The following is a 60,948-nucleotide window of genomic DNA, read 5'->3' as shown; positions in this document are numbered from 1 at the left end:
CCTTCAGGGTCAGCAGCTTCACTCTTTCTTTTCTTTTCTTTCTTTCTTTTTTTTTTTTTTTTTTTCTGAGATGGAGTCTTGTGCTATTGCCTAGGCTGCAGTGCAGTGGTGTGATCTCAGCTCACTGCAACCTCTGCCTCCTGGGTTCAAGCAATTCTCCTGCCTCAGCCTCCTGAGTAGCTGGGATTACAGGCATGCACCACCATGGCCGGCTAATTTTTGTATTTTTAGTTGAGATCGGGTTTCACCATGTTGAGCGGGCTGGTCTCAAACTCCTGACCTCGTGATCCACCCACCTTGGCCTCCCAAAGTACTGAGATTACAGGCATGAGCCACCACGCCCTGCAGCTTCACTCTTTCTCCCTCTTGGCACCAGCAAGCTGAGCTGTGTCTTGGCTTCCCTGAGATGGACAGCTCTGGCTTTCTCTCTTTCTCTGGACACAAGCACCTGCACAAGAGCCATGTCCCATGTCAAGCCATGTTGGGCCAAGCCCTGTGCACAGTGTCAGCAGGGCAATTATACCTTTTACAGACAACAGTGGCTCAGAGCCAAGTGATGAGCCTTCCCATGTTATGGCTACACGGCTGTGATAACAAGTGGAGCTATATGCCTGCACTCTAAACTCACTGAGTCACTCTGGATGTTTACTTTGGCCTATGCCCACTTGACTGCAGCACACCCATGTTCCTTATAGGGCCTCAGTTCCTCACTAAGGAGACCTCTCCCTAGGGTTACTTGAGTGCCTTCATATCATGGTAGCTGGCTTTGTCTAGAATGAGTGATCTACAAAGGAGCAAAATGGAAGCCACAATATCTTCATGAGTTAGCCTCTAAAGTCACACATTGTCATTTCTGCATTATCCCAATGGGCCAGTTCAGCCCCTTTCAAAGTGAGAAGAGACTGCACATGGTATCAATACCAGGAAGCAGGAATCATTGAGGACCATTTTGGAAGCTGACTATCAAAGCCTTGAGGTTGCCATGCTGTGAGGAAGCCCAAGCTAGCCCATGCAGAGGACGACATGGATAGGCCCGGAGACTACTGAGAGAGAGGGAGATGCTAGGTTATCTTTCAGTTGCTTTAGCTGCTCATTGTTCCAGCTTTAGCCACCATCTGCCTGCAATTGTATGAGCCAGAAATAGCCAGGTAATACTGTCTTCCCAAATTCCTAGTGCACAAAAACTGTCAGAGGCTGGGGGCAGTGGCTTACTCCTGTAATCCCAGCAGCACTTTGGGAAACCAAGGTGGGAGAATTGCTTGAGCCCAGGAGTTAGAGGCAATATAACAACACCTTGTCTCTAACAGGAAAAAAAAAAGAAAAAAAAAAAAGAGCCAGGCACCGTGGCTCATGCCTGTAATCCCAGTACTGAGATTACAGGCCAAGGAGGGTGGATCATGAGATCAGGAGTTCGAGACCAGCCTGGCCAATATGGTGAAACCCCTGTCTCTACTGAAAATGCAAAAATCAGCCGGGCATAGTGGCTGGCACCTGTAATCACAGCTACTCAGGAGGCTAAGGCAGGAGAATAGCTTAAATCCGGGAGGCGGAGAGTGCAGTGAGCCAAGATTGCACCACTACATTCCAGCCTGGGCGACAGAGCAGGACTATCCCAAATAAACAAACAAACAAACAAACAAACAAATAAATAAATAAATAAATAAATAAAATGCTAGAAGAAAATATGGTCAGTCGGGGTGTGGTGGCTCACGCCTGTAATCCCAGCACTTTAGGAGGCCAGGGCAGGCGGATCACCTGAGGTCGGGAGTTCAAGACCAGCCTGACCAACATGGAGAAACCCTGTCTCTACTAAAAATACAAAATTAGCCGGGTGTGGTGGCACATGCCTATAATCCCAGCTACTAGGGAGACTGAGGCAGGAGAATCACTTGAACCTGGGAGGCAGAGGTTGCGGTGAGCTGAAATCGTGCCATTGCACTCCAGCCTGGGCAACAAAAGTGAAACTCTGTCTCAAAAAAAAAAAAAAAAAGGCCTGGCACGGTGGCTTACGCCTGTAAACCCAGCATTTTGGGAGGCCGAGGCGGGTGGATCACAAGGTCAGGAGATCGAGACCATCCTGGCTAACACGGTGAAACACCATCTCTACTAAAAAATAGAAAAAATCAGCTGGGCGTGGTGGTGGGTGCCTGTAGTCCCAGCTACTCAGGAGACTGAGGCAGCAGAATGGCGACAGAGCGAGACTCTGTGATCCCGTGTCAAAAAATAAAAAAATAAAGAAATAAAGAAAAGAAAATATGGTCAAAATATTTTATAACTCTTAAAGTGAGGAAGGCAATCTCGGCTCACTACAACTTCCGCCTCCCAGGTTCAAATGATTCTCCTGCCTCAGCCTCCTGAGTAGGTGGGATAACAGATGCCCGCCACCATGCCCAGCTAATTTTTGTATTTTTAGTAGAGATGGGGTTTCGCCATGTTGGCCGGGCTTGTCTTAAACTCCTGACTTCAGGTGATCCACCCACCTCAGCCTCCCAAAGTGCTGGGATTACAGGTAGCATGAGCTACCATGCCCCACCTAATTTTAAAAATATTTATAAAGACAGAGTCTTGCCACATTGCCCAGACCTGTCTCAAAACTCCTGGGCTCAAGTTATTGTCCTGTCTGACCCTCCCAAAGTGACTACAGGTGCACACCTCCCCAAAGGGACTACAGGTGCACACCACCACACCCGGCTAATTTTGTTTATTTTTTGTAGAGTCAGGGTCTCACTGTGTTGTCCAAGGTGTCTCAAACTCCTGGGCTCAAGTTGTCCTCCTGCCTCAGCCACCCAAAGTGCTGGGATTATAGGCATAAGTCACTGCACCCGGCCCCAGTGTGTGTCTTCTGAGGCTAAGTCATAAAGAGATTGCGGCTTCTATTTTGCTTCCTCTTAGATCACTCATTCTGGGGGGAAGCCAACAATATATAACAGGAACACACCAGGAAACCAGAGAAAGCTGAGATACAGACAGGCCTAATGTCCAGTCCTCTGTATTCATGTCTAATTGATGCTGTAACAAGTTACTACACATTTAATGACTTAAAACAACAAAAATTTATCTTATAGTTCTGTAGCTTAGAAGTCTGACAGAGTCTCACTGGGCTGGAATCAAGATGTTGATAGTTCCTTACTGGTGACTCTAGGGTGAGATTCCAGTTCTTTATCCTTTCTTGCCTTTAGAGGCCACCCGTATTTATTAGCTCACAACCGCTTTCCTCCATCTTCAAACCAGCAACATTGCAGCTCTCTGTGTCTTTTTTCTTTACTCACATCTCCCTCTGACTCTCTTCTGCCATCTTCCTTCATTTTTTAAGGACCCTTGTGGGCCAGGCACGGTGGTTCATGCCTGTAATCCCAGCACTTTGAGAGGCGGAGGCAGGTGGATCACCTGAGGTCATGAGTTCGAGACCAGCCTGGCCAACATGGCAAAACCCCATCTCTACTGAAAATACAAAAATTGGACCAGGCACGGTGACTCACATCCGTAATCACCGCACTTTGAGAGGCTGAGGCAGGCGGATCACTTGAGGTCAGGAGTTCAAGACCAGCCTGGCCAACATGGTAAAACCCCGTCTCTACTTAAAAAAAAAAAAAAAATTACAATAATTAGTTGGGCATGGTGGTGGGCACCTATAATCCCAGCTATGTGGGAGGCTGACAGAGCAAGACTCTGTCTCAAAATAAAAATTAAGATAAATAATAATAAATAAATAAAAATCAGCAAATTAGGCCAGGTGTGGTGGTGGCTCATGCCTGTACTCGCAGCACTTTGAGGCAGGAAGGTTGGTTGAAACCAGAAGTTTAGACCAGCCTGGGAAACAAAGTGAGACCCCGTCTCTACAAAAATAAAAATAAATTATCCAGGTGTGGTGGGACGTATTTGCACTCCTAGCTACTAGGGAGGCTGAGGTGCAAGAATCGTTTGAACCTGGAAGGCTGAGGTTGCAGTGAGTTATGACAGTGCCACTGCACTCCAGCCTGTGTGTCAAGGGTCTTTAAACAAATAAAATATGCTGGGCACGGTGGCTTACACTTGTAATCCCAGCACTTTGGGAGGCTGAGGTGGGCAGATCACGAAGTCAGGAGTTCGAGACCAGCCTGGCCAACATAGTGAAACCCTGTCTCTACTAAAAATACAAAAATTAGCCAGGCATGATTGCATGTTGCCTGTAGTCCCAACTACTGGGGAGGCTGAGGCAGGAGAATGGCTTAACCCGGGGGGTGGAAGTTACAGTGAGCCAAGATTGTGCCACTGTACTCCAGCCTAGGCAACAGAGTGAGACTCTGTCTCAAAAATAAAAATAAAAATAAATCAATAGAGCCTGGTGCGGTGCCTCACGCCTATAATCCCAGCACTTTGGGAGACCCAGGCGGGTGGATCACCTGAGGTCAGGAGTTTGAGACCAGCCTGACCAATATGGAAAAACCCCATCTCTACTAAAAATACAAAAAATTAGCTGGGCGTGGTGGTGCATGCCTCCTAGGCAGGAGAATCACTTTAACCCAGGAGGTGGAGGTTGCGGTGAGCCGAGATAGCACCGTTGCATTTTAGCCTGGGCAACAAGAACAAAACTCCATCTCAAAAATAAATAAATAAATAAATAGGCCGGGTACGGTGACTCACGCCTGTAATCCCAGCACTTTGGGAGGCTGAGGTGGGCGGATCACCTGAGGTCAGGAGTTTGAGACCAGCCTGGGCAATATAGCAAAACCCCATCTCTACTAAAACTTAAAAAAATTAGCCAGGTGTGGTGGCGGGTGCCTGTAATCCCAGCTACTTGGGAGGCTAAGGCAGGCGAGTCGGTTGAACTTGGGAGGTGGAGGTTGCAGTGAGCAGAGATCATGCCATTGCACCCCAGTTGGGCAAAGAAGAGTGAAACTCCGCCTCAAAAACAAAATAAATTAAATAAATCAAATCAAATCAAATCAAGAGATTGGTCAGCTTAATTCCATCTGCAACCTTAATTTCCTTTTTGCCATTTAACCTATCATATTCACAAGTTCCAGGGATTCATGCAGGGACATCTTTGGAGACCATTATTCTGTCTACCACACTCTCTAGAAGAGAGTAGATGTGAGAAAGAGCATCCGGAGAGGGAGGAGCCAGCAGGAGAGGGAAATATCACAAACGCCAGAGGAAGAGAGAGTTCCCAGGAAGGTGTGTGCAACAGTAAGGGATCCCTCTGGGAAGTCAAGCAAGAGAAGACCTGAAAAACAACCATTGGCCGGGCATAGTGGCTCACGTCTGTAATCCTAGCATTTTGGGAGACCGAGGTGGGTGGATCACTTGAGGTCAGGAGTTTGAGATGAGCCTGGCCAACATGGTGAAACCCCGTCTCTACTAAAAATACAAAAATTAGCTGGCCGTGGTGGCAGGCACCTGTAGTCCGAACTACTCGAGAGGCTGAGGCAGGAGAAAAACTTGAACCCTGGAGGTGGAGGTTGCAGTGAGCCGAGATGGCACCACTGCACTCCAGCCTGGGTGACAAAGTGAGACTCCGTCTCAAAATAAGTAAATAAATAAATAAATAACCACTGGGTCTAACGTCTTGGTGACACCAGCCACTAGGTGTCAGGGCAGTGCTGGAGGCAGCAGCTAGTTTATGGCGTGGGCAGCAAGGAAGAAGTGAGGAAGTAGAGACTGGGAATGTAGAATCTTTCCAAAAACTTGACTGTGGAGGAGAAGATGGGATAATGCGGGGAGGGGAGGCTGGTGAAGGACCTCTTAGTGAAGGGAGATTTGTTGATGTTTCTGAGATGGGAAAGAGAAACAAGTTGCAATGTAGATGGGGAAGATGGAGAGGTTGAAGGTGTAGGAGAGATGGGTCACCATCAGATGGGACATCTGTGAAGGAGAGACCTCAGCAGTCCCACAGCTTGGAAAGGAGAGACTGACTATTGAGTTGATCCAAGCTCAGGTGTTGCCAGGCAGGTGCCATGGTAGCTCATGCCTGTAATCCCCCCAGCACCTTGGGAGGCTGAGGCAGACAGATTGCTTAATATCAGCCTGGGCAACATGGCGAGACACTGTCTCTACCAAAAAATATACAAAAATTAGCTGAGTATCGTGGTGCACGCCTGTGATTCCAGCTACTTGGGAGGCTAAGGTGGGAGGATCACTTGGCCAGGGAGGCAGAGGTTGCCGTGAGCTGAGATGGCGCCAGTGCACGCTAAGGGCATCCTAGACCTCAGTTTGGACAACAGAGCCAGACCCTGTCTCAAAACAACAACAAACAAAAAACCTCTCTAAGGTTAGGATACTTGTCAAGGGTGTGTGTGGCCAAAGGAGTGGTTCTGTGAATGTAAGGGAAAGAGAGACCGACCAGCAAGAAGCACTGGTGAGGCAGGACCTGGGAGGAGGGGAGGCTGCAGCCCAAATGGTGCCTGAAATAGTTTCAGGGGAAATGCTTGTTCCCATTCGCTGGATCCCCTGATCCGCTGGTCTCTAGGTCCTGGATGCTCCAGTTCTTACAACAGGACTTGGCATAGGGTAGGCGCAAATGCTGTTAGCTAACACAATTTTTTTTTTTTTTTTTTTTTTTTTTTTTTTTGAGACAGAGTCTCACTCTGTCGGCCAGGCTGGAGTGCAGTGGCACGATCTCAGCTCACTGCAACTTCCGTCTCCCCGGCAGGAGAATTGCTCAAGCAATTCTCCTGCCTCAGCCTCCGGAGTAGCTGGGATTACAGGCATGTGCCACTATGCCCGGCTAATTTTTGTATTTTTAGTAGAGACGGGGTTTCACCATGTTGGCGAGGCTGGTCTCGAACTCCTGACCTCAGATAATCCGCCAGCCTCGACCTCCCAAAGTGTTGGGATTACAGGCGTGAGTCACCGCGCCCGGCCAAAACAGTTTTTAAATCTCTGGAGACGTCATTTCCCTTGACGCCTTGCAGCCGCCCCGACTACAACTCCCATCATGCCTGGCAGCCGCTGGGGCCGCGATTCCGCACGTCTCTTACCCGCCTCACCGGTCGGGGCATTCCTAGCTGTTTTCCTAACTCTCTCGCCTGACTAGATCCCGGGAACAGGCGTTTGGGTCACGGAGTGCGAACCCGGCCGGCCAATCGCCAAGTCAGAGGGGCAGGAGGGGCGTGGCCATTCCCCGCCCCGCCCCGCCCCTGCTCCGTGGCTCGTTTTCTCTGCTGGAGCCTCGAGCGGGACCTGGAGATAATGGGCAGCACCTGGGGGAGCCCTGGCTGGGTGCGGCTCGCTCTTTGCTTGGCGGGCCTAGTGCTTTCGCTCTACGCGCTGCACGTGAAGGCGGCGCGCGCCCGGGACAGGGATTACCGCGCGCTCTGCGACGTGGGCACCGCCATCAGCTGTTCCCGCGTCTTCTCCTCCAGGTGTGCACGGGAGTGGGAGGCATGGGGCCTCGGAGCAGGGCGGCCAGATTGCCAGATGATTATTCTGGAGTCTGGGATCAGTGTGCCCAGGGAACGGACAAGGGGCTGGACTGCTCGCGGGGTCGTTGCACGGGGGCTGAGCTACCCAGAGATACTGGTGTTCGAGATAAGAGTGCGAGGCAAGGGACCAGACAGTGCTGGGGACTGGGATTATTCTGGGGACTCGCACGTGAGTTGGATGCCAAGGAATAACGGTGACCGGAAAGGCGGGGAGGCAGGATGGCGGCAGAGATTGACGATGGTCTCAAGGACAGCGCGCAGGTGAAGGGGGGTTGGCGATGGCTGCGCCCGGGAACAAGGTGGCCTGGTCTAGCTGTGCGTGATGGCCAGGCGTTAGCATAATGACGGAATACCGAGGAGGCGAGTGAGTGGCCAGGGAGCTGGAGATTCTGGGGTCCAGGGCAAAGATAATCTGCTACCGACTCCCAGTCTCTGATGCAAAACCGAGTGAACCGTTATACCAGCCTTGACATTTTAAGAATTACTTAAGGGCCGGGCGCGGTGGCTCACTCCTGTAATCCCAGCACTTTGGGAGGCCGAGGCGGCTGGATCACTTGAAGTCAGTTTACCAGCCTGGCCAACATGGTGAAAGCCTGTCTGTACCAAAAATAGAAAAATTAGCCCTGCGCTATGGCAGGCTCCTGTAATCCCAGCTACTTGGGGGTCTAAGGCAGGAGAATCGCTTGAACCCGAGAGGCGGAGGTTTCAGTGAGCTGAGATCACGCCACTGCACTCCAGCATGGGCCACAGAGTGAGACTCTGTCTCAAAAAAAAAAAAAAAAGAATTACTTAAGGTCTAGATGAAAAGCAGGGCCTTTGGAGTAGCCACGTCCGGGCCTGGTGTGGGGAGAGGGGAGGATAGGGTCAGTGACATGGAATCCTGACGTGGCCAAAGGTGTCCGCTGACTGGAGGTTATCAACCCTTGGACTAGGATAGGAGGTGGGGAACAGAGGATAACCCAGGTGGCTTCTTGGAAATCACCTTTCCCGGGTAGGGTCCAAGGCACTAGGTTGACATTCCTAACCTGGTTCCACCCCCCCACACACCACCCCTCTGCCAGGTGGGGCAAGGGCTTCGGGCTGGTGGAGCATGTGCTGGGACCGGACAGCATCCTCAATCAATCCAACAGCATATTCGGTTGCATCTTTTACACACTACAGCTATTGTTAGGTGAGTGGCTCTGCCCCCTCCCTGCAGGCCCTGGCCCTCATCCCCCTTGGTCAGCTCAGCCCCACTCCACGCAATCTTGGTGATCCACAGCTGATAGCCAGCTAGCTGCTCATCAGGGAGCATCCTGCGGGTGGAGAGGTGGGGAGGTAACTAACACGAGTCTTTTAATTGGTTTAAGTACTGTTAGAGGCTAAAGGGCCCTTAAAGACATCCTAGGTCCCCAGGTTTTTTGTTTGTTGTTGTTTTGAGACAGGGTCTGGCTCTGTTGTCCAAACTGAGGTCTAGGATGCCCTTAGCGTGCACTGGCGCCATCTCAGCTCACGGCAACCTCTGCCTCCCTGGCCAAGTGATCCTCCCACCTTAGCCTCCCAAGTAGCTGGAATCACAGGCGTGCACCACGATACTCAGCTAATTTTTGTATATTTTTTGGTAGAGACAGTGTCTCGCCATGTTGCCCAGGCTGATATTAAGCAATCTGTCTGCCTCAGCCTCCCAAGGTGCTGGGGGGATTACAGGCATGAGCTACCATGCCCCACCAGCACCCCAGTTTTGTGGAAAAGATGCCGAAATTCCTTTTTAAGGAGAAGCTGAACATGAGCTATCTTTTATCTCATTTAGTGCTCTGCAGGAAAATTTGTATCTGGTCCCAGGAATTATTGAACAGATGGGGGAACCAAGAGAGTGAGAGACGATGGCACCCCAGGCCTTGCTGATGCCATACCCTGGAGATGAGACTACCCATTACCACCCTTCCCAACAGGCCCCCACACTCCCTTTGAGTCACCCTTCCCAGCTCCAGAGAAGGCATCACCGAGGGAGGCCCAGCACCACGGCCCCTGGCTGACACATGGTTCAGACTTGGCCGATTTATTTAGGAAATTTTATTGCTCAGAACTTTCCCTCCCTGGGCAATGGCAAGTTCCTTGGAGGGAACCTGTCAAAGCCTTTTTTTTTTTTTTTTTGAGAAATCATCTTGCTCTGTTGCCAGGCTGAAGTGCAGTGGCACGATCATAGCTCACTGTAATCTGGAACTCCTAGCCGGGCGCGGTGGCTCAAGCCTGTAATCCCAGCACTTTGGGAGGCCGAGACGGGCGGATCACGAGGTCAGGAGATCGAGACCATCCTGGCTAACACGGTGAAACCCCGTCTCTACTAAAAATACAAAAAACTAGCCGGGCGAGGTGGCGGGCGCCTGTAGTCCCAGCTACTCCGGAGGCTGAGGCAGGAGAATGGCGTAAACCCGGGAGGCGGAGCTTGCAGTGAGCTGAGATCTGGCCACTGCACTCCAGCTCGGGCGACAGAGCAAGCCTCCGTCTCAAAGAAAAAAAAAAACAAAAAAAAATCTGGAACTCCTAGCTCAAGTGATCCTCCTGAATAGCTGGGACTAGAGGCACATGCCACTGCACCCAGCTAATTTTTATTTTATTTTTTATTTTTTATTTTTTGAGACATAATCTTGCTCTGTCGCCAGGCTGGAGTGCAGTCGCTTGATCTTGGCTCACTGCAACCTCTGCCTCCCCGGTTCAAACAATTCTGCCTCAGCCTCTCGAGTAGCTGGGACTACAGGCACGTGCCACCACGCCCAGCTAATTTTTGTATTTTTAGTAGAAAGGGTTTCACCCTGTTGCCCAGGATGGTCTCAATCTCTTGACCTGGTGATCCGTCCACCTCGGCCTCCCAAAGTGCTAGGATTACAGGCATGAGCCAACCGCACCGGGCCTTTTTTTTTTTTTTTTTTTGAAACGAAGTCTCGCTCTTGTTGCCCAAGCTGGAGTGCAGTGGTGTGATCTCGGCTCACTGCAACCTCTGCCTCCTAGGTTCAAGCTATTCTCCTGCCTTAGCCTCCCCAGCAGTTGGGATTACAGGTGCCCATCACCACGCCTGGCTAATTTTTGTATTTTTAGTAGAGATGGGGTTTTGACATGTTGGCCAGGCTGCTCTCGAACTCCTGACCTCAGGTGATCCACCACCCTCAGCCTCCCAAAGTGCTGGGATTACAGACATGACCCACTGCGCCCAGCTGAATTTCTAAATTTTTGATACAGATTGGGTCTTTCTATGCTGCCCAAGCTGGTTTTGAACTCCTAGCCTAAAGCAGTCTTCCCACCTCGGCCTCCCAGAGTGTTGGGATTACAGGTGTAAGCCATCACACCTGCCCTGGAGCCTCTTGTTTTAGAGACACTTCCCAGCAGCTCCTGGCATCTAGGTGGTGTGGTGACATCATGGAGTGTTCAGGAGGTGGCCAGTCCCTGAAGCCCACACTGGACCCTCTTCTGCCTTGCAGGTTGCCTGCGGACGCGCTGGGCCTCTGTCCTGCTGCTGCTGAGCTCCCTGGTGTCTCTTGCTGGTTCTGTCTACCTGGCCTGGATCCTGTTCTTCGTGCTCTATGATTTCTGCATCGTTTGCATCACCACCTATGCCATCAATGTGGGCCTGATGTGGCTCAGTTTCCGGAAGGTCCAAGAACCCCAGGGCAAGGCTAAGAGGCACTGAGCCCTCACCCCAAGCCAGGCTGGCCTCGTCTGCTTTGCTTTGGCATGTGAGCCTTGCCCAAGCAGGCATATCTGAGTCCCTAGAAGGCCCTAGATGTGGGGCCTTCTAGAGTCCCCCCTCCTCCTGCCATACCTGCACACGACAGTGGACCAAATGTGCCACACACTTGCTCTTTTTTCCACCCAGTGCCTCTGACTCTATCCCCAAGGGCTGGTCTCCAAAGCTCTTGCCATTGCCCAGGGAGGGAAGGTTCTGAGCAATAAAGTTTCTTAGATCAATCAGCCAAGTCTGAACCATGTGTCTGCCACGGACTGTGGTGCTGGGCCTCCCTCAGTGTTGCCTTCTCTGGAGCTGGGAAGGGTGAGTCAGAGGGAGAGTGGAGGGCCTGCTGGGAAGGGTGGTTATGTGTAGTCTCATCTCCAGCATGTGGAGTCAGCAAGGCCTGGCGCGCCATCGGCCCCCACCCCCAGGAAACAGGCTGGCAGCTCACTCCTGCTGCCCACAGGAGCCAGGCCTCCTCTCCTGGGAAGGCTGAGCACACACGTGCAAGGGCAGGCTGCCCTTCTGGTTCCGTAAATGCTTGCTGGGAAGTTTTTCCTTGAGTTTAACTTTAACCCCTCCAATTGCCTTATTGACCATCCCAAGCCAGCATTGGTAGCCCGGGAGGGCCAGGGCCAGGTTGTGAAGGTTTTTATTTTGCCTATTATGCCCTGACCACTTACCTACATGCCAAGCACTGTTTAAGAACTTGTGTTGGTTGGGTGCAGTGGCTCACACCTGTAATCCCTGCACTTTGGGAGGCCAAGGCAGGAGGATCACTTGAGGTCGTGAGTTCCATACCAGCCTGATCAAAATAGTGAGACCCCTGCCTCTAAAAAAAAAAAAAAAAAAAAAAAAAAAATGAGCCAGGCATGGTGGTATGCACCTGTAGTCCCAACTAATCAGGAAGCTGGTAGGAAGATCGTTTGAGCCTAGAAGGTTGCGGCTGCAGTGAGCCATGATCACTGCACTCCAGCCTGAGCAACAGAGCAAGACCGTCTCAAAAAAAAAAAAAAAAAAAACCAGCAACTCGTGTTAACATGTTAAACTCATTTAATCTTTACAGTGATGTATGAGGTGCATACTGTTATTACCCCTATCTTGATGATAGGGGCAGAGAGGCTAAGTAGTATGCCTGAGATCACGCAGCTACTGCAGGAGGCTCTCAGGATTTGAATCCACCTGGTCCCTCTGGCTCCAGCATCTATATGCTTTTTTTTGTTGGTTTGCTCTTGTTGCCCAGGCTGGAGTGCAGTGGCACAATTTCGGCTCACCACAACCTCCTCCTCCCGGGTTCAAGCGATTCTCCTGCCTCAGCCTCCTGAGTAGCTGGGATTACAGGCACTCACCACCACGCCAGGCTAATTTTATATTTTCGGTAGAGACAGGGTTTCTCCATGTTGGTCAGGCTGGTCTCGAACTCCCCACCTCAGGTGATCCGCCTGCCTTGGCCTCCCAAAGTGCTGGGATTACAGGCGTGAGCCACCGCGCCTGGCCAGCATCTATATGTTAAACCCTACCCGCAACTGCCTCTGTCTTGGGGTCAGGGTTCTTGAACAGTCTGGGCCAGCCTGAGTTAGGAGTGGGAAGAGGAAGAGGAGGCACGCGCCCAAGTGTTCTTCCTGCCTGACTGAGTCCTCCAGCGCCTGTGAGGAAGGTGGGCACTGCTGTCACCCTGTTTCCCGGGAAGCCAGCAGGCCCAGGGAGATACTGAGATTTGCCAAAGGCTCACAGCGAGCAAGCAGCAGTGGGTGCTGGCCCCTCGACACCCAGCCTGGCACACACTGTCTCTGAGCAGACCTGGGAGAGGGCATGTGAAACCCACCTGGCCATGGCTGGAAGAGAAGTGGGGGAGTGGAAATGAAAAGTAGGGACCGGGAGGAGCTGCCCACGTGCCCCTCCACAGTTCCAGGATGGCGTTTTCATGCTGGGAGTGAGCTTGCCCTGTGCCAGGCTGTCATCGAGGCATTTTCCATTCAACAACTGTTTCTCAGACAAGGTGCAGGCAGGTTAGCTCTCCCAGGCCACTCAAGTAGTAAGGAAATAGATTTAAACCCTGACAGTTTGGCTCCGCAGCTGAGGCCCAAAGAGGGGTGGTGACAAGCCCAGGGTCACACAGCCACAGTCCCAGAGCTAGGAACTGCTGGCTAGGGCAAGCAGAGCGCTGACTCCTAGCCAACTGGGGGTGGAGCAGAGGTGGAGCCAGGGAGACCCAGGTGGCCTCTCTAAGAGCGGAGCACAGGCGGCAGAGTGGCCCGGGGCAGCATGAAGTGGAGCTGGGGCCCAGTGCTGCTCTTCGCGGGTGCCACGGTCCTCATGGAGGGTAAGCCGCCGTGCGTGGGGGTATGGGGGTGACCTGGTGGGGGCTCAGGAGCCATCTCTGCCCCAGCAGTCCCTGCTCCTTGGTGGGGGGACTGCCTGTGGGCGACAGTCCACCAGTGGGGATGTAACTCCGTGGGACTCTGTGGGGCGGTATATGTGGCCACCTGCGTCAACATGGATGAGATTTTCTCGGGCCAGCTGCAGTTTGCGTTGGCGGGGCCTGTGGTCTTTGTGTGTGTGGTGCTGCCTGTGTGTGTCCTATACCCGCCTCCCCCTCGACTTCCACAATAACCTCAGGCAAACTCGGGGCTCCTCTGGCCTTAGTTTCCCTTTCTTTTCATCCATCCTCTGGGCAGCCTGGCTCAGCTGTCTCATGGGGGTGCCTGTGTGCCTGTGAGGAGTGGCGGGCAGGGGCCCTCTCTCTGGCGAGCTCTCAGGCGGTTTCTGGGAAGGTGGGGAAGACTGAGTCTCTAGACCAGGGTGAGGTAAGTCCATTTCTTGGGGCCCTCCTCCCTTGGAAATGACGCAGGCCTCTAATCCTTCTTTTAGGCCTCTGCTGCTGAGAGGACAATTAAGCTAATGCTCTCCACACACACAGAGGCCGCCTCCCTGACTCAGTGGCGGGGGCAGGACTTGGGGGTTCTGAAGCCTGGAGGAGGGTTGGCCTACTCCCAAGCTGAACCTCAAGCCCCGGAGTGCTGAGCACAGCTGAAGGAGAATTAATTACTGAGTGTGAATGCTGAATAGGTTCCAATAAAAGCTGTCTTGACCTCATATAAATATTTTCATTCTGGGAGGGGCTGGTGAGGTAATCAGAGTCACAAGCAAGGACCCTGGGCCCGCCCCCCAGCCCATTCCCTCTCCTCCCCAAAGCTAGGCAGGCCTGGAGTCTCACCTGTGTCTCTCTCTTCCCAGGTCTTCAAGCCGCTCAGCGTGGTAAGGTCTGGGGATGCGGTGCCTGGGCCTTACTTGGGTCTGGGTCGGGACTGGGGTGAGGTCAGGACAGGGATCTGCTGTCATTGTGACCCAACCCTCTCCACAGCCTGTGGACAGCGTGGCCCCGGTCCCCCCAAGCCTCAGGAGGGCAACACAGTCCCCGGCGAGTGGCCCTGGCAGGCCAGTGTGAGGAGGCAGGGAGCCCACATCTGCAGCGGCTCCCTGGTGGCGGACACCTGGGTCCTCACCGCTGCCCACTGCTTTGAAAAGTAAGTCATGGCTGGGGTCAGGCAGGGTCTCTGGCTCTGGAGGGTGGATGATTTGTCTCAAGCCCCACAGGGCTAGTCCCTACCTCTAGAGTAATAATAAAGTACCACTTACTGAGAATCTGCCATGTACTGGGTACATATTGTCAAGTTAATTGTAACAACCACCTTTCAACCTTAGGACTAGAGAACTGGCACGGGCATCCACACCGCCGAGCCTAATTAGGGGGCTCTTTCACCCCCTGGGATGGGAACAGCCCCATTAGGGCTGAGAGGCGCAGGCACATTGGAACTCTACAGGTTTGGAGTTTAGGTAGAAGATTTACAAATGAGAAAACAGGTTGCAAGGGAATGACCTTGCTTAAAGTCACAGACGGAGGCCAGGCACAGTAGCTCACGCCTATAATCCCAGTACTTTGGGAGGCCAAGGAGGGAGGATCGCTTGAGCCCAAGAGTTCAAGACTAGCCTGGGCAACATAGCAAGACCATGTCTCTACAAAAAATATGAAACTAGCCAGGCATGGTGGTGCACACCTGTAGTCCCAGCTACTCACGAGGCTGAGGTGGGAGGATCGCTTGAGCCTGGGAGGTCAAGGCTTGCAGTGAGTCGTGGTCATGCCACTGCACTGCAGCCTGGGCAACAGCACGAGACCCTACCTCAAAAAGAAAAAGCCGTGGAGTGTTCTCTGCTATCTTCCACCTACCTGTGGGATCTCCCATGGTGTCACTGACTCCCCTTGTACTCAGCAGCCTGGACCTTGTCCTTCCCCTTTCAGGGCAGCAGCGATAGAACTGAACTCCTGGTCAGTGGTCCTGGGTTCTCTGCAGCGTGAGGGACTCAGCCCTGGGGCCGAAGAGGTGGGGGTGGCTGCCCTGCAGTTGCCCAGGGCCTATAACCACTATAGCCAGGGCTCAGACCTGGCCCTGCTGCGGCTCACCCACCCCATGAGCCACACACCCCTCTGCCTGCCCCAGCCTGCCCATCGCTTCCCCTTTGGAGCCTCCTGCTGGGCCACTGGCTGGGATCAGGACACCAGTGATGGTAAGTGCTGGCCCAGACTGAAGCTCGGAGAGGCACTCTGCTTGCCCAAGGTCACTGTCTCAGCTCCCAGCTGTCCTGGCTTCCAGTCTCCCTTGCTTCTCAGATCCCAGACTCTAGCCCGAGCCCCGTCTCTTTCACTAGCTCCTGGGACCCTACGGAATCTGCGCCTGCGTCTCATCAGTCGCCCCACATGTAACTGCATCTATAACCAGCTGCACCAGCGACACCTGTCCAACCCGGCCCGGCCTGGGATGCTATGTGGGGGCCCCCAGCCTGGGGTGCAGGGGCCCTGTCAGGTCTGATGGGGAGGAGAGAAGGAGCAGAGGGGAGGGGCCTAGCCCTGGGCTGGGGGTTGGACTCACAGGACTGGGGGAAAGGGCTGCAATCAGAGGGTATCTGCCATAGCTAGGCTCAGGCATCTGTCCTTGGCGTTGTTGCCTGGCTCCAGGGAGATTCTGGGGGCCCTGTGCTGTGCCTCGAGCCCGATGGACACTGGGTTCAGGCTGGCATCATCAGCTTTGCATCAAGCTGTGCCCGGGAGGACGCTCCTGTGCTGCTGACCAACACAGCTGCTCACAGTTCCTGGTTGCAGTCTCGAGTTCAGGGGGCGGCTTTCCTGGCCCAGAGCCCAGAGACCCCAGAGATGAGTGACGAGGACAGCTGTGTAGGTATGAGCGGGGCATGCTGGCAGTGGGTAGAAGCCACTGTGAAGCAAACCTCAGTTAGGACTAGAGAACTGGCACAGGCCGAGCCTAATTAGGGGGCTCTTTCACCCCCTGGGATGGTAACAGCCCCATTAGGGCTGAGAGGCGCAGGCACTTTGGAACTCTACAGGTTTGGAGTTTAGGTGAGAAGAGGAATCTCTGAGACCTGAATTGGGTTTCTGGGGAAGTGGCAAGCTTCCAGCAGGGACCCAGCGAGCCTGCACAGGGTAGGGCTCCCAGTCAGAATTCCGGCATTAAGTGACTGGCATGCAAATTGAATGCAAAATAATTCCTGGGACGGATATTATGTCTTGATGGTAAGAGATGCACTAATGAGCCAGGAATATGGGAGGCAGGCCCAGCCTGGAGGGTACAGACAGGTGGGACGGGGGAGTGACGAGTAGGGGCATTCCCACGAGGCTGGGACCGGGGTTCCATCAGACCAACAGGGCTAAAAGCTCAGGCCCTGGCTTGTGAATCCCAAGTCTGCCACTTGCCTGTAGTACAGAGCGAGGAAGTCATTTAACCTCTCTGGGACTTTGGTTACCTTCAGTAATGAGGGGAACAAAATTCAATTTCAAAAGATATTGTGAGAATTTGACGGGAAGTGGGAAACACTTAGCAAGAAGTCAGATGAGGCGCCCATCTGTTTCAGCCTGTGGATCCTTGAGGACAGCAGGTCCTCAGGCAGGAGCACCCTCCCCATGGCCCTGGGATGCCAGACTGATGCACCAGGGGCAGCTGGCCTGTGGCGGAGCCCTGGTGTCAGAGGAGGCGGTGCTGACTGCTGCCCACTGCTTCATCGGGTGAGTCTTGGATCCCTCTCCGCTGTGCCCCCTGCCCCTGCCCCTGCCGGCAGCCCTGTCACCTGGTGCCGTCCACACTGCCTCTGCATAGGCGCCAGGCCCCAGAGGAATGGAGCGTAGGGCTGGGGACCAGACCGGAGGAGTGGGGCCTGAAGCAGCTCATCCTGCATGGGGCCTACACCCACCCCGAGGGGGGCTACGACGTGGCCCTCCTGCTGCTGGCCCAGCCTGTGACACTGGGTGCCAGCCTGCGGCCCCTCTGCCTGCCCTATGCTGACCACCACCTGCCTGACGGGGAGCGCGGCTGGGTCCTGGGACGGGCCCGCCCAGGAGCAGGTAGGTGGGCACGGGGCCAGAGCCACTGTCCATCCAGCCTGCAGGCCGGAGCAGCCAGCTTTCCCTTGCTCCACAGGCATCAGCTCCCCCCAGACAGTGCCTGTGACCCTCCTGGGGCCTAGGGCCTGCAGCCGGCTGCATACAGCTCCTGGGGGTGACGGCAGCACTATTCTGCCGGGGATGGTGTGTACCAGTGCTGTGGGTGAGCTGCCCAGCTGTGAGGTGAGCCAAAGGCCCCCACGCCTTATCTAATAGGCCCCTGGCATCCTCTCACCCAATAGCTCAAGAACGAACCTTCCAGGCTTGGCCTCTGGACCCACCTCCCACCTGAAACTAGGCCTTTTTGCCAGTTAGCTCCCAAACAGCCAGAGCCTCCCTAGCTCACTCTGCCATCCTGCACAGCTGCCTGTAAAGTCACCCAGTGTCACTTGACCCCTGACAGGGCCTGTCTGGGGCACCACTGGTGCATGAGGTGAGGGGCACGTGGTTCCTGGCCGGGCTGCACAGCTTCGGAGATGCTTGCCAAGGCCCCGCCAGGCCGGCGGTCTTCACTGCGCTCCCTGCCTACGAGGACTGGGTCAGCAGTTTGGACTGGCAAGTCTACTTCGCCGAGGAGCCAGAGCCCGAGGCTGAGTCTGGAAGCTGCCTGGCCAACATGAGTATGTGGCCCCGGGACCTCCTGCCAAACCCTGCCTCTCCAGGACCCTTCTCTCTCCAGTGAGGGGGTGCGTCCTTCTAACCCACTCCAGCTGCCCTGGGTAGTGTGGAGCAATAGGCACACCCATTTGATTCAGATTCTGGTTCTTTGTTATCGTGTGACTTGGAGCAGGCCGCTCAATCGCTTTGAGCCTCAGTACTCTCATCTGTCATGGCAGCCAAGACAGACCCTGTTCCTTTGAGGAATGGGAGAGAGGGAGGGAGGGACCAAAGCCATGAGGGTGAGGACAACTCCACACTCCTTTCTTCCTCACAGGCCAACCAGCCAGCTGCTGACAGGGGACCTGGCCATTCTCAGGACAAGAGAATGCAGACAGGCAAACAGCATTACTGCCCCTGCCCTCCCCACCTTGCCGTGTGTGATTCCAGGCACCAGGGCAGGCCCAGAAGCCCAGCAGCTGTGGGAAGGAACCTGCCCGGGGCCACAGGTGCCCACTCCCCACCCTGCAGGACAGCGGTGTCTGTGGACACTCCCACACCCAGCTCTGCTCCCACACAGGCGTCCCAGCTTTCCTCCTCCTTTACCCTTTCAGATACAATCACGCCAGCCACATGTTTTGAAAATTTCTTTTTTTGGGGGGCAGCAGTTTTCCTTTTTTTAAACTTAAATAAATTGTTACAAAATAGACTTTAGAAAATAAGTTACAAATTGTAGCAAAAGGCTCCCTTCCACAGGCAACTTTCCCACCTGTGGGGCTCTGCATCCAACTCTCCCTGGTGTTACAATCTGGCTGCTGAGGGTGGCACGGCATCTCGGCAGAGGCTGGCACTGGGAAGAGCACGGTGACGAGGCTGGTGGAAGGAGGTCCTTCAAGGACAGGGACATGAGGAACACCCCACCCCCTCCTTGGGAAAGAAGCCAGATCTGGGTCCTCTTCACAAGGGGAGAGGAGAAGATATGGGGATGCCTGAACTACTCCTGAGAAAATGTGGAGATCAAGCCCCTCCCTGCACGCGCTCCCTCCCCCAGATTCTGATCTTTGGAGACCTGAAGTTCAGAGGGAGAAGCTGAGGTCTGCAGGCCACTGGGGTGAAGGATCCAGGAGTGGGGTCGTGGGGGTGGGTGGAGGGGGCAATGACAAGTCCCCTCTGCCCGTCGCTGGTGCCACTGGGGCTCCTGGGGAGAGAGAGAGGAGGTCACCGACTGAGGGGCAGACCCCGCACAGCGTGTACCCCGTTCCCAGCCCTGCAGGCCATTCCCCCGCCCCTGGCCCCGGAGGCCCAGATGAGAACAGGAATTCTAGGCCTCCTAATTATTTTCCCAGCCCTTGCAAACTGGCTCCTCGATCATATCCCTTGAGGTCATGAGAAATCTTCTATACTTAAGCCATTCCTTCAGCTCTCAGGTGACTCCCACCCGCCCTCTGCTCTGACAAGACCTGTCAAGGGCCCACCATCTCAGGGCCACCCACCCTCGGGGGCCACTAGATGGAATGGGCCCACCTCTACTAAAGGAGGTAGAGAGGCCAGCCCAGGTCCTGCTGAGGGAACTGGCCGCCCCACTCCCCGGCAGCCACGGCCTCCAGCAGTGCTGGGTGGAGGCGATTGCCCACAGAGATGCCCTCTGATCAGGGATGTGACACGGGCTAATGACTGTTGTTGCTGCAACTGGGCCTGGACTTCAAGGAAACAATTATCTGTGACTCAGTCCTCCAGTTAAAGGTGTGCAGAGGGTGGCGGGGTGTGCAGGTGGAAAGGGTGGTTTGGCTGGATCCTAAAAAGGCCGTTGGCAACAGAGGGAGAAGGGGCTGAATTAAGTTTAGAGAAGAGATGGGAGCAACACTGACAGGGAAGGACCAGGGGTCTAGTGCACAAGGAGAGGGGCAGCAGAGACAAGGCGCAGGGAAAGAGGGACAGGGAGTAGAGTGCCAACCAGTAACCCGGTTTCCGTGGCCAAGTCAGCAGGGGAGCTGTGGAGCCCATGCCCCATCCCTTGTTCCCTGGCACCCAGCCTGCTCTAGGGAAGAATGGAACCTAGACCAAACCAATGGCTTCCTCTATTCCTCTGGAAGTCATTACATTACTGGCTGACTCAGGAGGGTTTCCAGACGCAGCAGCCAGGGGGTATCCAGCGACCTTCCCCCGAACAGAAAGACCATTCCACCCTGGCTAGTGTAATGGAGGAGCCCAGGCAGCAGCCTCAGCCTGACCATGCCCCCACCTTGACCACGCCCCCACGTGCTGCCCAACCCACCCTGCTATTTGTTATACCTGACCTGGGGGTGCTCAGCTCAGCACATCCTCAAACTAGTTCTCTCACCCCATAGCCAAGCCCCCACCCCCTCTTAGAATCCCTGGGACTCTCTCCTCTCACTCCTTGCTCCCCCACCCACTTTGGGGCCGGGCTTCACCCTCCACCGTGTGCCCACCTCCTCCTGGGACCCTTCATGCCCCCGTACCAGAGCCGGCCACTGTCCACTCCTCCTGGTGCTGCTGCTGGTGCTGCACAAAGCTGATTCGACGGCGGAAGTGCCGGGGACAATGGGGGCAGGTGAAAGGCCCCTCCCGGGGTGCGTGGACCCGCCCGTGACCCTCCAGCCGGGCAGCTGTCCGGAAGGCCTTGCCACAGATGCTGCAGCAGTGGCGCTTGGGGTCCGTGTGGATCCTGCTGTGGTTCTTAAGAGACAGCAGGTTAGGGAGAAGTTTGGGACAGAGGGAGCAGGGGTACAACCCTGTGGTGTGGGCCTTCTGGTGGTTCAGCAGGCTGCCGGCGTGGCGGTAGGAGCGCCCGCACTGGGCACAGCGGAAGGGCCGCTCCTTGTCCTCAGCTGCCATGGACGTCACCACTTGTCCTCCCCTGGCTCTCTCCACATTCTCTCCTGGGCTTCCGGGGGTTTCTGATGGGGCCTCCCGGGCTTTCCCTTGACCAGGGAGAACCACCTCATCCTCCCCAGTTCCAGCTTTGGGATCTCTGGCCTCCTCCATCTGGGCTGGCACCTGGCTGTGGCCCAGGGCATGAGCCTGCAGGTGGCTGGCCAGTTCCTGGTGGGACTCAAAGGCCTTGCCACAGTCAGGACAGGCAAAGGTCTGGGCATCTATGTGGTTGTGGCTGTGGCTCTTTGTGGCCACAGGATTCAAGAACTCCTTGGAGCAGAGCAGGCAATAGTGTCGGTCTGTCTTGTGGGTGTTGTGGTTCAAGAGGCTGCCCGACTGGCAGTAAGTCTTGCCACACTGGCTGCAAGAGAAGGAGTGGCTCCCTGGCTGCAGCTGAGAGCTATTGTCTCTGTTGTCCCAGCTATCCATGTGACTCAGAGTAGGTCCATTGAGCTGGCAGTCTCCAGCGTGGCAAGGACTCCTATGGACACTGTCCTCTGGCTCCTCTGACCTGGTCAGGAACTGAGGAACCCAGCCTCCACTGTGATTCCCCAGTCCCCCACCTACTGGCCACCCACCTGCCTTCCCTGCATCCCACGACAGTGGCTCTGGGGCTTCTGAGCTTGCTGCCCTGATGGGGCTCTGACTGCGCTCCCCTGGTCTCGGGACTCCATCCTCCAGCTGGGGTACTGGCTCAGCACCACCCAATTGGGCCTCTAGTCCCTGGCTACCGGCCAGGTTCGCCTCACTGGCTGCTGTGCCATCCAGGCCTCCCTGGCCATTGGCTGGCTCCCTTTCTGTCTCCTCCTCATGCTCCCGCAGGTGCCGTTCCAGAGATCCCCGGCCAGGGAAGCCGCGGCCACAGAGGGCGCAACGCACAGCTGAGCGCCTGGACCGTCCAGCCCGTCGCCGCCGATTCTCCGAGTGCAGCCTCTGGTGGTCCTTCAGGGCCATGCGGTTGGAGTAGGTCTTGGGGCAGGTGGGGCAGCTGTACTGGCCCGTCTCGTGGCTGCGCCTGTGGTTCAGGAGGCTGCCAGCATGGCGATAGGTCCGCCCGCACTGCCCACAGCGGAAGGGCCGATCTTCCCGAGTCGGCTTTCGGGTGCCCCCACCCCCACGTCGCTCCATGTGGACCCGCTGGTGGCTGGCCAGCTGTTTCCGCAGGCGGAAGGCCTTCCCACACTCGCTGCAGCGGAAACGTCGGGGATCTGCATGGATGCGCCGGTGGTTCTTGAGGGACATGAGGTTTGAGAAGCCCTTGGAGCAGGCCTGACAGCCGAAGTGGCCGGTCTGGTGGCTCTGCCGGTGGTTGATGAGGCTGCCCGCATGCTTGTAGGATCGGCCACACACCTCACAACTGAAGGGCCGCTCAGAGCTGGCTTCAGTCTGGCAGCCCTTCTCGGCAGTCTCCAGCCTGGGCTCTGTCTCCTCCCCTTTCACAGTGGTCTCCTCCCACACCTCTTCTTTCACCCTGGCCACTTCCTCCAGGGGCTCCACTTTAAGTTTTTCCTGGAGCTTCTCGACTTCTGCCTGCCCCAGTCCCTCCTCTGCCATGTGCTGGGGCTTGCTGCTGCCTCCTCCTGGGGTGGGCCCAACCTGCAGCTCACTGCTACCTCCTGCCTCTGGGATGGGCCCAACCTGGGGCTCAGAGCCTTTGCAGCGAGGGTGGTTCCGCAGATGATTACGGTAGGCAGCCAGGTTGGGGTAGCAGCGGGAGCAGACAGGGCAGAGAAAGTCTCCAGTCTGGTGGATCTTGCGGTGGTTCACCAGGCTGCCCCCATGGCGATAGGTCTTGCCACATTGGTTGCAGCGGAAGGGGCGGGGCTGAGCCTCCAGCAAACTTTCCCCACCCTGCATGCAGAGGCCATCTCCCGCACCCTCTTGAGATTTGGCATCTCCACCCTCTCCAGAGACAGAAGTCACGATGTCCTCCAAGACACTGCCCACGACCATCTCCGTGGCATCACCTGCCACTCCCAAGGGGCTGGGAGCCTTGTCTGCAGCAGTCCCAGAACTTTGACTTTGGTGGTGGCGCTCCAGGCTTCCCAGGTCATCGTAGGTCTGCCCGCAGCAGCCACAGATGTGCCCATACCCTGCACTGTCCAGTGCTTCCACCTCCCGCTGCAGCTGATTCAGCAGCTCTGCTTCCGAGAGTTGCAGTGGCGGGCTGCGTGCAGGGGCTGCCTCTGCCGCTCCTTCCTCTTCCCCCTCCTCCTCTGAGCCCTCAGTCATGCCAGAAGAGCTGTGGGCCTGGCGCCGGTGAAGCCTGTAGCCAGCCCGCCCGGGGAAGATCATGCCGCAGAGGCAGCAGAGGAAAGGCTGTGCTGAGGTCGCCTCCCCGGGCCTATGGTTCTGGAAGTGGCTGCGGAGGGCAGGCAGAGAGTCAAACTCTTTCGGGCAGAGGGAGCACTGATAGATGCCTGGTGGGTGGCAGGGCCTGTGGCTCAGCAGGCCAGTGGCATGGGGGAAAGAATGCCCACAGTCAGAGCATGTGTGAGCAGCCCCAGCCTGCCAGCCAGTGACAGTGTTGGCAGAGTGGGAAGAGGAGTTGGGTTGGCCAGTGGCTGGCTTCTGGTCTTCATCCACGCCAGTGAGGCCATCGCAGAAGCGAGTCCCACCACCTTCCTCACCTCCTGGGATGTCCAAATTGTCAAGTAAACTGGCATCCTTCCTTTCCAGTCCTTCCCCAGTGCCTCCACTCTCTTTATCACCCTGGAAATGGGTCTTATCCCTCTCAAGCCCACATTTGTCCCCTTCAGATTCAGCCTGCAAACAGCCCCCATCACTTTCCAGGTTGCCTTCTGCCCCATGAGGACTTTCCCCTGAAGCGTCTTGGGGAGAGTCCAGGCCTTCATTGTCTTCTAGCTCCCGGGTCCAGCTCCCCGCTGCCAGGAGTTTGGCTTCTCCCCCACCACTGGCACCACCAGCCCGCTTCCGATGCCGCCTGCTCCGCCGCCGACTGTGCCGGCGCAAGTGGTTCTTCATGGCAGCCATGGTGTGGAAGTGCTTGGCACAGGCCCCGCAACTGAAGTCTCCTGTCTGGTGGGTCTGCCTGTGGTTGATAAGGCTGCCGGAGTGGCGATAGCTCTTTCCACAGTCTCGGCAGGCGAAGGCCCGAGGAGGTGACACTGTGGTCTCTGTCCTGCTATTTTCCTTTTCCCCTGCCCCATGAGTCAGGCCATGACGTTCAAGGCTCTCAGGGTCTTCAAAGAGCAGCCCACAGATGCTACAGATATGTGCTGCTGACCTGTCTGCTGCTGGCGTGATGTCTGTGGCCTCTTCTTCATGTTTGCACACATGGTCCTGATCTGTGTGCGGGGCTGCCTCTGCCTCTACTGGGTCAGGCGGGAGTTCTACCTTGAGGTGGCTGGGGGCACCCTCGGCCCCGATGTCTGCACTTCGGCGAGCAGCCTTGCAATGTACCCGCACGTGGTTGCGCAGGGCCATGAGGTTGGGGTACTTGCGGGGACACAGTGAGCACTGGTACTCTCCAGTCCGATGACTGTGGCGATGGTTCACCAGGCTCCCCCGGTGGCGGTAAGCACGACCACACTCACTGCACTTATAGGGCCGATGGTCCAGGGTGGTGGTGGGGTCCTCTTCCTCTTTGTGGGTGGTCTCAGTCAGCAGCAGGGGAGCTGGTGGCACTGATGGCTGCCCATTTTCCCCAACTCCTTGCCTGGGCCTGTGATGAGCCCGCACATGGTTTTTGAGAGCAGCCGCATTGAACAGCTGCTTAGAACAGAGTGAGCAGGGGTAGACACCTGTCTGGTGGCTCTTTCGATGGTTGATGAGGCTCCCAGCATGGCGGTAAGTACGGCCACAGTCCCCACAGCGGAAAGGCCGGTATTCCTCCAGGCCACTGTCCTCCAGCTCCCCAGAGGTGCTAAGCTCTGCAGAGCCATTCAGCATCTGTGCACTGGGGAGCTGGTCCCGGCTGCTCTCGTCTGTGTGCCCATTGGTGGTGGGCATCCCTTTCTCCTCCCAGGGTGGCTCCTGCCTTTCACCCTCATGGGACTGCTGGTGTTCCAGCAGCTCCCGGGGGAGCCGGAAGGCACGGGGGCAGTGGGGACAGTGGTAAGGCCGATACTGGGCATGCAGTCGAGAGTGGTTCTTCAGAGCCATGAGGTTAGAGAACTCCTTGAAGCAGATGGCACAGGGGTAGATGCCCAGCGTGTGGCTCTGGCGGTGGTTAGTGAGGCTCCCGGCGTGCTTATAGGTCTTGCCACATTGACTACATTTGTACCGCCGCTCCTCCTCGGCAGGAGGGGACTGGGTGGGCTCCTGGCCCGCCGTGAAGTTCACTACTGATTCAGCCAGATACTGTTCCAAGTTGCTAAGAAGGCTGCTGGCTGGGGTGGGGAGAGGGGCTCTGGCAGAGTTGGTGGAGGGTCCCCAGCCGTCTGCACCATCCTCAGAACCTGGCTGGCTTGCCAAGCCTTCTCTTTGTCTGGTGGGCAGATCTTCCCACGTACCCGAAGCTGCCCTGGAGTCCGGTACAGATTCACAGTCAGGTGTCTCTTCCGTATGTTTTGTCTGGTTTTCCCAGCCTTCACCAGAACTAAGCCTTTGGCCCCAGGAGTCAGTGGACACTGTCTCACCCTGGAGGCGTGGAGTGGCTTCCTTGGGGCGTGGGGGCCTGTGCCTGCGGCGGCCCTCAGGAGCATGAGTCCTCATGTGGCTCTTGAGAGCCATGGGATTGGAGAAGTCCTTTCCGCAGGTGGTACAGGGGAAAAGGCCAGTCTCGTGGGTCCGACGATGGTTGACCAGGCTCCCGGGGTGACGGTAGCCCCGCCCACACTGCTGACAACGGTAGGGCCGAGGGATGCTGTCAGCGTCCTCACTGTCCTTGTTGGGAAATGGATGGAGCAGTTCTCGGTGCCGAGACAGCTCTGGGAGGCTGGGAAAGTGGCGCTGACAGTCAGAACAGCTGAGTGAGGGGGGTGCGTCCTCCATGGGGTAATGTAGCAGAAACCTGGAGGTTCAGAAGGAGTAGACACGTGGCAGCACCTTCCTCTGGTGGAGGGGCCGAGGCCTAGGAAGAGGGGGCAGTGATCAAAAGGAAGGCCTGAATTAACTTCGTCTCTTGGCTAGACGAGCAACAAGTTCATCTGAGGTCACTGAGAAGTTCCCCAAGCATCTGTGCCCAGGGTCCTGCTTTCTACTAGATCTAATCTGCAGGCACCATCATTTAAGGCCTCCCTGTGCACAAGCTCCCCAAATATAGGAGCTCCCCTAGGCTTAAGTCATCCCTACAGGTATAGCTAAGGAAATTGAAGTCGAGAGAGATGCAACCTACTTCTGATCACAGACCTGTTACCATGTTCTTCAGACCAGACTCAAAAGGCATTACTGTCCTTTAAGGACAGTAGGACTCTGCTCCCTACAATCCTGAAACAAAAATTTTCTGTGACATCTTAAAAGGACACCAGAACCTTTTCTAGGCCTTTCAATAAGAGAAGTCCAAACCTTCCTCCTTCATCTCTCAGCTAAACAGAGTAGCTGAGAAGCACTGAAAAAGCAGCTGTTTCCTCCAGCTAATAGCTGAGGACCTGGGAGGACAGGTTAGAGGCCTCCTTCAGGGAAAGGGCCGGCTTGTTCCCCTGCTTTCCTGAGTCCTTTCAGTGTCACAAGGTCTCTTTTCCTTGTGACAAGAGAGTTAAGAGAGTTAAGACTCTCTTAACTGGGCCAGGCGTGGTGGCTCACGCCTGTAATCCCAGCACTTTGGGAGGGTGAGGCTGGCGGATCACCTGAGTTCAGGAGTTCAAGACCAGCCTGGCCAATATGGTGAAACCCTGTCTCTACTAAAAATACAAAAATTAGCCGGGCGTGGTGGCAGGTGCCTGTAATTCTAGCTACTCGGGAGGTTGAAGCTGAAGAACTGCTTGAACCTGCGAGGTGGAGGTTGCAGTGAGCTCAGATCCCACCACGGCACTCTGTCACTCTGGGTGACAGAACGAGACTCCATCTCAAAAACAAACAAAACCCCAAAAGACTCTCTTAGCGACTTCCTTTATCTACTTCCCTTGAACCCAAACTATCTTCCATCTTGGGAATAACATCAATATCAGGTTGTAATGTCACTTCATCGCCTACCTTTTCTCTCCCATGCCTCCTGATCTTACCCTCACCAGCCCTTCTCATTTTTTTCTTCTGCCTCCTCTCTTAATACTGATGATGACAGCAATTCATGAAAAGTATTATATTACCAGGTGCCGGGCACTGTGCTAACTATATTCATTGTGTCACTCAATCTTCAGAACACACGGCAATGCCTGTTACCCTAGTTCACGTAAGAGTAAACCCACTGACTGAGGCGGTCTTCATCCCACAGCCCTTGCTCCCTCATGCCTCGTACATCCTCTCGTCCTTCTCCAACTCTTCTTCCCATGGGACCCCAATACAACTGTCTCCGACCGTAAACGCCTTCACTGAACCTGCCCCCGGAATTCTCACCTCACAAAGCCCCTTTGATCAAAAGTCCCCTCCCCTAGTCAACCACCAATGAGTCCTCTGACCTCACTCATCTCCTCTGCCAATTTCCTTTCAGGACGCCTACCTCGCACCGGCGGCCCCCTCTCCTTCCCGCCGCGGGCGCGTCAGTTGGGGACCGCGAACGGGAGCGCGCCTGCGCACTGGGACCCTTACCCTAACTGCAGCCGCGCGCCCCAAGGGGTGGCTGTCGGGGGGCTCTCGCGCTCCCACACACGCACACTCAGCCAGGGTTCCCCGGAGGTGGGAGGAGAGGGAAAGAGGGAAAGGAGAAGGGGGGGGAAGGAAGGAGGTAGAGAAAAGAGGGCGCAGCTAGCATGAGCCAAGAGTCTACCCCCAGCTCTGCGGACACTTCCTATTGTTACTAGGAAACAGGAAGTGTCCTTAGGTGCAAAAGCTTCCCCGCGAAACTTCCGCTTCGGGAGCACTGCCTGTCCCGCCTCCAAGCCTCCGTTTTACGCAGACACACTTCCGGCGCTAGGGTCTCGTTCTGCACGACTGACTCCGCCCACGTAGGTCACAAGGAGGCGTCTTTGCGCGCTACGGTAGCCACACTTCCGGCAAGAGCAGCTAGAATCGTTCCGGTGCACATTGAATAGGCGCAGAAGAGAGAGAAAAAGATTCTGCAGCCCTGGCCACAGTACTTTGGTGACACTTTTCGTGGGGCTCCCTGGAAGACTTTTCCTAAGGCAGATGGAGAAAACTTCGTGAAATCCACTCGTTGCTATTAAAGGAAATGTTGTGGAATATAAGCGGACTTAGGTTCTGCAGAGCTTGAGCATGGCCTTTTTGTCCTCCCACCTTCTGGTTCTTGAAGACATTGCCGGTGACCTGGCCCCAGACTAACACGAGGCCGGCGTATACCGGCAGCCTGCCCTGCCTCCCCTTGCCTCAGCACCCACAGAGACCTCTTGCAAGATGCTTCTCTGGCTGGAGGTTCCCCGGGAACTTTCCCTTCCTTCCTAGCTGAGGAAGGTCCCTCACTTCCGCTCGCCGGGCCACCGGTCCCGCCTCCCCGCCCCCCGCTGGGTCCTAGCGCCGGCCTCTCTTTGGCAGGATCCGGGCTCCGTCAGTGCGAGAAGCCAACGCCGACAGCACGGAGTCAGCCCAAGTCTCATCAGGTAGGAAACGCCGGCGGGAAGCCGCAAGGGCCCCGGGCAGACCCCACGCGGCCGCAATCCGAGCTGGCCTCAGTTTCCCTGCGGGCGCCGAGGGCGGGCTGGGTTGGTCCAGCGCGAGCAGCGCGGGCGGGGCGGGCGGTGAGCGGCCCTGGGCGCATTGCGGGCCCAGCAGGTCCTAGAACCCGCCGACTGTCTCCGCGGTTCTGGGCTGCGGACACCCAGGCTTGGCCCGCTCGGCTGTCGTCCCGGCGCGGTGCGGGCCCGGGGGTCCTAGAGCCCGCCATGTTGCGGGCTTTTGTCCCGGCCGCGCGGCCCGCGCTGCAAGGTCCCCGGCGCCGGCGGCCCCCTCCCCGGCCGAGGCCGGGCCACCACTCTCGCGGTCCTAGAGAACGCCATCTTGCAAGCCTTTGTCCCGCATTCGGCCCTCCGTCCATTCATTTGTTCATCCCCTCATCCTTCGTTCAGTCCTGGTTGCCACGTCCTCCGAGGCCACGTTTTCCGAGACTCAAAACGACACAAGTCAACCCAGGGTCCTGCCCTCCAAGGACTGCCTGGCTGGCGGGGGCGCTGCGTACAGACGGTTGCGAGGAGCGAGGAGCTCCGGGTTTCTGCAACTCTCGGCTCCTCGGCGCGCTTCGTAGGCCCCACCGCCCTTCAAACTCCCACAAACATCAGGGACCCCATTTTACTGATGAGGGAACTGAGGCCCAGAGCGGCGTGGGGCCCTTACCTCTCTACTGCCATTAAGTATTCCTGAGGGCACTGGGGAAGGGGGTTCTTGAAGAATGTAAAGGGGCTTTCCCGTTGGAGAAGGCAGGCAAGGGCTCCCGAGCCCAGAAAACTGCATCTAGAGGCGGAGGGTTGAGAATTGTGGCTGGAGGTTCGGTCGCTGCCGGGAGGAGGACTCTGTCGCTGTAGCTGAGGCTGGAAAAGTAGGTTGGGATCAGGTTGTGAACTGGCCGGGTTGGCGGCCTAGGAGATGATTAACGCTCATTTCTGCAGGGTTCATCTGCTCTAGAGATGGGAAGATTGAGGTGCCTCCTTTTTCTCTTCAACCCTGCCCCAGGGTCCTAGCCTAGGATTTTTGGAAATTGAATCTCTGCTTGCCTAGTGAGACAATAGAACTTCATCCGGTTCCTAAGCCAGTAGTGAAGCAAAGCAAGGCTTCATCGCCACGACAGGGAGCCCACTGTGGGATATTGGGGCAATAGTTGGGCCTTGTGGACTTGGAAAGGTGGAAGAATTCAGTTAATAAACAGTTATTGGTGGACATTCTCACAAACTCCTACTGTGCAGGAGGCAGAGGCTACAGACCTGGGTTCAAATTTCATCTGAGGTTGATTCCTTCCATTTGTTTTGGGTCACCACACACGGTTCTGGGTGTAGACGATGCAGATAATCAGTTTCCTAGCTCTTTGCCAGCCTGGACTCTGGTGCTGGGGATGGAGAATTAACAGCCAAACCATAAGATGTGTAATGCTAGCAAAGCAATAGTCAGGGCTCAGAGAGCAGGTGTCTGGGATTTGAACACTGGCTGGGACCGTGACTAGTTAGCTTGTTTCTTTATGGTGTCACTTCTCATAAGAACACTAATCCTGTTGGACCAGGGTCACACCCTTATGATGTCATTCCACTTTAATTACTTCCATAAAGGCCTTATCTCCAAATACAGTCACAATGAGAGTTAGAATTTGAATATATGAACGGACAGGGAACACAAACATTCACTCATAACGAACTTCTAGGCAGCTGTGGAATTGGCTTGAGTAGTTGAGTATTACCCACAAAGTGCTTAGAATGATACCTTGTCCATGGTAAGCTTGCAAGGAGTATTGTCCAGATGACACCATAAAGGAAATTAGAGAGGAGGGGGCTAGTCGCTGTGGCTCATGCCTGTAATGACAGCACTTTAGGAAGCCGAAGTGGAGGAGTACCTGAAGCCAGGAGTTCTCGAGACCAGTGTGGGCAGCATAGTGAGACCTCTATCTCTACATACAAAGAATTTTTAATAAATTAGCCAGGTGTGGTGGTGGGTGCCTATAGTCCTAGCTACTCAGGAGGATTGCTTGAGTGCAGGAATTCCAGGCTGGAGTGAGCTATGATTGAGCCACTGCATAAAGACCACGCACGGTGTCTCACGCCTGTAATCCCAGCACTTTGGGAGGCCGAGGCGGGTGGATCACTTGAGGCCAGGAGTTCGAGACCAGCCTGGCCAACATGGTGACACCCTGTCTCTACTAAAAATACACAAGTTTGCCAGGTGTGATGGCTTTCGCCTGTAATCCCAGCTACTCGGGCGGCTGAGGCTGAAGAATCACTTGAATCCAGGAGGTGGAGGTTGCAGTGAGCTGAGATCCAGCCACTGCATTCCAGCCTAGGCAACAAAGACTTTCTCTCAAAGAAAATAAATAAATTAAAATAAATAGGTGGGGCATGGTGGCTCAAACCTGTAATCCCATCTCTTTGGGAGGCCAAGGCGGGTGAATCACCTGGGGTCAGGAGTTCCAGACCACCTGGCCAACATGGCGAAACCCCATCTCTACTAAAAATACAAAAAATTAGCTGACTTTGGTGGCAGGCGCCTGTAATCCCAAATACTTGGAAGACTGAGGCAGGAGAATTACTTGAACCCGGGAGGCAGAGGTTGCAGTGAGCCGACATGGCGCCATTGCACTTCAGCCTGGGCAACAGAGTGAGACTCTGTCTCAAAAAATAATAATAATAATAAATAATAAAATAAAATAAATAAAAATAAGCCAGGTACAGTGACTCATGCCTGTAATCCCAGCACTCTGGGAAGTGAAGGCCATGGATCAGTGGAGGTCAGGAGTTCGAGACCAGCCTGGCCAACATGGTGAAACCCCATCTCTACTAAAAATACAAAAAATTAGCCGGGCACGGTGGTGGACGCCTGTAATTCCAGCTACTCGGGAGGCTGAGGCAGGAGAATCTTGTGAACCAGGGAGGCGGAAGGTTGCAGTGAGCAGAGATCATGCCATTGCACGCCAGCCTTGGTAACAAGAGCGAAACTCTGTCTCAAAAATAAATAAATAAATAAAAATAACAATTTTTAAAAAGGAAAGAGGGCCGGGCGCGGTGGCTCATGCCTGTAATCCCAGCACTTTGGGAGGCCAAGGTGGGTGGATCACTTGAGGTCAGGAGTTCAGGACCAGCCTGGCCAACATGGTGAAATCCTGTCTCTACTAAAAATACAAAAATGAGCCAGATGTAGTGGCGGGTGCCTATAAATCCCAGCTACTTGGGAGGCTGAGGCAGGAGAATCGTTTGAACCCAGGAGGCAGAGGTCGCAGTAAGCAGATATTGTACCATTGCACTGAAGCCTGGGTGACAGAGTGAGACTCCATCTCAAAAAAAAAAAAAAAAAAGGGCCGGGCGCGGTGGCTCACACCTGTAATCCCAGCACTCTGGGAGGCCAAGGTAGGCGGATTATGAGGTCAATTGATCGAGACCATCCTGGCCAACATGGTGAAACTCCATCTCTACTAAAAATACAAAAATTAGACAGGTGTGGTGGCGGGCACCTGTAGTCCCAGCTACTTAGGAGGCTGAGGCAGGAGAATTGCTTGATAGATAATCGTGAAATTCTGTCAGAAAAAAAAGAGGAGTAGACAGAAGGCGATTATCAGGGTAAAGATAGCATTGGGAAAGGTAGTCATTCAATGCTCCTTGGTTGGTTAAAAAGGGAAAAAATTAGAAATATTAAAAGGCGGGGGAAAAGGAAAGGTGGTCAAGAAAGCTCTTTTTGAGGAGGTGACTGGGAGCTGAGATCCAAATAAAACCAAAAAGACAGCTACACAAAGATCATGGGAGAAGAGTGGCTCAGACAGAGGGAACTGCTAGCGCCACGGCCCTGAGGTGGGAAGGAATTTAGCTCTTTGAGGAGAAGAAAGGGGGCCTCTGTGGGTAGAGCCCAGTGGGCCGGGGAGAGGAGTGGGAGGTGAGGTAGGCAGGGTTTTGTGTTTGTGTGTGTGTATTTTTAGTAGAGATGGGGTTTCGCCATGTTGGCCAGGCTGATCTCAAACTCCTAGCCTCAAGTGATCTGCCCGGGTAGGCAGGATTTAGATGGTTTAGGGCTCTGCTGGCCATGGAAAAGATATTGGTCTTTTTCCTGGGAGCAGTGGAAAGTCTCATGATTCAACCTGGGGGAGAGAATGGAGAGTGGTTGAGAGTCCTGCCCAGGAGCCTGGAGACTTGGGTTTGAGTCTGGCTCCTTGACCAGCTGTATGTCCTTGTGTATGTTTTTTCCTTTGTGGGGGCCTTAATATCAATATCTGAAAAAGAGGTGTAGTGAACATTTAAAATGCTCCTCTCCTAAGAGCTGTGGAGACCTAAGGATGTGTGTTTGGTTCTTAAGTATTGGTTGGGCCGGGCACGGTGGCTCACACCTATAATCCCAGCACTTTGGGAGGCTGAGGTGGGAGGATCACTTGAACCCAGGCGTTCTAGACCAGCCCAGGCAACATAGCAAGACTTCATCTCTACTAAAAATAAAATAAAAATTAGCCAGGCATGGTGGTGCATGCCTGTAGTCCCAGCTACTTGGGAGGCTGAAATGGGAGGATTGCTTGAGTCTGGGAAGTCAAGGCTGCAGTGAGCCATGATTGCACCACTGCACTCCAGCCTGAGCGACAGAGTGAGACCATGTTTCAAAACCAAACAAACAAACGAAAGTATTGGCTGGAATGATCCAGAGTGTATTTAAAATACAGATTCCTGAGGCCTATCTCAAGCTCTTTAAAAAATATAGATAGATAGATAGATAGATAGATAGATAGATAGATAGATACACACACACACACATATGTTTAATGGTGGGATGTTAGACGGAAACCTACCTGGCCTCTTTGTGTAGCTGGGCACATGCTGAGACCAACCTGGCACTCCCCTACGTTTTCCCCTGGGAAGTGCTGTGGCAGGAGGGATTTGCCCCTCCAACTACCTGGTGTCTGACTCACAGATAGGGAGGCTGAGACCCAGAGCTGGCAAGAGGCAGTAGAAGGACCAGAGCTCAGAACCACTGGGTCAAGCCCTCTGAGAGGGAAGCAGAGACATAAATGGTGCCGGACAGGGTCTCAAGGCAGTTCTGCAAGGATGAGAGAAGACACAGGTATGACCTGAGCCCAGGGTTCTGGTCACTGCGGGGCTGGCCAAGGTAGCAGACAAGCCTAAGAGGCCCCAGACCTCTGAGCAAGACCCCAGCAACTTAAGGCAAATTAAACACCTGGACCGAAGTCCCAGCTGCTTAGGTTACCCATTGAGGGACCATGGGCAAGTCACTTAACGCTTGGAACCTCAATTTATTCCTCTGTAAAGTAGGGACAAGAATTCCTATCTCAGGAAGCTATAAGACATTAAATTAAATAAACTAGCACACCCAGCAATGTGTCTGGCTCTGAGAAGACTCTCTGATAATTGAGGACAGTAATTATTCTTGACTCATTCATTCCTCACGCAACCCTGTCAGGTAAGTACTATCATTACCTCCATTTTTCAGATTAGAAAACTGAGGTTCTGAAACATGCAGTACATTACACAAGGTCACATCAGCTGGGAAGTGATGGAGGCAATATTTGAAGCCAGACAGTTTGGCTTCAGGGACTGGGCACTTAACAAAATACTGAACCATTTCTCTGGACCTCGGTTTCCTTATCTGTGAAAATGGAATAATAGAACTTTCCTCATGGGGTTGCCATGAAGGGTAAGCGAGCTAATACACATAAGGAGTTTAGGATACTGCCTGGTATTTGGCAAGTGCTCAGTAAATGTGCGCTATCTTTTTTTTTATTTTTTTTATTTTTTTTTGAGATGGGGTCTCACTCTGTTGCCAGGCTGGAGTGCAGTGGCACGATCTTGGCTTACTGCAACCTCTATCTGTTTGGGCTCAAGCATTCCTCCTACCTTAGCCTTCTGAGTAGCTGGGAGTACAGGCATGCACCACCATGCCTGGCTAATTTTTGTATTTTTTGTAGAAATGGGATTTTGCTATATCGCCCAGGCTGGTCTTGAACTCCTGGGCTCAAGGGATCCACCTGCCTTGTCTTGAACTCCTGGGCTCAAGCGATCCACCCGCCTTGGTCTCCCAAAGTGCTAGGATTACAGGTGTGAGCCACTGAACCTGGCCCGAGCTATCATTTTTATTAAGGAGGAACTTTATCAGGCAGACTCTCCAGAAACCATCTGGAAGAGAGGTAGTGAGTACCTCATCCAGAAATAGGGAGGGATCCTTTGGAAACTGTAGGAAGAATTCAAGTCATCAGGAAGGTTAGAATTCAATCCCTTTAACTCATCTTCAAGCCCCAGGATGGATGGATGGATGGATTGATTGATTGATTGATTGATTGATTCAGTGTCTTGCCCTGTCTCATAGGCTGGAGTGTAGTGGTGCAGTCTTGAACTTCTGGGCTCAAGCAGTCCTCCCACCCCAGCCTCTCAAGTAGGCAGGACTATAGGCGCATGCCACCACACCTGGCTAATTTTTATTTTTAGTAGAGATGGGGTCTCGCCAGGTTGCCCAGGCTAGAGTGCAGTGGTACGATCATAGTTCACTGCAGCCTCGAACTCCTGGGCTCAAGGGATCCTCCCGCCTCAGCCTCCCACGTAGCTGGGACTTCAGGCGCATGCCACCACACCTGGCTAAGCCCCAGGATTTAGCGGGAAAAGTGAAATAACCAAGTGAGAATAAAATGGAGTTTTGTGGGATTGGGGCCAAACCCAAAGGGGAGATGCCTGAGGAGCCTCCTGGTGGAAGTGGGGCTCCAGTGAAGGACTTGTCAGATTTGGAACAAGCAGGAAGGACCTGGGGATTTGCATGGTATGGTGGAAGCCATGGAAAGTTCCTGAGCAGGGAACAGGAAACATCATACAGTACTTCTGGGAGAAGACCGGCTGCATGGGGTTGGGGAGGGAGGGCAGCGTGCAGGCCTGAGGCCGGGACTTCAGGCAGAAGGGTGCTGACTCTAAGGATGTGGCCCTTGCCATGCCTCAGGGGCTCCTGTGTCCTCCCTGGGTCAACCAGGTAAGCTGTTTCTCCCACCTTTTCCTGGCATAAGGGGCCCTGAGTCTCTGTATTTCCCCTAGCATCCTCGTGGCTCAGCTCAGTTTCCTCCTCCTCCTCAACCCGTGTCGTAACTTAGAAGCCACCAACCTCTAAGGTGTCCAGATGAGGAAATAGGCCTATAAACAACACTCATTTCACTGAGGTCTCATAGTAATCCATGGGGCTGGAAGTAGAATGTAGGCCTCCTAGCCTCTGGGCACACCTGGCTCCCTGCAGCCCCCACTCCTCAGACCCCTTCCCCCAGCAGCAGCTGCTGAGCACTCCTTAAGTGGATCTGCCCTAATCCTCTTCCCTTCATCCCCCAGGGAGGATGAGCTGGTGTTAAGACTAATACAGCCGTTAATCCTGTTTCCTCCCAGCCATGATCCCCAGGAGCAGCTGGGTGGAGGGCGTCTGGGTTCTGGACCAGAAAGTAGGGATCTCAGCTAGAGCTGGTATGCCAGGAGGCCACGTTAGATCAGGTACATCAGTTATGACTCAGAAACAGGCTTCTAGCTGCTAGCAATGGCTCAGGCTGCCTTGAGAGTGATTCTCCATTACCAGAGTTGTGGGAACAGGCCAACGGGGATTCCAGAGCAGAGGGTGGACAGATTCCAGTCTGGGGCGGAGGCCCGTACAGCTGTGCAAGGGCAGCATTCTGTGTGAACAGTTGCTGTCTCTGAGGGGCTAACCATTCAGAGGAGGAAAGAAAACACAGATGCTGGGGACCTGTCATTTCCAGACAGTGCCAGCTACTAGATTTAGCCCATTGGCTTTTCTGGTCCCAGGTCTGTCTTTTCTGGGCGCTTGGAGACCTTCAGGCCAGGCCCACGTCTGGGTACACTCTTCATCCTGACATAGTTCTTGGACACTGAGCTGAAGAAGGAAGATGGTGAGACAGATGGAACCTGGACCTCTGGGAATGCCACAGTGTTTGGAAAAGCCTGGAGATTGAGGAGGGAAGTATAGGTGAATCTTTTGTGACCCCCAGCCTCCTTTCTTAGTGGCTCTACGGTCACTTGGTCCAACTCCTTTCTTCAGTGAGCAGTTCAGGGAGGAAACGAACACAGGGTGTCAGAGCCAGGAATGCTGGGCAGGAAGGATGTGGGGGTTCCGAGGTGAGAAATGCAGATGAGATAGGGTTCTCTCTGAGGCCTTGAAGAGTGGCGAAGGTATGTGGCTTTGGTCTAACTTTGCTTCTCTTGCAGGGAAACTCCATTCACCGAGGCCATGGAAGTGGAGGCTGCAGAGGCCCGGTCCCCAGCCCCCGGCTACAAGCGCTCTGGCCGCCGCTACAAGTGCCTGTCCTGTACCAAGACATTTCCAAATGCGCCCAGGGCAGCGCGCCACGCTGCCACACACGGGCCAGCAGACTGCTCTGAGGAGGTGGCTGAGCTGAAGCCAAAGCCGGAGACAGAAGCTAAGGCAGAGGAAGCCAGTGGGGACAAGGTGGCAGGCTCCGCGGCTAAGCCTAGGCCCTATGCGTGTCCGCTGTGCCCCAAGGCCTACAAGACGGCACCCGAGCTGCGCAGCCACGGGCGCAGCCACACGGGAGAGAAGCCCTTTCCGTGCCCCGAGTGCGGCCGCCGCTTCATGCAGCCCGTGTGCCTGCGCGTGCACCTGGCCTCCCACGCTGGCGAACTGCCCTTCCGCTGTGCGCACTGCCCCAAGGCCTATGGCGCACTCTCCAAGCTCAAGATCCACCAGCGCGGCCACACGGGCGAGCGGCCCTATGCCTGCGCTGACTGCGGCAAGAGCTTTGCTGACCCTTCAGTGTTCCGCAAGCACCGGCGTACTCACGCTGGCCTGCGGCCCTACAGCTGTGAGCGTTGCGGCAAAGCCTACGCCGAGCTAAAAGACCTCCGCAACCATGAGCGGTGAGGATGCCTTCCGGGGCGGGGCGACAGCGTTGCTGCGGCCAATGGGGCCTGGGGTTGAGTCTCAGGGTAAAGTGAGCCAATGGGAAGGTGGGTGGGGCAGATCCAAGGGGAGGGGCTCGGCATGTGGGAGAAATTGATGACCATGATTGGGCAGAGGTGGTGACCGCCTTGAGGTGGAGCCCTGATAATGGGATTGGGTCAGATTGGCATCCGTTGCAGGCCAGCTGGAAAGGGTAGGGTTTGGAGTTGGGCAGTTCTGAGGGTCTGGTGGAGACCAGGAGGTGTGAGTGGGGCTGGGTTTGTCTAGGTCATTTTTTTTTTCTCAGCCTCTACATTAATGACACGTTTCTTGGCTGGGTACAATAGCTCACGCCTATAATTCCAACCCTTTGGGAGGCTGAGGCAGGAGGATCGCTTGAGCCCAAGAGTTCAAGACCAGCCTGGGCAACATAGCAAGCCTTGTCTCTATAAAAATAAAAAAATTACCCGAGCGTGGGGATGTACACTTCTAGTCCCGGGTACTTGGGAGGCTAAGGTGGGAGGATGGCCTGAGCCCAGGAGGTCGAGGCTGCAGTGAGCCATGATCAGGCCACTGCATTCCAGCCTGGGGAACAGGGGAAAAAAAAAAAAAGGCAGGGGACGCATATCTTGGTTTTTGAGGGGTTTTCTTTGTTTGTTTTTTGAAACGGAGTCTCCCTCTTGTTGCCCAGGCTGGAGTGCAATGGTGTGATCTTGGCTCACTGCAACCTCTGCCTCACGGATTCAAGCGATTCTCCTGCCTCAGCCTCCAGAGTAGCTGGGATTACAGGCATGCGCCACCATGCCCGGCTAATTTTGTATTTTTAGTAAAGATGGGGTTTCTCCGTGTTGGTCAGGCTGGTCTTGAAATCCCGACCTCAGGTGATTCGCCTGTCTCGGCCTCCCACAGTGCTGGGATTACGGGCGTGAGCCACTGCACCTGGCCATTATCTTGGTCTTTTTTTTTTTTTTTTTTTCTTGAGACGGAGTCTTGCTCTGTGGTCCAGGCTGGAGTGCAGTAGCACCATCTTGGTTCACTGCAAGCTCCGCCTCCCGGGTTCACGCCATTCTCCTGCCTCAGCCTCTCGAGTAACTGGGACTACAGGCGCCCGCCACCACGGCCGACTAATTTTTTGTATTTTTAGTAGAGACTGGATTTCACCATGTTAGCCAGGATGGTCTCGATCTCCTGACCTCGTGATCCACCGGCCTCGGCCTCCCAAAGTGCTGGAATTACAGGCATGAGCCACCGTGCCCGGCCCATATCTTGGTTTTTAATGTGCAGAGACGGGTCTTTGGAATAGACACCCAGCCAGCCTGAAGGCTTCTTTCTCTGGGGTGCAGCAATGTGGCTCTTAGGGGATTAAGCCTAGGCCCCCACGGATGGTTGGGGAACCCCTAAAGTACAGCCCAGACAGGCAGTGGGGTCAGGTTATGGGGTCTGTCGCCTTCATGCCGAGTCCTCCACTTGCAGGTCCCACACCGGCGAGCGCCCCTTCCTCTGCTCCGAGTGCGGGAAGAGCTTCTCCCGCTCATCCTCTCTCACGTGCCACCAGCGCATCCACGCAGCACAGAAGCCCTACCGCTGCCCGGCCTGCGGCAAGGGCTTCACGCAGCTCAGTTCCTACCAGAGCCATGAGCGCACACACTCGGGGGAGAAGCCCTTCCTGTGCCCGCGCTGCGGCCGCATGTTCTCCGACCCCTCGAGCTTCCGGCGCCACCAGCGTGCGCATGAGGGGGTGAAGCCATACCACTGCGAGAAGTGCGGCAAGGACTTCCGGCAGCCGGCTGACCTGGCCATGCACCGGCGCGTGCACACGGGCGACCGGCCATTCAAGTGCCTGCAGTGTGACAAGACGTTCGTGGCGTCCTGGGACCTCAAGCGGCACGCGCTGGTGCACTCTGGCCAGCGGCCCTTCCGCTGCGAGGAGTGCGGGCGAGCCTTTGCCGAGCGTGCCAGCCTCACGAAGCACAGCCGGGTGCACTCGGGGGAGCGCCCCTTCCACTGTAACGCGTGCGGAAAGTCCTTTGTGGTGTCATCGAGCCTGAGGAAGCACGAGCGGACCCATCGAAGCAGTGAGGCCGCGGGGGCGCCCCCTGCACAGGAGCTGGTGGTGGGGTTGGCGCTGCCTGTGGGCGTGGCAGGCGAGGGCTCAGCCACCCCAGCAGCAGGGGCGGGGCTAGGGGACCCTCCAGCAGGGCTGCTAGGGCTGCCCCCAGAGTCAGGTGGTGTGATGGCCACACAGTGGCAGGTGGTGGGCATGACGGTGGAGCATGTAGAATGCCAGGATGCCGGCGTCCGGGAGGCTCCTGGTCCCCTGGAAGGGGCAGGCGAGGTGGGGGGTGAGGAGGCTGATGAGAAGCCCCCCCAGTTTGTGTGCCGAGAGTGCAAGGAGACCTTCTCCACAATGACACTGCTGCGTCGGCACGAGCGCTCACACCCGGAGCTCCGGCCCTTCCCCTGCACCCAGTGCGGCAAGAGCTTCTCTGACCGGGCTGGGCTGCGGAAACACAGCCGCACTCACAGCTCAGTGCGCCCCTACACCTGCCCCCATTGTCCCAAGGCCTTCTTGAGTGCCAGCGACCTGCGCAAGCACGAACGTACCCACCCTGTGCCCATGGGGACCCCCACACCCCTGGAGCCCCTGGCGGCTTTGCTAGGAATACCTGAAGAGGGGCCGGCCTGAAACCCATGACCCCCAGCACCACACTCCGGGAGCCCAGCCCCCATCGGGGGCTTCCTGTACCTCCTTTTGCCTGGCTCTGCTCTTTAGACTCCAGATCCCTACCCCTCAGCAACTAGCTAACCTGTCGCCCAGCTAAGACAGCTGGGACAATGGAGGCTGGCAGCAGCTGAGACGTGACTGTCTAGGAGTAACACTCATTAAAGCTTTCATTTTGGCACCAGGTCGTCTTCTGTGTTCTGGTTAGGAGTGAATGGGTGGGAGTTTGGGCATCAGATAAGGTTCAGCGGAGACCCCTGGATCCACAGATATGAAACTAGAAGGGTCTTTGGACACAGTTTCCCAAAGTATGTTTCAGGATGTCTAGTGACAACAGGTTCCATGGGCAGTAAGAAAGGAAATTCCCTGTGCCCTTCTTGGGATTCTTAGTGATCAAAAGTGGGCTGAGGTGGCCCTGGAGGAGCAGTGCCTCTGGCAGCCGGGAGCTGGCATCTCCAGGCCCACTGACCCCTTGTGAGAGCCTGGGACTTAGGAATCTGCCCACAAAAGGGGTATTGTTCATTAAAATCTACCCATTTCCTTATAGAAAATATGTCTTCATGCCAGGTGCAGTGGCTCAAGCCTGTAATCCCAGCACTTTGGGAGGCCGAGACGGGCGGATCACGAGGTCAGGAGTTCGAGACCATCCTGACTAACATGGTGAAACCCCGTCTCTACTAAAAAATACAAAAAGCTAGCTGGGCGAGGTGGCGGGCGCCTGTAGTCCCAGCTACTCGGGAGGCTGAGGCAGGAGAATGGCGTAAACCTGGGAGGCGGAGCTTGCAGTGAGCTGAGATCCGGCCACTGCACTCCAGCCCGGGCGACAGAGCGAGACTCCGTCTCAAAAGAAAAAAAGAAAGAAAATATGTCTACAGGCCAGGTGTGGTGGCTCACACTTGTAATCCCAGCACTTTGGGAGGCCCAGGCGAGTGGATCACGAGGTCAGGAGATGGAGACCATCCTGGCTAACACAGTGAAACCCCATCTCTACTAAACTACAAAAAAACTAGTCGGGCATGATGGCAGGCACCTGTGGTCCCAGCTACTCAGGAGGCTGAGGCAGGAGAATGGCATGAACCCAGGAGGCGGAGCTTGCAGTGAGCCAAGATCACACCACTGCACTCCAGCCTGGGTGACAGAGCGAGACTCCATCTCAAAAAAAAAAAAACTATCTATTTAAGTCACAGTTAATTTGCGTCTCTGTTATATGCAGCAATACGCATACACAAACTAATTCAGAATTTTCACTTACTATTATGATTCTTTTTGTTTTGTTTTGTGTTTGAGATGGAGTTTCGCTCTTGTCACCCAGGCTGGAGTGCAGTGACATGATCTCAGTTCACTGCAACCTCTGCTTCCAGGGTTCAAGCAATTCTCCTGCCTCAGCTTCCCGAGTAGATGGGATTTCAGGCGTACACCATCACACCTGGCTAATTTTTTTTTTTTTTTTTTTAAGATGGAGTCTGGCTCTATGGCCCAGGCTGGAGTGCAGTGGCGTGATCTCGGCTCATAGCAAGCTCCGCCTCCCGGGTTCACGCCATTCTCCTGCCTCAGCCTCCTGAGTAGCTGGGACTACAGGCGCCCACCACCGCACTCGACTAATTTTTTGTATTTTTTAGTAGAGATGGGGTTTCACCATGTTAGCCAGGATGGTCTCGATCTCCTGACCTTGTGATCCTCCCGCCTCAGCCTCCCAAAGTGCTGGGATTACAGACGTGAGCCACCGTGCCTGGCCTTTTTTTTTTTTTAAGTAGAGATGGGGTTCCACCATGTTGACTAGGCTGGTCTCAAACTCCTAACCTCAGGTGATCTGCCCCCTTGGCCTCCCAAAGTGCTGGGATTACAGGCATGAGCCACCACGCCCGGCCTGGACAGCTTCTTTTTAATGCATCTCAGGATGCATGTGAGATTGATATTTACTAGGCACCATGTTGATGCTAGAAGGTCTGGGCGCCACCAGATGTTTTTACAATTCCTGTGAGCAGCTGCTACTAGTTGCCAAATGCCAGCAAGAATCAAGGAGACTCGGCTTCGCTGGGTGTGGTGGTTCATGCCTGTAATCCCAGCACTTTAGGAGGCCAAAGCAGGAGGATGGCCAGAGGTGAGGAGTTCGAGACCTTCTCAGGAGGCTGAAGCACGATATTTGCTTAAACCCAGGAGGCAGAGGTTGCAGTGAGCCGAGATCGTACTACTGCCCTCCAGCCTGGTGACAGAACAAGACTCCATCTCAAAAAAAAAAAAAAAATAGGCTCACTGGTTAGGACCTGAGGGTGAAGAACTCTGAAGAGGGGCAAAGGCGGAGACTTCCTAACATCAGCATAGCTCATTATGGTGTGTCAGTTGTCATGGTGATGGGAAAGGACACCTGAACAGAGGAGCATCCGCAACCCACAGGGAGGCTGCATCTATCAGCTGGGATCCAGTTAGGCTGCAGTAACAGCAACCTCCACCTCTCAGGGACTCACAACACCACGTTGATTTCTCACTCACATCCATGTCCTCCATGGGACCGCTCTGTTCTATGCTATCTTCATTCCAGAGCCCAGTCTGAAGGAAAAGCCTCAAGCTGAAACTTTTCGTCTCCAGACACAGAAGAGAGGAAAGGTAGCAGACCCCATGACGGCTCTTAAAGCTTCCTCGTGGAAGTGGCACATGTCATTTCCACTCAAAGTTCATGGTCTAAAGCAAGCCACATAGCCAAACCTGATGTCAGTGAACTGGGGACATAAAACCATTCTATATAGTGTAATGTAATGGGGAGCCAAGCAAGAAGACACAAGGCAGATGAGAACAGAGGTAGCCTTTATTGGGCTCACGGGCGAGGTTCACCGGTCCCCTAGGAGGAGGGCTGAGGAAGTCGCGCGCAGGGCAGGTATCGGAGCCTTTTATAGGGCAAGGTAGGCGGGGTCTGTAGGTTTCGGTTTCTGAGGAATGAGGTGTCCAGGAGTTTGCGCAGAGCGGGGAGTTTTGGCGGGCTCAGGGTGCTTTTCGCAGGCTGAAAAGTCCTAGCAAAAAGTCCCAGCGGGTAAAGTCCCGACAAGGGGCCCGCCATGTCAGGTGGTACCGCCATGTTGGGTCTAGGTCCCTACCTAACATTCCGACCTCTTTCTAATAAGAAAAAGGGGCGACGTGTTCATCTGGCTGCTTCCTGCTGGTATAGGTCATTGTGGGGTTCTTCGGAGGTCGGAACTCAGGTATAGGGGTGGAGTAGCATCTGATTGACAGTGACCTGGGAGACTTCCTTTATGTAGTCCTGGACAAAGTGGAGGATACAGGGAGCTATGAGTAGCAAGAAGCCAATGATTAGTAAGGGGCTTAGAAAGGGTAGGACCCAAACGGCTGTCGACAACTGCCACCACCCAAATGAGGGCCCCAATCTGTGGTTTCTCTGGTGGAGCCCTTCCCGAATCTTTTCTAGAGTGAGGAGATTGGTTTCTACTAGTCGTGATTCATTGATGTAGTAGCAACATTCTTCATTGAGAACATGCAGGTGCCGCCCTTATCGGCTGTAAAGAGGTCGAGTGCCTGACGGTTCTGGGCTGCCACCTGGGCGACTGAGGTGATCTGCCGTTGGAGGGAAGCCAAGGACTCTGCAGAAGCTTTGATTGCTACCTGTAATTGGGCTGGAAGGTCCTGAGAGGCCTGGACAGAATGAGTTAGGGCTCCAGTTCCTAGGCCGGAGGCTACGAGGGATGAGGCTAAAGAGACCCCAATCATCAATGGAAGGAATACCGCCCTTGCCTGGTGGGGGAGGGCAGAGGGCAGGAGGGAGGATAGCTCTGCCTCACTGTACAGGGTGAGGCTGGGGACTAGGGAGATGGGAACGCATAGGGCAGTGTTGGGGGCGTGGAGGGTTTTTGACAGGGTGGAATTGCACCAAAAATACCCACCTGGAGGGGTGGTTAGATTTAGAGGTGCAGATCCTGTCTGGTTGCACCAGGAAGCATTGGGTGTGGAGTAGCAAAAGGGGAATTGTTGCCTAAGCAGGTCTTGAAACAAGGGGACTTCTCCTGGGGTCCAGCCGTGGAGGGGGGAGGAGAGGGTTAGGTTAGAGGAGTTAAAAGGGCTGGGTAAGGGTACCGCAACCAGTGGGGGCTTATTCAAGGCTGCACACAGGAAACAGCGAGAGATGTTGTGTACCCCAGCCATGTGTACCACGTGAGCCCCTTCCCTGACTAAGGTTAGCCAGGAAAAAGGGTTGCTGCTGTCCTGGGGCTTGCTGCCTGGATCAGCTAGAGCTGAGATGGCTTCCTCCTGTTGTCTGATGTCAGAAGCCAGGCTGACAAGGCTGCTTACGACCCTGATGTAGGCCTTAAAGATCCTGAGTCGGGCCACGGGATAAGACTCACTGTGCCCTCGGTAAAGGCGGGCCTCAACCCGATGCCCACCTCAAGTCCCAAGGGTCAGGGATGGTGAGGAAAAAGGTAGACTTGAGGTTCGTAGTCAGCCGCACGGAGGAAGTGGGCTTCTGCCAGAGGGTTTCTTTGGTGTCCTGTATGGCCAAGTGAATGTTGCAGTAGTAGTAAGGGCAGCCTCCATTGGTTTCAACCCAAGTAGATTGACAGGCATCGTATGTCTGATCATATGCGAAACAAATGGCCAGATGCCGCCAAGTACGGGGCACACTGTTGAAGGAGGAGAAATTAAAGGTTACTTGGCTTTGGCACCCCTGGGGTTGGCAGTCTACTGTGGCTACGGTGAGGGAACTCGTGTGATTTCCCTGGGTCCGGGTCTCAGAAAGGTAGAACCTCCACCAGAATGGATTAGTGGGGGGAGTTTGGGCAGAAGTCTCACCTAGACTCAGGAGGACTAGGTGGCCGAGGAAGGTCAGGCAGAGGGTCGTTACCTGCGTGCATGAGTCGTAACTTGGTAGAGGTAACAACCTGAGTGGTCCAATTGGAATCATGTTGGGTGGGCACCTTTTTCAGCTGGGACAGGTGATACCAGGAGGGAAGACCAAGGAGCTTGGCAGCGGTGGGAGTGGTGAGGATTACGGTGTATGGTCCTTCCCACTGTGGAGATAAGGCTCGGGGTTGCAGCTGCTTGACCAGGACCAGGTCTCCAGGTGCTATGACGGTGGGAATCTGAAGGGTTGGGGAAGCGGGTGCAGGGAGACACCGGCCCATGTGTTTTCTCCGAAGCTCGCGAAGGAAGGTTAAGTAAGGGAGGTAGGAGCCTAAGGGAGGGGAGAGGGCTGGCAGCTCCTGGAAGAGGAATGGGCGTCCGTACAGCAGCTCAAAAGGGCTGAGCCCTGTGGGGACCCGTAGAGTTGCCCTAAGATGAGTGAGAGCCAAGGGAAGGAGAGTCACCCACGAGAGGCGGGTTTCTGGAGTGAGCTTGGTTAGATGCAGTTTAAGGAGACTGTTTGCACATTCTACCTTTCCAGATGACTGTGGATGGTAGGGAATGTGGAGCTTCCAGGTAATCTGGAGTGCGACCACCACCTGCTGGGTGAGTTTAGAAATGAAGGCCGGACCATTGTCTGATTGGATGGTTCGGGGGAGACCAAACCTGGGGATGATGTGCTCTAGGAGAGTGGTTGCCGCGACCTCTGCAGTTTCTCAGGTGGTTGGGAAAGCCTCGATCCATCCTGAGAAGGTGTCAACCAGGGTCAGCAGGTAGCGGAATTTTTTATGGCGGGGCATGTGGGTAAAATCAAGTTGCCAATCTTCCCCTGGCTGGTGGCCCCTTAGCTGATGAGTGGGCCCTGGGTGCCTGAGCCTACCTTGGGGGTTAACGGCTGAACAGGTGGCACATTGCTGATGTACCTTCCTATTTTGGGCCTGCAGTGAGGGGAGGTGAAGGATGGGTTCCAGGAAGTTATACATAGCCTTAGGCCCTATGTGGAGAGAGCGGTGTATGTCGGTCAATATATGCACTGCCTGAGTCTGAGGGAGTGCTACTCAGCTGTCAATGAACACCCACCCATCCTTGCTCTGGGTAGCACTGGGGTGGGCCATCAGGGTTTGAAGTTCCTGGGGAGAGTAGTCGGGGGAATATGTGGGGGAAAGAAAGCGTAAAGGCGCTGGGGTAGGGGAGGAAGTGAGGGTGTGGCCTGTGCGGTGGAATCATCTAGGTTGTTACCCTGTGACACAGGGTCCTTAGAATGCTGGTGGCTTTTACAGTGGATGATGGCTACTTCCTTGGGGGCCTGGAGAGCATCAAGCAGCCTCTTTATAAGTGGTCCATTGACTACTGGTGTCCCTTTGGTGGTAAGGAACCCACGCTCTTGCCAGAGAAGGGAGTGGGTGTGTGCAATAAGGTAGGCATATTTAGAGTCTGTGTAGATATTAACCCTCTGCCCTTCGGAGAGGAGTAGGGCACGAGTAAGGGCAGTGAGTTCAGCCTTCTGGGAGGTGGTGCCTAAAGGCAAGGGCCTGGTTTCAACCATCTGGGTTGCTGTTACAACAGCGTAGGCTGCCTGCTGGCAGCCATCGGGGGTTAAGACAGAACTCCCGTCCACGGAACAGGGTACGGTCTGGGTGTTCTAATGGCTGTTCGGAAAGACCGAGGTGGGTGGGCGGCAAGGTGGTGAGAACCTCCGGGCGGGAATGTGCGGGGACGGAATCGCACCCTGGAGTGGGCAAGAGGGTAGCAGGGTTTAGAGGGAGTGAGGTGGTGAGGGTGATGTGAGGGTTTTCAATGAATAGCAGGTGGAACTGTTGAAGCCGGGACAGGGTGAGGTGGATGAGACACTTGTGTGTGATGAGATCTGACAGTCGGTGAGAAGAGTAGACAGTAAGAGAATGTCCTAGGGTGAGCTTGAGGGCCTCCTTGGTAAGTTCTGTGGCAGCTGCCAGGGCTCACAGACAAGGTTGCCAGCCCTGGACCGTGGGGTCTAACTGCTTGGAGAGATAGGCCACAGCCTGGTATGTGGATCCAACCAGCTGGGCTAGGAGGCCAGTAGCTACCTTTTGGTGCTCCTCGGTGAATAGATGAAAAGGCCGAAGCGGGTTGGGGAGAGAGAGAACAGGGGCAGAAAGGAGACAGTCCTGAAGCTTCTTGAAAGAGTTGGCAACCAGTGAGGGGTCAGAGAGCAGTCTGGTAGGCGCTTCCTTGGCAGCCTGGTAGAGGGGCTTGGCTAGGACCTTAAAGTTGGGAATCCAATGCCTGAAATACCCTACTAGTCCTAGGAAGGACAAGATCTCTTCCACATCCTGAGGAGGCTGGAGAGTTTCAATGAGGCTTATTCTATCCGCCGTGAGGCTTTTTGTAGTGGGTGTGAGGAGTATGCCTAGGTAGGTGACAGAAGGGGTGCAAAACTGAGCCTTGGCCGGGGTAACCCGATAACCTCGGTCGCCAAGAAAATTTAAAAGTGTAGCAGTATCTGCAAGGGAGCTCTCCCAGGAGGGACTACATAGTAATAAGTCATCTACATATTGCAATAGTGTGTAGTGGGTAAGGGGACAGAGGACAACATCCCGTGCCAGTGCCTGTCCAAAAAAATGGGGGCTATCTTGGAACCCTTGAGGCAAAACAGTCCAAGTCAGCTGGGAAGAAATATAAGTGTCTGGATCTTCCCATGTAAAGGCAAACAGAAATTATCAGTCGGGATGTAGGGGAATGGTGAAGAAGGCATCCTTTAGGTCAAGGACAGTAAAATGAGTGGTATCAGGGGGAATGCGCGAGAGAAGTGTATATGGGTTAGGAACAACTGGAAAGGTGGGGACTACTGCCTCATTGATGAGACGTAGATCCTGCATGAGGCGGTAGGCCCCAGAGCTTTTCTGTACAGGCAGGATAGGAGTATTGCATGGTGAGTTGGCAGGGACTAGGATGTGCTGCTGAAGCAGGCACATGATGATGGGTTTTAGTCCCTGTCGGTGCTCAAGGGAGATAGGGAACTGGGGTCTAGAGGGAAACTTGGAGGGGTCCTTCAGCTTCATGCGGACTGGAGTATGGTGCTGGGCAATGATTGGGGTGGAGGTGTCCCACACCTTAGGGTTACTGGGAACCGGAAACAGGAGTGGGGTGTCAACCTGGCAGGGTTTATCAGGTGAGAGGAGGGGAAAGAGGAGCGCAAGGTGTGGGGAGGGGTTGGGCCAGAAGTGAACTGAGGCCCCTAGCTTGGAGAGGAGGTCTCGTCCTAACAAGGGGACTGGGCATGAAGGAATGATAAGAAATGAGTGCGAGAAGAGGGAGCCATCCAGGCGGCAAGACAGAGGAGGAGTCTGGCGGTAGGCGGAGGGAGTGCCATTAATTCCCATGACCCTGACAGCGGAGGGATGGCTGGGGCCCCTAAAGGAAGGCAAAACAGAGTAGGTAGCCCCCGTATCCATAAGAAAGGATATGGACTTGCCTACTACCTGGAGCATAACCTTGGGCTTGGCGAGAGTAAGAGGGGTTCCCGAGTCTGGGCCTCTTCAATCTTCATCAGTGTTGAGGAGCTGGAAGATGCCTCCAGTACTGGGAGGAGGGTCGTCATGTGGATTCGTAGCGACCATCCTCAGGTTGGGGCAGTCTGACTTCCAGTGGCCCATCTGCCCACAGCTCGGACAGGGGCGAGTTGGCTCCTTAGGGTTGGGGCACTGCTTGGCCCAGTGGCCTTCGTTGCCACACTTGAAGCAGGCACCAGGTGGTGCTCGGGGAGTACCTCCTCTCTGAGAGCTCCTGGAGCCGGCTGGCCTCAGGGCTGCTACCAAGGCCTGGGTTTGGAGTTGTACCTTCTGTTTTAGCCTGGCCTGTCGCAGGGCCTCAGCTGCTTCCTCCCTGGAGTTGTAGACCTTGAAGGCCAGTTTGACTAAATCCTGGATGGGAGTTTGAGGGCTGTCCTCCACCTTTTTAAATTTTTTCCAGATATTTGGAGCCGACTGAGAAATAAAGTACGTAGCCAAGACGGTTCCTCCTGCGGGGGAGGCAGAGTCAAGGTGGGTGTACTGAATGAGTGCCTCAGTCAGTCGGTTAAGAAAAACGGCCGGATTTTCATTTGAGCCGTGGAATACCTCCTTTAATTTATCAAAGTTGACTGACTTATTGGAGGCTGCCTGCATGCCGGCAAGAAGGCACTGGAGCATCATGTCTCAGTGGTGGCGGCCTGCCTGCCCAACCTGGTAGTCCTAGCCAGGCTCAGCCAAGGGCACCGCCTCAGTGCCAACTGGCATGGGGGGGTCAGTTAAACGAACCTGGTGAGCATGCTGCCTGGCTGCCACTAGGATATGCTCCTGTTTCTCAGGGGACAGGGTTGAGGTCATAACGACATGGAGATCATGCCAGGTGAGGTCATATGCCTGGCATAGGTATCTGAACTCTTTGATATACAGAGTGGGGTTGGCCAAGAAAGAGCCTACACGCTCTTCAATCTTAGACAGGTCTGCCCACAGAAACGGCACATGGACCCAGACCACTCCTTTGGCGCCTGCCACTTCCCGCAAGTATGGGCTGAGACAGGCGAGGAGGAGGAGGAGGTAGGAGAGACAGGGTCCATCAGGTTTGGTGGGGACACAGGAGGAGTAGAGGGAAGGGGTGGCACCAATGAGGACGGAGACGATGACGGGTCAGAGTAAGGGGGAGGTTGAGCGGGAGACCGAAGGAGGGGCAGGGAAAGAGTATCAGGGGGCTCAGAGAAAGAGTAGGAATCGTCCTTCTCCTTGCTTGAGGGAGTAGATTTCACGAGCAAGACCTAGGCCAACAAACATTGGGCACAGAGGTCTGGGCAGGAGCGCAAGTCCCAAAAGGCCTGAAGGTAGGGTACCTCGGACCATTTGCCTAGTCTCTTGCAGAAGTTGGTCAGATCAATGAAGATGTTGAAGTCTAGAGTGCCTTCTGCAGGCCACTGAGACTGATTATCTAATTTATACTGCGGCCACGCCACTGTGCAGAAGAAAATAAGCCACTTTCGTTTTAGGTCTTGGCTGAGACCTAGTCTGGAAATTAGCCAAGAGGCACCCTAGAGGGGATTTTGGGTCTGGTTTGGACTGGGCAGCCCCCATGATCCTGAGGCGGACAGTCGGGAGGCAACGGGAGCGTCCTCCCACTGCCATGTGGAGTGCAGGGTGTGGCGGCTTCCGGGGAGGTCAGACGTCTCCTAGTTCCCAGTGCCGAGGTCACAAGTGATGGACAGGGGAAGCCCTGAGGCGGCCACGTTTTCGGGCATGAACTTCCGGAGCCTGCAGGATGGGGGAAAGCTTACCCAGCAGTGATCGAACTGAGTCTTGGATTTGGTGAAACAGCTCCCCGCTCGGAGAGGAGGTCCTGGCTCAGGGAGAGGAGAGCCTGCCGGAACCGGCAGGGGTCCGGGGAAGGGTCTCCTACCGGGTTTTGGCACCAATGTAATGTAATGGGGAGCGGAGCAAGAAGACATGAGAAAGATGAGAACAGAGGTAGCCTTTATTGGGCTCGTGGGCGAGGTTCACCGGTCCCCTAGGAGGAGGGTCGAGGAAGTCTCGCACAGGGCAGGTATCCGGGCCTTTTATAGGGCGAGGTAGGCGGGGTCTGTAGGTTTTGGTTTCCTGAATTAGGTTTCCATTTCTGAGGAATGACATGTCCGGGAGTTTGCGCAGAGCGGGGAGTTTTGGCGGGCTCAGGGTGCTTTTCACGCGCTGAAAAGTCCTAGCAGGAAGTCCCAGTGGGTAAAGGGACCTGCCATGTCAGGTGGTACCACCGTGTTGGGTCTAAGTCCCTGCCTAACATATAGCAGGTCCCCAAAGAGAGGGCCAGTGAATACGTGTGATTTTGTTTTGTTGGTTGTTTAGAGTCAGTGTCTTCTTGTGTTGCCCAGGCTGGAGTGCATGGGTGCATGGTGCAATCATAACTCACTGCAGCCTCTACCTCCTGAGCTTAGGCGATCCTCCCACCTCAGCCTCCTAAGTAGCTACAACTACAGGCAAGCACCACCACGCCCAGCTAATTTTTTTTATTGTTTTATTTTTTGTAGAGATAGGGTCTCACTATGTTGCCCATGCTGGTCTCAAACTCCTGGCCTCAAGTGATCCTCCTGCCTCACCCTCCCAAAGCACTGGGATTGTAGGCATGAGCCACTGCACCCAGCCCAGTGAATGTTTTTGAACAATTATAAAATCTTCCCCCGTCTGCCCTCTTCCTTACAAATACTGCCTTTGCATTTTCTTCCATATGCAAAAAAAATGCATCCCCTTCCGAAGGGAGACCACCTAAGTGACCTATCTGACATGGAATCAGCCTCAAGCCCAGGATCTCTAATAGTCTCTTTTATATCAGGTCCAGATGCGGCTTCTCTTGATTCAGAGACCTATGAGCTACAAAATAAGAGAGAGACAGAGACAAGTTATCTCTGCCCCATTTCTACACACACACACACATATACATGCACACATCCAACATACAAAGCAGAACAAGGACAGGAGAATGGCAGAGCACACTCCTGTTCAGAAGGAGTGACGGGGCCTGGCACGGAGGCTCATGCTTGTAATCCCAGCACTTTGGGAGGCCAAGGCCAGTGGATCACCTGAGGTCAGGAGTTTGAGACACCCTGGCCAACATGGTGAAAACCTGTCTCTACTAAAAATACAAAAATTCGCCAGGCACGGTGGTTCACGTCTGTAATTCTAGCACTTTGGGAGGCTGAGGGTGGCAGATCATGAGGTCAGCAGTTCGAGACCAGCCTGGCCAACATAGTGAAACCCAGTCTCTACTGAAAATACAAAAAATTAGCCAGGCGTGGTGGCGGGCGCCTGTAGTCCCAGCTATTCAGGAGGCTGAGACAGGAGAATCGCTGGAACCCAGGAGGCAGAGGTTGCAGCGAGCCGAGATAGTGCCATTGCACTCCAACCTGGGCAACAAGAGTGAAACTCTGTCTCAAAAAAAAAAAAAAAAGAAGAAGAAGAAGAAGGACGGGAGACACACAGCAGGCTCTGGTCCCCAGTAAGTCTAAAGTGCTGTTAGGCAGATGTTGAGAAGAACCCTGGGAGTGGGAAGAGTTCCCCAGTTAATTCTTCACCACATTCTTGGCTCTGCGCTTAGAGTGAACCACCCTTTTCCACTTATTCTCCTTGGCCACAATCGAGAGGACATTGGAGGTTATGTCTTTCTGGAGTAGAGTAGCTTTCTCAGTCTCCTTCATGCCCATAGAAATTTGGAGACCCATGGCCGGGTGTGGTGGCACACGCCTATAATCCCAGCACTTTGGGAGGCCGAGGTGGGCGGATCACGAGGTCAAGAGATTGAGACCATCCTGGTGAACATGGTAAAACCCCGTCTCTACTAAAAATACACAAAAAAATTAACCAGGCATGGTGGCGGGTGCCTGTAGTCCCAGCTACTCAGGAGGCTGAGGCAGGAGAATGGCGTGAACCTGGCAGGTGGAGCTTGCAGTGAACCAAGATCGTGCCACTGCACTCCAGCCTGGGCGACAGAGCAAGACTCCATCTCAAAAGAAAAGAAGACAAACAAACAAACAAACAAATAAATAAATAAATAAATAAATATGGAGACCCAGGCCGGGCATGGTGGCTCACACCTGTAATCACAGCACTTTGAGAGGCTGAGGCAGGAGTATCACTTGAGGCCAGGATCGCTTGAGGTCAGCCTGGGTAACATACCGAGACCCCCATCTCTACCAAAAAAATAAAAAATAAAAACCTGAAATACAAAAATTAGGCTGAGCATGGTGGCTCACACCTGTAATTCCATCACTTTGGGAAGCCAAGGAGGGAGAATTCCTTAAGACCAGAAGTTCAAGACCAGCTTGGGCAACAGGCTGAAACCCTGTCTACAAAAAATAGAAAAATTAGCCAGGCATGGTGGTGCACACCTGTAGTCCCAGCTACTCAGAAGGCTGAGGTGAGAGGATCACTGGAGCCCCAGAGTTGGAGGCTGTGGTGAGGCTTGATTGTGCCACTGCACTCCAGCTGGAGTGACAGAGCAAGACTTCATCTCAAAACAAAACAAACAAAACCAAAATAGGCTGGGCATGGTGGTACACCACATGCCTATAATGCCAGGACTTTGGGAGTCCAAGACAGGTGAATCACTTGAGCTCAGGAGTTTGAGACCAGCCTGGGCAACATAGCAAGACTCTGTCTCTACCAAAAAAATACAAAAGTTAGCCGGGCATGGTGGCACACACCTGTAGTCCCAGCTACTTGGAAGGCTGAGGTAGGTGGATCACTCAAGCCCAGGAAGTGAAGGTTGCAGTGAGCCAAGATCATGCCACTGTACTTCAGCCTGGATGAGAATGAGATTTTGTTTCAAAAAAACCAAAAAAACAAAAATTAGCCTGCTGGGGTGGCATGGGCCTGCAGTCCCAGCTACTTGGGAGGCTGAGGCAGGAGGATCGTGTGAGACCAGAAGTTTGAGGTTATAGCGAGCTGTGGTTGCATCACTGCACTCCAGGCTGGGTAACAAAGTGAGACCCAATCTCAAAAAAAAAAAAAAAAGAGGCCGGGCGCGGTGGCTCAAGCCTGTAATCCCAGCACTTTGGGAGGCCGAGACGGGTGGATCATGAGGTCAGGAGATCGAGACCATCCTGGCGAACACGGTGAAACCCCGTCTCTACTAAAAATACAAAAAACTAGCCGGGCGAGGTGGCGGCGCCTGTGGTCCCAGCTCCTCGGGAGGCGGAGGCAGGAGAATGGTGGGAACCCGGGAGGCGGAGCTTGCAGTGAGCTGAGGTCCGGCCACTGCACTCCAGCCTGGGCGACAGAAGGAGACTCCGTCTCAAAAAAAAAAAAAAAAAAAAAAAAAAAAAGAAAGAAAGAAAGAAATTTGGGGACCTAAAAGTCGTACTAAGTCTTGAACACTCATGGTCAAAATTTAACCTGGTGGCTTTCTGTCAGGGTGAGGGGGTGTTAGGCAGCGGAAGCAGGGCAATTCCCTCCAAAACCGAACTTATGTATTTTACTGCATTCAGATCCGTGGGTCAACAGCATACCCATAATTTTTTTTTTTTTTTTCTGAGACCGAGTCTCGCTCTGTCACCCAGGCTGGAGTGCAGTGGCACGACCTCTGCTTACTGCAAGCTCCGCCACCTCATGAGTTCACGCCATTCTCCTGCCTCAGCCTTATGAGAAGCTGGGACTGCAGGCGCCCGCCACCACACCCAGCTAATTTTTTGTATTTTTAGTAAAGACAGGGTTGCGCCGTGTTAGCTAGGATGGTCTCGATCTCCTGACCTCATGATCCACCCGCCTCAGCCTCTCAAAGTGCTGGGATTACAGGCGTGAGCCACCGCACCCAGCCACCCATAATTCTTTTCAGACATAACCATGACGTTAGACTTAACTGTAGTTGAGCCTACTGACTCTCTCAGGTAAGCTACATTCTTTTTTTTTTTTTTTTTTTGAGATGGAGTTTCACTGTTGTTGCCCAGGCTGGAGTGCCATGGCGTGATCTTGGCTCACTGCAACCTCTGCCTCCCCTGTTCAAGCAATTGTCCTGCCTCAGCCTCACAAGTAGCTGGGATTACAGACATGTGCCACCATGCCTGGCTAATTTTGTATTTTTAGTAGAGATGGGGTTTCTCCATGTTGGTTAGGCTAGTCTCGAACTCCTGACCTCAGGTGATCCGCCCACCTCAGCCTCCCAAAGTGCTGGAATTACAGGCGTGAGCCACCACGCCTGGCCAAGATGAGCTACACTCTTAACCTCTTTTCTCTGAATCATCTTGACTAGCTGAGAGGATTTATTGGGAACCACTTTGATCAGTTTGGAGATTTTTACAAAGGGCATAATAGCCACATACTTGATATGGCCCTTTCCACAAAGATGACTTTTAATCAAACTTTGTAGCTCAACCAGTGGCAGTGGCTCACACCCGTAATCCCAGCACTTTGGGAGGCCGAGGTGGGAGGATCACTTGAGGTCAGAAGTTCAAGACCAGCCTGGCCAACATGGTGAAACCCATCTCTACTGAAAATACAAAAATCAGCTGGGCGTGGTGGTGCATGCCTGTAATCCCAGCTACTCGGGAGACTGAGTCAGGAGAAAGGCTTGAACCCAGAAGGTGGCCTTGGAAACAAGAGCAGGACTGTGTCTCGAAAAACAAAACAAAAACCTTGTGGCTCAAGGACTTTCTCAGGTGTATCTTTTACTGGTTAAAAATGTGGATCACTTGCCTCAAGTTTCTATATTCTCTTCCATTTCTGCTTAAAAACTGACCAATTAATTTCTGAGTCATCTCTTTCTTCCAGTAACTCCTCAAATGCATGCAACAGCAGCAACAGCATGTTACTAATATTCCCTTTCCCCAGTTCTTTACCTAAAGCCTAAAGCTCATTTGGTTATAAGCTTACAGTTTAACCAAACCCTTCACCATTGCATAACACATGTCACCATCTTTCCAACTTCCAATGACAGTTCCCTTACCAGCCACTGTCCAGCTCAACTTCAATGTCACATAGTCACATAGTTTACATAGTTTAGGCCTTTTTTTTTTTTTTTTTTTTTTTTTTTTGAGACAGAGGCTTGCTCTGTCGCCCAGGCTGGAGTGCAATGGCTCAATCTTGGCTCACGGCAACCTCTGCATCAGAGGTTCAAGAGATTCTCCAGCCTCAGCCTCCTGAGTAGCTGGGATTACAGGGGCACGCTACCACTCCCGGCTAATTTTTGTATTTTTAGTGGAGACAGGGTTTCACCATGTTTGCCAGGCTGGTCTCAAAATCCTGACCTCAGGTGATCCACCCACCTCAGCCTCCCAAAGTGCTGGGATTACAGGCACAAGCCCACCGTGCCTGGGTGGGTTTTTTTTTTTTTTTTTTTTTTTTTTGATCCAGGCTGGAGTGCAGTGGCGCAGTCTTGGCTCACTGCAACCTTTGCCTCCTGGACTCAAGCGATCCTCCCATCTCAGCCTCCCAAGTAGCTGGGACTACAGGTACATGCCACCACACCCGGCTAATTTTTAATATTTTATTTTTCCTTTTAATTTTTTGAGATGGAGTCTTACTTCATCATCCAGGCTGGAGTACGGTGGCGCAATCTTGGCTTACTGCAACCTCTGCCTCCTGGGTCCAAGTGATTCTCCTGCCTCAGCCTCTAGCTGGGATTGCAGGCACCTATCACCATGCCTAGCTAATTTTTTTTTTTTTTTTTTTTTGTATTTTTAGTAGAGACAGGGTTTTGTCATGTTGGCCAGGCTGGTTTCAAACTCCTAACCTTAGGTGACCCACCTGCCTTGGCCTCCCAAAATGCTGAGATTACAGGTGTGAGCCACCATGCCTGGCCTAGGCTTGTTTTTTATTGTTGCAGCACACCACTTCTGGGTACTAATTCTGTAACAGTTTGTTTAAACATTCAGATGTGCTAACAACCAACCTCCATATATCAATGGCTCACAGCAAGAGAGATTTATTTCTTAAATTCCTTATCATTTTACAGGTAGGCTGTAGCCCAGCTTCACATAATCGTCATTCTGGGTTGCAGGCTGAAAGAGAAGTCTAGATCTGGAAACTGCCAGGTTTATGAGCCTGAGCAGAGGGAGAAGAGATGGGAAGCTGCTAGAGTACTCAGTGGTGCCTAAAGCTTCTATGTGGAAGTGATACTTTACCTTTTTTTTTTTTGAGATGGAGTTTCACTTTTTGTCCAGGCTGGAGAGCAATAGCATGATCTGGGCTCATGCAACCTCCGCCTTCCGGGGTTCAAATGATTCTCCTGCCTCAGCCTTCCTAGCAGCTGGGATTATAAGTCTGTGGCACCATGCCTGGCTAATTTTGTACTTTTAGTAGAGATAGGGTTTCACCACGTTGGCCAGACTGGTCTCGAACTCTTGACTTCAGGTGATCCACCTGCCTCATCCTCCCAAAGTGCTGGGATTACAGGTGTGAGCCACTGTGCCCAGTCAATACTTTGCCTTCCTACTCATATTCCACTGGCCAAAGCAAGTCCTATAGCCAAGCCTATTGTAAGCAGGGAATGAGCGTGTAATGCTCCTATATGGAGGGGCCCAGCAGGGAAGGTAAGTAAATATCTGGAACAGAGATGTCAATCACTGGCCTAGTCCACTCCTCCTCCAGCACATACACACGCTCTGCTGCAGCATTTTGTACCATGTCACCTCCTGCATCCATCTTAGCCAAGGGTAAAGTCTTGACTCAAGGGCAAAGTCTTTTTTCTTTTCTTTTTTTTTTTTTTTTTTTTTAAGACAGGGTCTTACTCTGTTGTCCAGGCTGGAGTGCAGTGGTGCAATGTTGGCTCACTGTGGTTTCAATCCCAGGCCCAAGCAATCCTCCCACCTCAGCCTCCCAAGTAGCTGGGACCACAAGCACGCACCACTGGCATGCACCTGGCTAATTTTAATTTAATTTAATTTTATTTTTTTTTTGAGAGGGAGTTTGGCTCTTGTTGTCCAGGTAGGACTGCAATGGGGCAATCTCGGCTCACTGCAACCTCCGCCTCCCAGGTTTGAGTGATTATCCTGCCTCAGCCTCCCAAGTAGGATTACAGGCCTGTGCCACCATATCCAGCTAACTTTTTGTATTTAGTAGAGATGGGGTTTCACCATGTTGGTCAGGCTGGTCTCGAACTCCTGACATCAGATGATCCACCCGCCTCGGCCTCCCAAAGTGCTGGGATTACAGGCATGAGCCACTGCACCCAACCTAATTTTAATTTTTGTAGAGATAGGGTCTTGTTATATTTCCCTGGCTGGTCTTTAACTCCTGGGCTCAAGCACTACTCCTGCTTTGGCATCCCAAAGTGTTGGGATTACAAATGCGAACCACAGTGCAAAGTCTTGAGTTAAGGGCAGACAATTTCTAGGCAAGTAAATGTAATCTGGCCTGGAGAGTAGACCAGACCGATTCCTTTTCTTGGGAACTTGAACCACAATAGATTGAATGAGTGAGCTGCAGCTGACAGGCTGTGATACAAGATGGACTTGGAAATATCACATCTAACCAAGACCCTGTTGCCTAAAAGTTGGGCTGACAGCAGCAAAGCTAGGATTTCAATGCAAACCCTGCCCTTAGACCCTCACTCAGGGCAGTTTCCCAAAGGGAAGAGATGTCCACAGGGGAGCCCATGGAATCTCCAGGGCATGCATCCACCTGTTCGCTTGCCTACCAGCTCTGCTCCAAACTCACCTGCTCAAAGACCTTCTATGGGTCCTGACAGCCCACAGGAAAAGTTCAAAGGATTGAGCCTGTCATCCGAGGCCACTTGGCTATCAGGTCACCTTTTCCAGGAGGTTCTGGACGGCTTTCTGGGTAAACAGGGGAGCTGCTTTTCAGGGGTGGTGCTGTCCAGCATGGCTAAGAAGAGGCACACACTGCACATGGGCCCCCGCTGCACGTGGACCCCCACTGCATAGACAGTGCATGCCGAGAGACTCTTATCAAATCCCAGTAAGCACCACAGATCTTGCAATTTTACTCTGAAGGCAGAGAGGTGAGAGAGTAGATGAAGGCAGCCAACGGGACAGGAGTTTGCTGGAGATGCAAGCTGAGAATCAGGGAAGTCCAGAGGCCTTAGGTCCAAATCAGCTTTGTACTGGGGCAGCATCCACCCGGCCCCACAACTCCCATCAGGTGGACACACCTAGATCGCATCTGCACACTCTTGAGAAGGTGGAGCTCCTTCCTGTAAAGCCCACGAAACACTGGACCTGCCAGACCCTCCTCAGCCACACAGTCTTCTAGTGTCTTTTGGGGGTTGGATCCAGCCCATTGGGGTCTACAATCCAACCACTTCGGGGTATGTCTGCGCCTCGCCCTAAAGCCCCGCCCACACCTGCTTCCTAGACCTAAATGCCATTTGATAGGGCAGAGATCACTCTCCCAGGACCTTCCAGACTAACGCCCATGCTCTTCAGAGACAACACTTAGGTCCCGCTGGCCAATTGCAGCCAAACCACGGCCTCGGTCACGCCCCATGCACAGCTCGCCCAATTGGGGGTGATCTCGGACAGTACAACCCGCACTCCAGGGCCACCGGGAGGCGCTTCGGGCCGCCAGCCTCGATGGAGGCAGAGCAGTCGGGGGTCGGCCAGGCCCGGCCCTCGGGCCCAATTCCGCCCTCCTGCCCTTCCCCTAGCCCAGTCCAGGGCCCGGTCCAACGTGCATCAGCGAAGACACATCCAGCGCTTCCGCGAGGCGATCTCCCATGCGTGGCAATGTGGGACTGAGCCCGCCAGACTGGGCAGCTAGGAGCGGCGGCAGCGGCAGCAACAGCAGGGGCCTGTAGGATTGAAAGTGGGATGGACTGGGCGGCTGCGACGCAGTCCCCAGACCTTGGAGGTCAGAGCTAGGCGCCACCCTACTGCAAACAGGCAGGAGCCAGGAGCTGGTTTACCCTTTAAAACCAGGTGTCGGGGAACAGAAGCCACGTCCACTCCAAAAGTTAGGCATCAGGACTAGGAGCCCTTAGAAATTTAGTCAGGGCTGGCCGGGCGCGGTGGCTCACGCCTGTAATCCCAGCACTTTGGGAGGCCGAGGCAGGTGGATCACGAGGTCAGGAGATGGAGACCATCCTGGCTAACATGGTGAAACCTCATCTCTACTAAAAATACAAAAAATTAGCCGGGTGGTGGCGGACGCCTTGTAGTCCCCAGCTACTCTGGATGCTGAGGCAGGAGAATGGCCTGAACCCGGGAGGTGGAGCTTGCAGTGAGCTGAGACAGGGCCACTGCACTCCAGCCTAGGCGAAAGAGCAAGACTCTGTCTCAAAAAAAAAAAGAAAGAAAGAAAGAAAGAAATTTAGTCAGGGCTTGGATCTCAGGTACCTTATGGAAGAAATCAGGGGTCAGGCTTATCTGCTGCCACTTACTGCTTCAGCCAGGTATCCCTCAGCCACCAGGTGCACTGATCCAAGATCACTGGCTCTCTGCTGCTGCTGCTGCTGATGATGATGATGATTATTATTTTTGAGATGGAGTCTGACTGTCGCCCAGGCTGGAGTGCAGTGGCACGATCTTGGCTCGCTGCAAGCTCCACCTCCTGGGTTTACGCCATTCTCCTGCCTCAGCCTCCCGAGTAGCTGGGACTACAGGCGCCTGCCACTATGCCCAGCTAATTTTTTTGTATTTTTAGTAGAGATGGGGTTTCATCGTGTTAGCCTGGATGGTCTCCATCTCCTGACTTCGTGATCCGCCCGCCTCAGCCTCCCACAGTGGTGGGATTACAGGCACCCGGCCTATTATTGAGACAGGGTCTCACTCTGTCACCCAGGATGGAGTGCAGTGGGATGACCATGGCTCACTGCAGCCTTAATCTCCTGGGCTCAAGCGATCCTTCCACCTCAGCCTCTGGAGTAGTTGGGACGACAAACACTTGCCATCACGCCTGGCTAATTTTTAAAATTATTATTCTCTAAAGAGAAGAGGTTGCATCATCCTGCCTAGGCTGGTCTCAAGCTTCTGGGCTCAAGAGATCCTCCTGCCTGGGCCTCCCAAAGTGCTGGGATTATTGGTGTGGGCCACCACGCCCTGCCTGAACTCTTATGTAAAAGATGATGCTTTTGTTGGTCACAGGGCCCAGCCTCCTGTGCTTTCTGCCTGGCAACCTCTTCCCCAGCTTCTCTCCACAACTAGATTCTCCCCACTTAACATTCCACTCCAGTGTCATCCCTGCTGAAACCAGACCATCCCTGTCCACTGCATCCAAAGTGACAGCCTCAATTAGGCAGTTCTTCATGGTGCCTCTTCCTCTGGGCCACAAGAAGGCCCACTGATGCGCCCAACACACCTCCATCTCACCTGCATCCC

The 60,948-nt window shown here is 54.0% G+C and overlaps 4 protein-coding genes and 1 long non-coding RNA gene across 15 annotated transcripts; 3 read left to right on the top strand and 2 right to left on the bottom strand.

The window, feature by feature from the left end:
• The first annotated feature begins 6,900 nt into the window (after nucleotides 1-6,900).
• VKORC1 (vitamin K epoxide reductase complex subunit 1) lies at nucleotides 6,901-11,353 on the top strand. 3 transcript variants are annotated; one of them, XM_026455420.2, is made up of 4 exons: nucleotides 6,901-7,343; nucleotides 8,465-8,574; nucleotides 9,008-9,091; nucleotides 10,859-11,348. In XM_026455420.2, exons 1-4 carry the CDS (start codon nucleotides 7,171-7,173, stop codon nucleotides 11,065-11,067), a joined length of 576 nt encoding a protein of 191 aa, XP_026311205.1. In that variant the 5' UTR covers nucleotides 6,901-7,170; the 3' UTR covers nucleotides 11,068-11,348. The 3 variants fall into 3 exon arrangements, with proteins under 3 accessions (XP_026311205.1, XP_026311204.1, XP_026311203.1); XM_026455418.2 differs by lacking the exon at nucleotides 9,008-9,091 and having other exon boundaries at nucleotides 6,903-7,343; XM_026455419.2 differs by lacking the exons at nucleotides 8,465-8,574; nucleotides 9,008-9,091 and having other exon boundaries at nucleotides 10,859-11,353.
• Nucleotides 11,354-12,121: 768 nt separating this feature from the next.
• Nucleotides 12,122-18,868, top strand: PRSS53 (serine protease 53). 5 transcript variants are annotated; one of them, XM_023191065.1, is made up of 10 exons: nucleotides 12,122-14,364; nucleotides 14,471-14,633; nucleotides 15,407-15,672; nucleotides 15,814-15,968; nucleotides 16,121-16,340; nucleotides 17,032-17,182; nucleotides 17,274-17,518; nucleotides 17,595-17,740; nucleotides 17,961-18,177; nucleotides 18,492-18,868. In XM_023191065.1, exons 3-10 carry the CDS (start codon nucleotides 15,576-15,578, stop codon nucleotides 18,509-18,511), a joined length of 1,251 nt encoding a protein of 416 aa, XP_023046833.1. In that variant the 5' UTR covers nucleotides 12,122-14,364; nucleotides 14,471-14,633; nucleotides 15,407-15,575; the 3' UTR covers nucleotides 18,512-18,868. The 5 variants fall into 5 exon arrangements, with proteins under 5 accessions (XP_023046833.1, XP_023046832.1, XP_023046831.1 ...); XM_023191064.2 differs by having other exon boundaries at nucleotides 12,122-14,633; nucleotides 17,961-18,243; XM_023191063.2 differs by lacking the exons at nucleotides 12,122-14,364; nucleotides 14,471-14,633 and having other exon boundaries at nucleotides 15,225-15,672.
• Nucleotides 18,789-28,015, bottom strand: ZNF646 (zinc finger protein 646). 3 transcript variants are annotated; one of them, XM_023191058.3, is made up of 3 exons: nucleotides 27,698-28,015; nucleotides 20,635-26,084; nucleotides 18,789-19,352 (listed from the first exon to the last, which is right to left on the bottom strand). In XM_023191058.3, the coding sequence occupies exons 2-3, from the start codon at nucleotides 26,003-26,005 to the stop codon at nucleotides 19,231-19,233; spliced, it is 5,493 nt and encodes a 1,830-aa protein (XP_023046826.1). In that variant the 5' UTR covers nucleotides 26,006-26,084; nucleotides 27,698-28,015; the 3' UTR covers nucleotides 18,789-19,230. The 3 variants fall into 3 exon arrangements, with proteins under 3 accessions (XP_023046826.1, XP_023046824.1, XP_023046825.1); XM_023191056.2 differs by having other exon boundaries at nucleotides 27,609-27,749; XM_023191057.2 differs by lacking the exon at nucleotides 27,698-28,015 and adding an exon at nucleotides 27,568-27,687.
• Nucleotides 28,016-28,088: 73 nt separating this feature from the next.
• On the top strand, nucleotides 28,089-40,521 carry ZNF668 (zinc finger protein 668). 3 transcript variants are annotated; one of them, XM_023191060.1, is made up of 4 exons: nucleotides 28,525-28,662; nucleotides 36,508-36,611; nucleotides 36,928-37,596; nucleotides 39,092-40,521. In XM_023191060.1, exons 3-4 carry the CDS (start codon nucleotides 36,950-36,952, stop codon nucleotides 40,302-40,304), a joined length of 1,860 nt encoding a protein of 619 aa, XP_023046828.1. In that variant the 5' UTR covers nucleotides 28,525-28,662; nucleotides 36,508-36,611; nucleotides 36,928-36,949; the 3' UTR covers nucleotides 40,305-40,521. The 3 variants fall into 3 exon arrangements, with proteins under 3 accessions (XP_023046827.1, XP_023046828.1, XP_023046829.1); XM_023191061.1 differs by having other exon boundaries at nucleotides 36,508-36,688; XM_023191059.2 differs by lacking the exon at nucleotides 36,508-36,611 and having other exon boundaries at nucleotides 28,089-28,662.
• An 18,065-nt stretch (nucleotides 40,522-58,586) lies between these two features.
• LOC111525709 lies at nucleotides 58,587-59,733 on the bottom strand. Its single transcript, XR_002726181.1, has 2 exons — nucleotides 59,538-59,733; nucleotides 58,587-59,423 (listed from the first exon to the last, which is right to left on the bottom strand). It is a non-coding gene; the product is annotated as an uncharacterized LOC111525709 (long non-coding RNA).
• Between the last annotated feature and the right edge of the window lie 1,215 nt (nucleotides 59,734-60,948).

The sequence above is a fragment of the Piliocolobus tephrosceles genome, chromosome 17 (assembly GCF_002776525.5).
Source record: "Piliocolobus tephrosceles isolate RC106 chromosome 17, ASM277652v3, whole genome shotgun sequence".
Taxonomy (NCBI): Eukaryota; Metazoa; Chordata; class Mammalia; order Primates; family Cercopithecidae; genus Piliocolobus; species Piliocolobus tephrosceles.
This window is presented reverse-complemented; position numbering and strand designations above follow the sequence as displayed.

Coding starts and splice junctions, on each gene's coding strand:
- PRSS53 (XM_023191062.2), top strand. CDS start 15,246: ATGCCACTGCACTGCAGCCTGGGCAACAGCACGAGACCCTACCTCAAA. Junction 15,673..15,813: donor GGATCAGGACACCAGTGATG/GTAAGTGCTGGC, acceptor CTCTTTCACTAG/CTCCTGGGACCCTACGGAAT. Junction 16,341..17,031: donor TGACGAGGACAGCTGTGTAG/GTATGAGCGGGG, acceptor CATCTGTTTCAG/CCTGTGGATCCTTGAGGACA.
- ZNF646 (XM_023191058.3), bottom strand. CDS start 26,005: ATGGAGGACGCACCCCCCTCACTCAGCTGTTCTGACTGTCAGCGCCAC. Junction 19,353..20,634: donor GTGGACAGTGGCCGGCTCTG/GTACGGGGGCAT, acceptor CTCTCTCCCCAG/GAGCCCCAGTGGCACCAGCG.
- VKORC1 (XM_026455420.2), top strand. CDS start 7,171: ATGGGCAGCACCTGGGGGAGCCCTGGCTGGGTGCGGCTCGCTCTTTGC. Junction 7,344..8,464: donor TCCCGCGTCTTCTCCTCCAG/GTGTGCACGGGA, acceptor CCCCTCTGCCAG/GTGGGGCAAGGGCTTCGGGC. Junction 8,575..9,007: donor CACACTACAGCTATTGTTAG/GTGAGTGGCTCT, acceptor ATTTTTTGGTAG/AGACAGTGTCTCGCCATGTT.
- ZNF668 (XM_023191059.2), top strand. CDS start 36,950: ATGGAAGTGGAGGCTGCAGAGGCCCGGTCCCCAGCCCCCGGCTACAAG. Junction 37,597..39,091: donor GACCTCCGCAACCATGAGCG/GTGAGGATGCCT, acceptor CTCCACTTGCAG/GTCCCACACCGGCGAGCGCC.